The 69,555-nt window shown below is 36.3% G+C and overlaps 9 protein-coding genes across 9 annotated transcripts; 1 reads left to right on the top strand and 8 right to left on the bottom strand.

Annotated features, from left to right (window-relative positions):
• Positions 1–6,110: 6,110 nt before the first annotated feature.
• Positions 6,111–7,367, bottom strand: LOC131976977 (C-reactive protein-like). The gene is made up of 4 exons (XM_059340211.1): positions 7,313–7,367; positions 6,961–7,063; positions 6,574–6,871; positions 6,111–6,311 (listed from the first exon to the last, which is right to left on the bottom strand). The coding sequence occupies exons 1-4, from the start codon at positions 7,365–7,367 to the stop codon at positions 6,141–6,143; spliced, it is 627 nt and encodes a 208-aa protein (XP_059196194.1). The 3' UTR covers positions 6,111–6,140.
• Positions 7,368–13,570: 6,203 nt separating this feature from the next.
• Positions 13,571–16,117, top strand: LOC131976976 (serum amyloid P-component-like). The gene is made up of 5 exons (XM_059340210.1): positions 13,571–13,689; positions 13,831–13,885; positions 14,322–14,424; positions 14,523–14,814; positions 15,814–16,117. Exons 2-5 carry the CDS (start codon positions 13,831–13,833, stop codon positions 16,042–16,044), a joined length of 681 nt encoding a protein of 226 aa, XP_059196193.1. The 5' UTR covers positions 13,571–13,689; the 3' UTR covers positions 16,045–16,117.
• Positions 16,118–21,369: 5,252 nt separating this feature from the next.
• LOC131976215 (C-reactive protein-like) lies at positions 21,370–22,688 on the bottom strand. The gene is made up of 4 exons (XM_059339138.1): positions 22,634–22,688; positions 22,253–22,355; positions 21,866–22,163; positions 21,370–21,597 (listed from the first exon to the last, which is right to left on the bottom strand). Exons 1-4 carry the CDS (start codon positions 22,686–22,688, stop codon positions 21,370–21,372), a joined length of 684 nt encoding a protein of 227 aa, XP_059195121.1.
• Positions 22,689–25,033: 2,345 nt separating this feature from the next.
• LOC131976978 (C-reactive protein-like) lies at positions 25,034–26,581 on the bottom strand. The gene is made up of 5 exons (XM_059340212.1): positions 26,513–26,581; positions 26,262–26,316; positions 25,923–26,025; positions 25,539–25,833; positions 25,034–25,252 (listed from the first exon to the last, which is right to left on the bottom strand). Exons 2-5 carry the CDS (start codon positions 26,314–26,316, stop codon positions 25,034–25,036), a joined length of 672 nt encoding a protein of 223 aa, XP_059196195.1. The 5' UTR covers positions 26,513–26,581.
• Positions 26,582–30,104: 3,523 nt separating this feature from the next.
• On the bottom strand, positions 30,105–32,682 carry LOC131976628 (C-reactive protein-like). The gene is made up of 4 exons (XM_059339744.1): positions 32,587–32,682; positions 32,205–32,307; positions 31,206–31,500; positions 30,105–30,686 (listed from the first exon to the last, which is right to left on the bottom strand). Exons 1-4 carry the CDS (start codon positions 32,639–32,641, stop codon positions 30,483–30,485), a joined length of 657 nt encoding a protein of 218 aa, XP_059195727.1. The 5' UTR covers positions 32,642–32,682; the 3' UTR covers positions 30,105–30,482.
• A 5,562-nt stretch (positions 32,683–38,244) lies between these two features.
• LOC131976372 (C-reactive protein-like) lies at positions 38,245–43,595 on the bottom strand. The gene is made up of 5 exons (XM_059339385.1): positions 43,492–43,595; positions 43,306–43,360; positions 42,179–42,278; positions 41,055–41,352; positions 38,245–39,135 (listed from the first exon to the last, which is right to left on the bottom strand). Exons 2-5 carry the CDS (start codon positions 43,358–43,360, stop codon positions 38,917–38,919), a joined length of 672 nt encoding a protein of 223 aa, XP_059195368.1. The 5' UTR covers positions 43,492–43,595; the 3' UTR covers positions 38,245–38,916.
• Positions 43,596–45,376: 1,781 nt separating this feature from the next.
• LOC131976341 (C-reactive protein-like) lies at positions 45,377–47,271 on the bottom strand. The gene is made up of 5 exons (XM_059339332.1): positions 47,182–47,271; positions 46,908–46,962; positions 46,073–46,175; positions 45,681–45,978; positions 45,377–45,595 (listed from the first exon to the last, which is right to left on the bottom strand). The coding sequence occupies exons 2-5, from the start codon at positions 46,960–46,962 to the stop codon at positions 45,377–45,379; spliced, it is 675 nt and encodes a 224-aa protein (XP_059195315.1). The 5' UTR covers positions 47,182–47,271.
• A 778-nt stretch (positions 47,272–48,049) lies between these two features.
• LOC131976340 (C-reactive protein-like) lies at positions 48,050–52,507 on the bottom strand. The gene is made up of 5 exons (XM_059339331.1): positions 52,364–52,507; positions 52,102–52,156; positions 50,504–50,606; positions 48,429–48,726; positions 48,050–48,343 (listed from the first exon to the last, which is right to left on the bottom strand). The coding sequence occupies exons 2-5, from the start codon at positions 52,154–52,156 to the stop codon at positions 48,125–48,127; spliced, it is 675 nt and encodes a 224-aa protein (XP_059195314.1). The 5' UTR covers positions 52,364–52,507; the 3' UTR covers positions 48,050–48,124.
• Positions 52,508–53,277: 770 nt separating this feature from the next.
• On the bottom strand, positions 53,278–66,840 carry LOC131976339 (metalloreductase STEAP4-like). Its single transcript, XM_059339330.1, has 10 exons — positions 66,371–66,840; positions 64,805–64,912; positions 64,641–64,711; positions 64,436–64,523; positions 62,722–63,000; positions 61,439–61,533; positions 61,230–61,340; positions 58,219–58,261; positions 57,884–58,048; positions 53,278–53,943 (listed from the first exon to the last, which is right to left on the bottom strand). The coding sequence occupies exons 1-10, from the start codon at positions 66,596–66,598 to the stop codon at positions 53,689–53,691; spliced, it is 1,443 nt and encodes a 480-aa protein (XP_059195313.1). The 5' UTR covers positions 66,599–66,840; the 3' UTR covers positions 53,278–53,688.
• Between the last annotated feature and the right edge of the window lie 2,715 nt (positions 66,841–69,555).

Below are 69,555 nucleotides of genomic sequence, written 5' to 3'. Positions count from 1 at the left end.
TCTTCTAGTAGGTTTTGCCACACCACTTAAAGTTTTGCTTCACACAGACACATGGTCTTGCATGTCAAAAATGCTATACTTGCATTGTTGTAAGCATATAGCTGATTGTGACATCATGAAATTTAACAAAAATATGAACTAGCAGTGGTGTGGCAAAACGTGGTAAATGTGACAGTTCATTTAGAGCCATTATAAATTCCTCAGGGAGCCTCATATAGAGAGGGAAGAATGGCATTGCCTCGTTGTGAGAAGTTCCACTATGCAAGAAAAAGTTACAATACTGCTTCTTATTAATTGCTTATCCTACCTCGGGTTGCTAAAGCCAATCCCAGCTGACATTAGGCAAGAGGTGGGGTACACCCAGACTAACGCAGAGCAGAGACATAGAGACAGACAGCCATTCACACTCTCATTCACACCTATGGGCAAAATTAGAGTCGCCAAACCTTAGTCCTAAACCTAAACAGGAAGTCCTAAACACCACACCACTGCGTAGCCCAAGTCAAAGTACACCAAAGAGTAAAAATATAAAAATGCTTATTACAGTGTGTACCGGTCCATGTATAGGTTGCACACACATTGTTGTTTTTGGCTTTGGTTTTTATTGATCTTGATCTGCTACAATTCAGCACAACAACACAAAAACCTATCTCTACTGTCACATCAAAATATTATATCCTCTCTACAGAAGACTTCAGTGATGGAGGAGTCTGCACGCTCCTCTCTCCACTGATGTGATGAGATCCAGTAGTGACTGGGGAGAAGTCTGCAGCTCAGAGTGAATGTTTGCTGGAGAACAGCATCAGATCAGCCGGAGGGATGAACCCTGGAGAGGGATCAGACCGAGACGACTAGACAGAGCACACTCAACTCAGCAGGGAAAAACTCTCTGAGTCTGACTGAGCCTTCAGACAAGATAACATGTAGTTGGTGGATGAGAGAGAAACACACTTCAATCAAACGTAACCTTACTTTGAAGATAATTTACCAATTGTTACATTTTAAATTTCAAAAGGTTTTTATATATGGTGAAAATCTGGACGTAGCCCAGGGAAATGAGTCAGATTAATTAAACTCTCTCAAATGTGCAATTTCAAATGTCGTCCCTGTGGCTCATCAATTGAGCACATCCCATTAAGGCTTAGTCCTTGCAATGCAGTGGGCCTGGGTTCGAATCTTACTCAAATCGAGGCCACAGTAATGGCAGTACTTCATGGGCAGAATTTCAACTTGCTTAAGTATTGCATGATTAACTAAATGCAGCAATGATACTCATCTAGACTGTGTATAGTTGCACATGAAATAAACCTAGCAATGTCCTCAAAATAAAGAAAAATAAATGTATATATATTTATAGCAAACTTCCCAAAGACCTTCGCCTGAACTGGGATTCTGCACCCAAAAGACTGTTGCAATGAATGGGTCCCTGGAGAGCCCAGCTCAGTCCTGGGAGAGTTCTTGCTCAGCAGAGTGCAGAGAGAGCGAGAATGGAGGCACCAGCAAATGCAATGCAAGGATGTGGGGGACAATGGGGCCTGCTAGCTCCATGGCTAAGCTAAATCTGAATGTTTTCATGTAGCCTGGTCCCAGTAATAACCATAACTCAGCTATTTGTGTGGTGGTTGGTACTCTGTACTCATTAGTCCAGCTTGTTGACGAGACGTTAGGTTAAGGCAGCTATTCTCAACCTTGGGGTTGGGACCCCAATTGGGGTCGCGAGATGATTTCTGGGGGTCTCCAAATAATTTTGGAAGTCAGCTCTGTCTCCACTGTGTTAAAGTGTTCATGTACTAATGCGTTTAAGTCTTTTTGGTCACTTATTTTCTTTTTTTGTCATTTTGTGTCTTTTTTTGATCATTTTGTGGTGAATTTGTGTCTTTTTTGGTCATTTTGTTTCCTTTTTTTGGTCATTTTGTTTCTTTTTTGGGTGATCTGAACTGTGCGTGTGAGATTCTGTTCAGTGAACGGGGGTCGCGGACAACATGCATGGTAAATTGGGGGTCGCGACTCAAAAAGGTTGAGAACTACTGGGTTAAGGGATGCTTCTGTCAGAGTAGTTGTGTTGAAATATGGCACTGGCATTTTAAAAAACATTTAATCATACGTGGTTGCCCATAGAGCTGGGATAATTTTGTTTTCAGACACAATCCTCTGTTAATTGTGGTGCTTTTTCATTGTGATATGTTCGGAAGAGATTGATTAATTTGTTTTGAGAAGACTTTATCGGTCAAGAATATACCACATTGTCACAATAATTTCATGGAAAGAGGTAAATATATGACTAATATGAATAACTTTTTGAGTAACCCAGTACATGCAATATAATGATGACGATGATGATGATGATGGTGATGATGATGGTGATGATAATATGCTAACCAAAATAATAATTATGCATCACGTTTGTCTTAGTTATGTGCTTTATTTAGGTTATATTGATACTGTACTCAAACACATGATGCCTATTGTCACATGGCCCAGCTCGGACTGGAAAAAAAGAAAAACCTGTAAAGACACATAGCATTCCAATTACACTACACACAAATAAGGGTAATTATAATAATGAATGTGTGATAATAATTATTTTTGACCTATGTGCACACACTGTACATGTAGATTTTGGACATGAAACTCAGGTTTAGTAACTTGCGGTCAGGTGCAGTATAGCAGGTGAGGAACAACAACAAAAAGTTAGCATGTAAACCCAGAAATGAATCAGTTGATGGAGATGCAGAGGAGTGTAGAGAGGAGGATGGAGCAGCTGTCGCCACAGCAGAGTCTGGTGCTACAAGAGAAATATGAGGTGTCTTTTTTGCCCAGAGCAGAACATTTAGTCAGAGGCATCCTGTTATCTAGAATCTAACAGCATTATCTGCACAAGCAATCTGCAATCCCTCACACCCTCTCGCATTGTATTATTCTCCTATTACCAAAGAACTGATGCTGATTTTAGCCTATTTCCTGCTGTTGGTGTGTGTGTGTGTGTGTGTGTGTGTGTGTGTGTGTGGATTTTTATTCCGACATTGCCCTGGGAAAGAATTAAGATGTAGCAACGTACAGAAAAGCTGTGAAACAAGCTAGCTTACATTAATCATTTGCACTCATGTTTAATTTCACACAATTAGACATCCCTGAGAACCCATAATATGATTATGTGTGTCCAGCTGTGAAGGTTTATCTCTATATGAGCATAGATAAACAACTGGAATTATGGGTAAGGACACATATTGTTGGCCAAATTGCATGAAGAAGTTACCCAGGATTCATCTGTGAAAGAAGACAAATGAGCTAGTTGCAAACATACAGTATTTTCACTGAATTACATCCAGAACCGTAGTCTAACACAAGATGTTTATCCTGAGTTCTCACACAACACACAGAGCATCACTGGTTAGATTATAGAGGAAGTCCCTGTGTACGTTACAACCTTCTTGACTTCCAAGACTGATTTTTAAATTGTCAAAATCATAATTCATGGCACAATTTAAACACGATCAAAAAATTTTGCCCCATTATTTGTTTTCTACGGAGCCCCCCAGGGGACACGGGGGAAAAAAAAAAGATGGGTGAAAAAAAAAAAAAATGATGGGTGAAAAAAAAAATGATGGGTGAAAAAAAAAAAAAATGATGGGTGAAAAAAAAAATGATGGGTGAAAAAAAAAAAATGATGGGTGAAAAAAAAAATGATGGGTGAAAAAAAAAATGATGGGTGAAAAAAAAAAAATGATGGGTGAAAAAAAAAAATGATGGGTGGAAAAAAAAAAGGACGGACTTTTGCGAGATCCTGAGATACTTTTGCGAGATCCCGAGATAGTTTTGCGAGATTCCGAGATAGTTTTGCGAGATCCTGAGATACTTTTGCGAGATCCTGAGATACTTTTGCGAGATCCTGAGATACTTTTGCGAGATCCCGAGATACTGACGAAAGAAGAGGAGCAATGGAGGAGCGATATTCGCCTATTTTCCGGCCTTCTAACTGGAATAGCGTCACGAAAACCGCACCAATTTCCCCCAGGATGGTTTTATTTTGTACAGAAAACTAAGACTGACATTTCACAGGCTTGATCAACTCCCCAAAATCAGCGAGTCTGTCGAAAGATTAAAGTAACCGGGCCGAATATACGTCCTAGTGCCCAACGGCAGCCAGAGTGCTTAGGGACCGTCGCAAAAGTGCAACGTCTTTCTTTTCTATTTTTAATAACTCACTGGAAATTCATCTAATAAACACCAAACGACTTCTGATGTGTTCATGAACTCACTGTGGACTTCCCACACCCTTTATTTTCAATACACACCTTTTCAATTCCTTTTATTCAGTGTGTACAATATTTAAGCCTTTTATTTTGTAATAGCTCTCTTGTTTTTATAGATATCAACACCAAACCACTTCTGATGTGTTCATGAATTCATTGTGGATTTCCCACAACCCTTTATTGTCATTAAAAACTCTTTCAATTTTTTTAAAAGGCATAAGTAATCAGTATATATAATTATTTCATATCTTAGGCTTTTATTTTGTAATAGCTCACTTGATTTTATAGATATCAACACTAAACCACTTCTGATGCGTCATATCTTGGGATCTCGCAAAAGTATCTCAGGATCTCGCAAAAGTCCGTCCTTTTTTTTTTTCACCCATCATTTTTTTTTTCACCCATAATTTTAATTTTTTTTCACCCATCATTTTTTTTTTCACCCATCATTTTTTTTTTCACCCATCATTTTTATTTTTTTTCACCCATCATTTTTTTTTCACCCATCATTTTTTTTTCACCCATCATTTTTTTTTTTTACCCATCATTTTTTTTTTCACCCATCATTTTTTTTTTTTCACCCATCTTTTTTTTTTTCACCCATCATTTTTTTTTTTTTTCCCCCGTGTCCCCTGGGGGGCTCCGTAGTTTTCTTAAGTATGTCCACTGAAAGGGAATGAACTTTACCTCTCTATATCATGCAACTCTATGAAAAACTATATATGTCTATTAACTGTTCCTAGATGTGTTAACATTTGAAGTTAAGTGGCTGTACCCGGCCACAAAATGATCATGCACAAACTTTTTTTTTTTTTTTTAGATTCACTGGCTACAACTTTATATTTACCTTACAGATGTCAAAATGGGAGCAACATTTTCGGCAGGAACCCTTTAAAGCTACATTTTTACCAAAGCCCTTTTTCTTCAAAGAAAGACACTTAAATAGCCCCTGCTTTTAAGCTGCTATTGTTAAATGTTTTTTTTTAATTTAATCATCATTATTTCAGAAACGAAGGGAGTCATGTGGTTTTATGATTACCCATTTATTATTTTTAAACACAACTTAACGTATTGGATATTGCCTCAAATATTTAAAGCAGTCACTAATGAGACCATAAAGAGATGCTTGAAATGAAGAATACATAAGAGAGAAGACATTTAGGCTGCAGAACCCACAAGCTAGCGGTGAAGAACATCTAGAAAGAAAAGTATAGAACTTTCATAATCTTCAGCTGATCTCAAATTCACAAGGTTGGAATGACAAGTCATTTACTCATTTAAGTAAGTAGGTGAGCACATCAACACACATGAACAAATCAGGCAAAAGAAAATATGAAAACAAAAAAACTATCGGTAACACTTTACAACAACCATCATTTATAGATGGTAAACAGATTATTTATTAATGTTTAATCATCATTTATAAACCATATATAGGCCATTTAGAATGGTAAATAGAAAATGTATTAATGTTGAACTATAATTTATAAATGCCAAATAGAAGGTATATTAATGTAAGTTGATAGTTACTTTACCATAAACAAACAATTACATTATGATTATTAGTTTATTCATGGTTTAACACCATATTAAGTATGTAAATTACTTCAAAATGATTCTTATACCTTTAAGAAATTGTTTGAAAACATTTAAAGATTAAATATGTATAGAATTTTGTAAATGATTAATAATTGGTTTATAAACCATCTATAAACATCACTTAGATGGTTATTGTAAAGTGTTACCAAGCTATCTTTAAAAATGTAAGTAAATTATAGTTGTTGTTTTTGAATTATTATTATTCTTCCATTAATGATTTTTTTTAAATCCCAATTTTTAAACTTTTTTAAAAACAGTTATTCTGTCCATCTTCTACCAGCACTCTTCCTACAGTCTGGAACTCCAGCGCTCTCCAGTTGAGCATGTTTCCCGGACTAGATAAGACGCATAGTCCTGGATCTGACAGGGGGAGAGGACGTGGTCCCACATGTGGACATCAGACAGCATGCCAACGAAAGACTGATTAATGTCAAAGCCTCCCCCAAAGGAATCCTGGTCCTGTGACATTTGACATAAGAGATAACATCTGTATTATATGATGCATTCAGAATGCTACATTTTTTCTCATGTATTGTTTGAACAATGAATTACAAAATAGTAATAAACCAAACATATTCGCTGCTGAGAATTAGATGTATAGATTTTTTACCAGTCAGGCTGGTATTGATCTTCTTATCTACTAAATATAATAATCATCATCATATTACCAAGAGGGTTGAACTATTCCAATAAATTAAAATATAGTGCTTAAAACCTGTACCTGTCCGAAAACAATTATAATCGGGCCGCTGATGTGGGATCCAGTGCTGAGGGATTTCCTGCTTGAGGGCTTTCCGTCTAACCACAGCTGTGCTAGTCCAGTCGCTGAATCCCACGTGGTACAAATTGAGTGCCACGTGTTCAGTTTGTAGTCCTGCCCTCCAAATACTATATGGTTATTCCTGATTGCAAACTCAATCTCATCGGTAGCAGCACGCTTGAAAATCAAAAGGTCATTAAAAACAAAAGGTGTGGCCAAAGAGAAAAGGCTGTAAGTTCTGCGGAGGTCTGTGAAGGACCTGTAGGAATGACAAAGACATAATTATACATGATTATTTCTACTGTTAGAGGTGCTGTTGTTTCATTCATTTTGCATATTCAACACTACCTGAGACAGACGGTAACAGCCTTCAGAACCTGTCTTGATGTTGTCAGCCTCACCTGAGCTGAGTTAGTTTGTTGCGGGAAGGTGAACATTTTACCTGACAGATCTTTAAAAAGAGGGAAAGTCAAAATCTGAATTGAACAGTGTATTGTATGATTAAAACAAATTCATTGCACAACTGAAAAACAACATTGTTATTGATATTTATATAAGCCTCATTTTAATTTTAGAAGAAACACGACTGAGATTAAAGGTAACAAAAGTCCAAAGAAAACAAACTGCTGTAACACAGATACACCTGAATGTTTTAATTCTTGTGATGTTTAATTTTTGTTTTCTTCTTGATATTTTTTACCTTGAGGAACGGCAGCACATGCTGTCAGCATCAGCAGTAGGAGATACAAGGCCATCTAATATAGAGACAAATACACACACAATACTGCAATACAGATAGAGAAAGGTTCAACTGTCTGTATATAATGCAGTCAGGTTACTTTCCTTTAATTTACACTGCGTTACATCTATGTGTTAACACTGAGTTAACACATAGTTAACTCAGTACAACACAGTTAATCAAAAATGACCCGGGGAGGTCATTTTCTTACAATATTTTCGTAATGAAAAGTTTGAATGATTTCATATTCCAGTTTTTCCTTAAAAAATATGTTATTGATATTATTTCAACATTTACATTTTTAACTTACCTTTTATACATTTTAAGAAATTGTAGTTTTTGTATTACAATCCCACTCTTCCATAGGTGGGTCAAAAATGACCCACATTCATTTTCTATGGAATTTCATGGAAAATGTATCAAACAATGGGAAGGTGTGGGGTGACAAAAGCCAGAACTCAGCCACAGGAAAAAAGCAGACAGGGCCAACCAAAGAGAAAGAGGTTTTAGATCTGCTCAAGTAACAAAGATCGTAAAGTCAACAGTCAGTGTGGGAAGTTGTGTGTGTGTGTGTGTGTGTGTGTGTGTTATTCTTTAACACACACATGATGCACACATATAAACTGTGTTTTGTATTGACCAAAATATAATTAACCAAAATGAAAAAAGTGGCATAAAAACGCATTGATTCTTACACAGGTCATTTTTCACCTATTAGTTAGTCACTCATGCATCTAACCATAATGAGAAAACAACCATAGTTGTATAGTATAACATATGAAAATTTAAAAGAAGAAGAAATATTTCACTTACTTTTTTGTCTTAAAAACAAAATGAGAAAAATATTGTAACTTTATAATTATATCCACTCAGGTAGAATAAAACATGCTCATGAAAATAATTATATTTTATGATTAAAAGTTTTTAATGTTATGTAGGCCTATGTAATCTTTACAAATATATTATTCTTTATAAATATTGCACATTGTGTGTGCTCTTCAGTGGTCGCTTGTAGCTTCTGTAGCCTATATGTCTTCTCTCTTCTGTGTTATTCATTTCAATGATTATTATTCAATAACTTGTATTGGAGGCAAGATCCAACCAGCCTCACTCAGATGCTTAAACACAGTGATTAAAGAAATAAAACACATTCTATTAAATAAAGTATCTATAGCATATAACATGTGTCACATATTCAACGCAACTTTGCCACAATAAATCTTTTCTCTGCTTATCACTAAGGCTGCTTATAAATGACCTGTCTGGTACAGAAAGGTGATATGGATGCATACATGCAACATGAATGTGGAGCAGTAATAACTGCTCACATACAGACTCTCCTAATGAAGACAGGCATCTCTTCCATAAAACATAACAAAATATAATGTTGAAGCAGGAAAGTTGCAGGCCTTGAGACAGATGATGCCTTTCACTGTAGCATGACTGACCGACTTCTACCAAAGTGTTGAAAGAATGCAATGGTAGATTTGCAATGAACCTGTGTGCAATGATCATAGAGATAGAATTTCATGGGCACATTTGATTTGAGGGTGGATATGGTTTTTTTTCTTATATCCACCCTTGTTTGCATTTCATGGCTTCAGATTCCAGAGAATTGCTCATGTTATATTTACTGAGACTTTAACAGCTGTCTTATAAGGAATATGAGATCTATCAAAATGAAAAAGGAACACAAAGTTGCATTTAATAATGAAAGTAGGTGTTTTAACCACTCTGCTGGCATGCCTACAAGGGGATCTGTTAGCAAATCTGATATACAGGCTGGCTTTCAGCTGGATCTCAAGCAGCTTAACAGACATTTGTATGTTGTACATGAAAAACTTGTGTCAAGATTCCTTTAAAAGGTGGATTTTCACTGTTTTAAATAAAGAATCTCTTGCAAGCTACCATTGCATTCTTTCAACACTTTGGTAGAATTGTTTGATACATTTTCCATGAAATTACCCTATGGAAGAGTGGGGTTGTAATACAAAAACTACAATTTCTTAAAATGTATAAAAGGTAAGTTAAAAATGTAAATGTTGAAATAATATCAATAACATATTTTTTAAGGAAAAACTGGAATATGAAATCATTCAAACTTTTCATTACGAAAATATTGCAAGGAAATGACCTCCCCGGGGTCATTTTTGATTCACTTACGCATCTATGTGTTAACTCAGTGTTTTGTTTTTTTCTTCTCTCCTTCCTTGTTTGCAATTCAGGGCGTCAGATTCCAGTGAATTGCTCATCTAAAATATTGACTGAGGCTTTAATAACAAATTTACACTTAAAAACAAACAAGACAAGACAGTAAACAACTGTCTTATAAGGAGAATTAGTTACAAATTAAGTCTTATCTTGTTTTTAAGTGTACTTTTCCCTATAAGACAGATGTTAAAGCCATAATTAGGAAGCAACCACAGTATAAAAGTCACAACTCCATTCACTGCTGCAGACAACTCTGTGACTCAGGATTCAAGGTAAGATCAAGGCATCACATATACATGCAAATTTAAGGAATGTAACCTGACTGCATTATATACAGACAGTTGAACCTTTTTCTATCTGTATTGTTGGTTGTAGTCAGCGACTCTAGGTAACAGCTTACCCTTTGTACCCTTAGTAGCAGTAGTACAATAGTAACTAGAAAATTTCCTCTGGGGAAATTCTGAAAGGGCCACGGGGGCTACTGCCGGTGTGTGTACACTATGATGAGATTCTTCAGAGATTTCAAACAATGCCCTTTAACCTCAAAATGTGTGTGTGTGTGTGTGCATGCATGCGTGTGTGTGTTTGAAGCATGTGTACGCATGTGTGAGGAGTGTGCGTGCTTGCGTAAGCACGCACACTCCTCACACATGTCTATGTGTGTGTGTCTGTAACTGTAATCACATCAAAGGCAATCAGATCAAAGCAATCAGATCAAAGCAATCAACAGAATTAACTGACACCTGTTAATGAAAGAGTGACAGCAGCCAGAGGTGGACTGAAATTTCTGTCCTCGAACAGAAAGCATTTTTGGCAAAACCATAATACCTATCATTGATCCGACTTCACTTTGAGCGTCCTGAGTTCTTCCTGAACGTCTATATATGATTTTTTTAAAGAAAAATTTAAAAATAGCTTTGTTAGAGCGATCTAAAAAAACTGTTCCATCTTCCTTTTTTCCCGAAATCTTCCTGCATTTTTAATATGGGAGCCAATGAGGCTGTTGGTGGTGTTGGTGGCGCATCTATGTGTCGTACGCCCAAACTATAACTCTGACAGCTTTACCAGAGGATTGTGAGTAAGAAGACTAATTTTCCTACATTTCTATGTATAAATTATTTCTGTAGAGTGGAATTTGCGGCCTGGAGCGCAATTTTTAAATTTATTTTTGGACAATTTTTTCTCTCCCTCTACACTCTGGCGATGATGTCACACATTATGACACGAACATTCCGTGCAATACACACCCATTATAATCTCAGAATTTCTCCAAAAATGATCATGGTCATTGAACAGGGATTGATAAAAAACTATATGACCTATCGAAACGTGGATTAATACACCGATACACAAGACTTGTGTCTACTGTTTAAAGTTTAAATGGAGTCTCTAGGTGAAATTATGCCGGAGAAGTAGACGTTTAAAAATCTCCAATTAATGTTCTTTTTCGCTCATTTTTTTTCGGCCGTCCCATTCATTTCAATGAAAAATTCTGGGCAGTTTTTTCGCGACTTATGTCGCGAAAAATTCGTATTCTGGAGAGAAAAGTAATAGCACACCGATCCCGATCAAACCGCACGTTTTCATATATAATTTGTCCTGCAACTCTTCAAGTTGTAGGACTAGTAGCGGGACGAAATTGCGTCCAGAAGAGGAATAAGAAGAAATCCACAGTATAACAGTAGTGCAGCACTGGTACCTACAGCTATTGCTGTATGGGACCAGTGCTCGGTGCGATTGCCCCAATCGCACCGGCAAAGCCCCGAGCACTACTGTTATACTGTGGATTTCCGCCCCGGTGGCCCTTCCAGAATTTCCCCAGAGGAAATTTTCTAGTTATAATTAGGGCCTCGGGGCAATCGCACCGAGCACTGGTCCCATACAGCAATAGCTGTAGGGACCAGTGCTCGGGGCGAAGCATTACTGTTATACTGTGGATTTATATATACGGCAGAAGTGTTATACTGTGGATTTATATATACGGCAGAAGTGTTGTCCATATGTTGTGCATCAAAGGGTTAAGTATGTCCACCAGAAGGAAAATGAACTTTACCTCTCTATATCATACAACCCTACGAAGAAGTATATATGTCTATTAACTGTTCCTAGATAATTCAGTGTTAACACTTCTCTGTTACTGTTGCAGAGAGCTGGATGAAGTTAAGTGGCCACAAATTTTTTGTGTGTGTGAAGAAAAAACAAATGATGTAAATAAATTGTTTTTAGCTAGCTGCTTCCATATATTTCCAGACTTCATGCGAGATTCACTGGCTACAACTTTATATTTACCTTACAGATGTCAAAATGGGAGAAACATTTTCGGCAGGAACCCTTTAAAGCTACATTTTTACCAAAGCCCTTTTTCTTCAAAGAAAAGCCATTTAAATAGCCCCTGCTTTTAAGCTGCTATTGTTAAATGTATTTATTTATTTATTTTATTTCAGAAACAAAGCGAGTCAAGTGGTTTTATGATTACCCATTTATTATTTTTAATTTCCTATACTTAAACATTTTATTGTTGAGCTACATGAGTTGTTAAACATAACTTTACATCAGAAACGTATTAGATATTGCCTCAAATACGATTGTTTAAAGCAGTCACTAATGAGATCATAGAAAGATGTTTGAAATGATGAATACATAAGAGAGAAGACATTTAGGCTGCAGAACCCACAATCTACCAGTGAAGAACATATCTATAAAAAAAAAGTATAGTAAGTAAGAATAATTACATACAGAACTACTGCAAAACATACAAAACTTTCATAATCTTCAGCTGATCTCAAATTCACAAGGTTGAAATGACAAGTCATTTACTAATTTAAGTAGGTGAACACATCAAACAATCAGTTCCAATAACACATTTCGTAATAAACGATACAAAAAGCAAAAACAATCTTTAATAAAAGTGAACTAAATTATGGCCTTTTATTTTTTGGGGGAGGAGCCTTGCAGATTTCCAGAATTTTCAGAACAACTCGTATGTTTGTCTTCTGTCAGCACTCGTCCTCTGGTCTGGAACTCCACCGCTCTCCAGTTGAGCACGTTCCCTGGGGTGAAGTGTTGCTTATACACATAGTTCTGGATCTCACAGGGGGAAAGGACGTTGTCCCACATGTGGACATCAGATATCATGCCAACAAAAGACTGTTTAGTGTCAAAGCCTCCACCATAGGAATCCTGCTCCTGTAACAAATGTTGTGAGAAAATATTATAAAACAAAATGTGTGTGTATTACCTGAGAGCAGAGTATTACTGTGAGCAATTACTCTGATAACCAGACTAAAGACAGAAGTAATGTCAGAGTAAAGTAAGATAAAATCTTGATATCTATTGAAAAACTTGTAAAAGGAAGGTTTTTTCTTATGGGTTAAGTACAGTAGAAGAGCCTTGACACAGGTTATATACATTTAAATAAATAGAAGAGATTGCCCCCTTTAATGAAGAGAAAGGCTTCAGAAATGTTTCAAAATCTGAAGACTTAGGAAGAGCAGGGAATTCTGGGAATGAGCTACGGATAAAATTTCGCACCTGAAGATATCTAAAAAAAAAGACCTTTAGGAAGCAAAAATGTATCTTTCAATTGCTGAAAAGAGGCAAAAATAGAATCAACATACAGGTCTCTAAAAGTTTTTATGCCCAGCCTAGCCCATATAGAGAAGGTGCTGTCCAATAATGATGGGGGAAAAATAGGATTAGCTGCAAGCGGAGCACCAATAGAAAGTGTTTGCAGGCCAAAATGATGTCTAAATTGAGACCAAATTTTAATACTGGAGGCCACTATCACATTGTTAGTGTAACATATCAGCTACATTATTAAATGTGTTTAATGTCCCCTACCTTTTACTTTGTGTAACCTGCTTTTTCTGCCCTTTGTCACAACATTTCTGCATGAAGAGATTCTCCAAAATAATAATACGATACAGTGACACATGCAGTTTGTTTAAAGTAGGGTGTGTGCAAGGAAGTCATGCTTAATTTGGATGGCAGTGTTACATTACAGGATCCTGACATTTACTTGTAACTGATCCAAGGAAAACAGACATCGACTGGTATCAGGATGCAGTGAGGGTATAAAACTCACTCCTGTTCACTGTTAAGCACAACATCCAGACACAGACTCAAAGGTAAGATCGATCCAACGCAAGATAGATCAAATGATTGTGACTGCACTGCACACTGGTAGTTATTAGCAAAACAACAGCATTTGATATATCATATTTAAAGTAACATTTCATTTGGTGTCTTTTTCTTTGTGTTTGTATCAGATGGCATTTTTTCTTCTCCTGGTGATGCTGGCAACATGTGCTGCAGTTCCTGAAAGTAAGAAATATATATTCTTTATGTAATAAAGGGAATACAAAAAAGATTTTTGACAATAAAGTTATGTGCACAATAGACATGAAACAATTATATCATTGCATTGGGGGAAAACGTAAAATATATGTATAAATTACTTACTTAAGTTCATCTATTGTGCTTGTGATGATGAATCAAATTGTTTCTTCTCATGATATGAGAATTTTATTGAACTCTCTTAAACTGAACTTACTTTTTTTGAATGTTTGAATGGTCATATTAGTACCAAATATTTGTCACATTAAAATGAAAAAAAAAAAAAAAATAGGAGACCACATCTGAAATATTTACTTACTCAAGCATCTCTTCATTTTTATTGAGGAAAACATCTCTGCTAAATATCTGAGTGTTGTGTACTATATGTCTTAAATGCCATTTTTCTTCCTTCTTTTTTTCATAGATCTGTCGGATAAAATGTTGACTTTCCCACAGAAAACCAAGACAGCTAATGTAAGACTGACCACGTTGATCAAGGATTTCAGTGCTGTAACTGTCTGTCTCAGGTAGTGTTTTTTGAATTGAAAATGCAAAAAAATAATGCAGCATATCTCTGACTATAAAAGTATCATATTTTATTTCTTTATTCTTTCAATGCCTGCAGATTCATTACGGACCTTGACAGAGCCCATTCACTTTTCTCTCTGTCCACACGTCATCATCACAATGCCTTCCTGATATTCTGGACGGCATCAAAAGATGAGTGTGCGGTCTATGTCGGCAACACTTTTGCAACATTTGGAATAAAGGACTACAAGCCGAACGAGTGGCACTCTATTTGCTCCACATGGGATGCTGCGTCTGGTCTGGTGCAGCTGTGGTTGGATGGAAAGCCCTCAACTAGGAAATACGTTGGTGGACCAAGAATCACTTATCCCATTGTTATCCTCGGGCAGGTAAACAATATTGCTTATATAATTCCATAAATGTGTCTGAATCAGTGCTGAAGTTTGTTTCATTTTATGTCTGTAAAAGTTTTGATTACAAAATAAAAATTATACAGCATACAAATGTTGGTAACACTTTACAATAACCATCATTTATAAATGGTCAACAGATAGTTTATGAATGTTTAATCATCATTTATAAACCGTATATAGGCCATTTAGAATGGTAAATACATAATTTATTAATGTTTAACTAACCAAATCATTAATAAATGGCAAATAGATGGTATATTAATGTAAAAGTTTATAGTTACTTTACCAATAACAAACAATTAAATTATAATTAATAGTTTTAGTTGCACTGATTATAACATTTTTAACACCATATTAAGTATGTTAATGATTTTGAAATTATTCATATACCTTTAAGAAATTGGTTGAATACATTTAACGATTAAATATGTAGTAAATGGTTAATAATTGGTTTATAAACCATCTATAAAGATTACTTAGTTGGTTATTGTAAATTGTTACCCATTAACATACTTAATATGGTGTTAAAAATGTTAGAATCAGTGCAACTAAAACTATTAATAAACTAATAATTGTAATGTAATTGTTTGTTAATGGTAAAGTAACTATAAACTTACATTAATATACCATCTATTTGCCATTTATAAATGATTTAGTTAGTTAAACATTAATAAATTATGTATTTACCATTATAAATGGCTTTAAATCTTTGAATGCTTTATTTCGGCTACAAAAAACAACAAAAATCAAAAACAAAACAAAACAAAGACAAAATAAAATCATGTTTTTTACAAAAGAATCCATCAGACAGCAACCGAAAAAGGAATAGGCTGAAGCCCCAAGGCTTATTTTTGCCTCTCCTGTACTATCTACATGTTTATATACGGTTTATAAATGATGATTAAACATTAATAAATGATGGTTATTGTAAAGTGTTACCCAAATGTTTTTATCTCAACTCTGTAATGACTACAGGAGCAGGATTCCTATGGTGGAAGCTTTCACATTGATCAGTCTTTCGTCGGCATGCTGTCTGATGTCCACATGTGGAACCACGTCCTCTCCCCCTGTGAGATCCAGCGCTACATGGATGATCTAAACTTCCGTCCAGGGAATGCGCTCAACTGGGGGGCGCTGGAGTGCAGAGTCACTGGAAGAGTGCTGAACGAAGACAAACAAGTGCCCTGTTTCCTCTCGTCCCACTAAAACAAGCATTATAATGCTCCACAAAGGGTCTTTTCTTCTGCTTGCTTTGTTTAGCTTCAAATGTGCAACTGGAGTCCTGTCTCATGCACTGCAAAAAAGCCAACTTGTATTTTTTGGCCTAAAACAGTGATTTAAGTTGGTAAAACTTGGAAATATAAATTACTGACATTTAGGGCAATAATGTAAGTTAGCACAACAAAGGAAGCCAGTTGTCTGCTCAAAAACAAGTTGGTGAGTTGTTGTTACTTATATTTTTAAGTTGGGGTTCACAACAAGGGACAATAGTTCTGCTAACTCTTATTTCTTTGTTGTGAAATTCGGTCATTAGCGAAAAGCTAGCGGCTAACTGAAGCTAGCGGCTAGCTGATGCTATCGGCTAACTGATGCTAGCGGCTAACTGATGCTAGCGGCTAACTGATGCTAGCGGCGCTGCTTGTTACAGCTACAAGAGTAGCCATTAGCGTATCAATGCTAACTCAAAATTGTGGTCGCAACATTAGCTGACATTTCATAGCGGCGTTACAATCGTGCCAGAGAAATTCAGAGTTGAGCAAACTCAAAAACAAAACTTAAAATATTTAGTTTAATTGTCCAACTTAAAATGTTATCGAAGTTTGTTGCCTTGAAATTTTGAGTTCACCCAACTTTTCTTTTTTTGCAGTGTGTCCGCATAGTGACGTAAACATTTAACAATATTCAGCACATCAGTGGAGGGCAGGGGGGCCCTGAAAATGTAGCATCTCTTGATAACAGCTCAACTAGCCGTGATGCAACATATTTCTTTTGATGTGTTTCATGTTTCAGAGGCTCGATCCAGCTTTGTACATTACATGTATCTACTGTAGCCAATAGGAAATCATGTGGTCCGTATAAAGACACGGGTAGTTCTTGGGTTGCTACATCAGTGTCTTTGAGGGATTCATTTCCACTTGGTTTGGGGGCGCCCTTGCTTTTTAAAATCTTTTTTATCTTAAACCCTGGAAAGAAAAAAAACAATGTAACCAAACTATGATTAAGAAAAAAGCTTTCCATTTCAAATGTAACTTTAAAAATAAATTTCTTTGCATGAATAATTCATTGTCTTTTCTTCTATTTCATCTCCTGATTTAAAATATTTTCACCCAATTGTACAAAATGATATATATATATGTAGCCAGACGGGATATGACTGTCATTAACATGCATTGTAGCGAAATCCGTGTCAGTTTCACGGAAATTTGAGCGAATCCGTGGCTATTTCACGGATTTCTGTGAGATCATGTTGACCATTCAGTGCTTTATATAGCCAGCAGCAGTATTTGTTAAGTATGTGTTACTTGTTTAAACGCAATCACCGCTCAAACTACTTTTAGTATGATCAGAAAGAAACGGCTCTGCTGAACGCATTGATGTATGTTTCATGTCTGTAGTAAAAAAAAAAAATGTGAACAAGATTGCAGGTTAGAAAACTATCTTTTTTCTGTTTTCTTCAAGAAAATGTCTGGTCCTAGTTAACATTAGTCTCTATGGGACAGTTGGTGGGAGTTGTTGTCACTATAGCCTCATCTGTCCAATTGAACAAGCAGGAATTCCTGCAATCTGCCCAAAAATGTATTAAGATTTATTAAGATTAAGAGTAAAAGTTGTGGGAACCAGCACAGGTTTTTTCAGAAAGATTTCTACCGAATGATGAGGTGAATCTCCTTAGAAAATATATATCATATCAAACACTCGATTAGGTACTCGTTATTCATTAAAAATCTAGCTGAAGATGAAAAATAATAAGTATGGTGAAGATTAGAAAGTGTGCCTTATACCTATGGTGCATATCTGTAAGCTGTTACATAGGTTAGCTGACTACAATCTACAATACGGATGGAAAAGGCTTCAGATGTCTGTAAATAATGCAACATTCCTTTAATTTGCATGTATATGTGATGCTTTGATCTTACCTTGAATCCCGTGTCACAGAGTTGTCTGCAGCAGTATATGGAGTTGTGACTTTTATACTTTGGTTGATTCCTAATTATGGTGTGTTTTTTTCTCTTTTTATCTCTTTCCTTGTTTGCAGTTTATGGCTTCAGATTCCAGTAAATTACTCATGTAGAATATAAACTGAAGCTTTAAAAACTGACTCATAAGGAAAATTACACTTATCAAAATAGTATTGTGTTCTGTAAGTTGAATTACACGATTTATATTGTGATATATATATATCTAAATATATTGCAGTTTGGAAAGTCTGTGGTAAACAGGAAGTTGGCTGAACAGTTCCTCGGAGCAAAGATGAATATCGAAATTACATCTGGAAATAACAGGATGTTAGAGAATAGCTATTCTCAGAAAACAAGATTGCATCAAATTCCTAGACCACACCAAGAGGACACATGGCTACATGCACGTAGGCATACACACAGATGAAGACTGTATATAAGGAGATGCTTCTCTAAGTATATCAGCTCTGTCTTGTGCAACAAGTTTGCTCCTCAAATGTTATATCTTTGCCTTTGTCCATACTTTGAGTCACTTTACTAATTTTTGTATCTACATCTGTTACAACAACAGACTTTGAACTTAGTCACTAAAAACAGACAAATACACAGTTACATTTAATAATGAAAGTAGGTGTTTTAACCACTCTGTTAGCATGCCTACAAGGGGGTCATGTCAGTCTGTTAGCAAATCTGATATACAGGCTGCACCATAAAAAAGCCAACTTGTATTTTTTGGCCTAAAACAGTGATTTCATTTGGTAGAACTTGGAAATATAAATTATTGACATTTAGGGCAATAATGTAAGTTAGCACAACAAAGGAAGCCAGTTGTCTGCTCAAAAACAAGTTGGTGAGTTGTTGTTACTTATATCTTTAAGTTGGGGTTCACAACAAGGGACAATAGTTCTGATAACTCTTATTTCTTTGTTGTGAAATTTGGTCATTAGCGAAAGCTAGCGGCTAACTGATGCTAGCGGCTAGCTGATGCTATCGGCTAACTGATGCTAGCGGCTAGCTGATGCTATCGGCTAACTGATGCTAGCGGCTAACTGATGCTAGCGGCGCTGCTTGTTACAGCTACATAGGGTTGCCAACTCCCCGAAAAATAAATAAGGGACACTTCATTGGCAGGGCCGGCCGACCCGATTGCCTTCACCCATCCTGGCGTGGTGGAATTTTTTAGCCCCTTTTTTGTAGGTAAAATTATTTTTTAACAATTTGACTCGAACCTGAATTGAATTAGATACATATTTTTGTGTGACATGAATACATAGAAAACAAATGATTATCCAGCAATTCACTTTAACACAAAATAACAATTAGCCTGTTTTTCAAACATGTAGTGGAGTTTGATGATAACAATTTGATTCACTCCTTTAGTTGGCTTTTAAAATGCAGCATGTATGCAATTGAATGGCCATTTTGGAAGATTATAGCATTCCATAATTCCAAATTGGTTCAGTAAAAAGGCATTAAATTCATGTCATGAACACATGGGGACCTGGTCTTCAACAATGACCTGGAGTTTGCTGAGAACAAATTGATGTATTTATTTTATTGGAGCAGCATGAATACAATTGAATGGCTATTTTGGAGTCATGCAGCTGACAAACGGGCCGTAAAGTGCAATGTGATTGCGCACTAAAATTTAAAGTGCAGATGGCGTGACCGCAGTACTGGAAGCATGTTGTTTCAGATCAGTCAGTCCACCACGGGTAAAGATAGCCGGCACAACGTGCAGTGTGCTTTATAGATGTTATCACGCACTTTTTCCACCCAGGTGCTTCCTTTTACCCATTCTTCAGTATTTTTGCATCCTTTTCTGTTTTTTTCTCGGAGGGGTACTAGACACATTGCTGCTCGAAGGTGTATCGCCCCGTAAAGCAGTGTCAGCGTCTGTGTCACTGTCACCTCCGCATGCTGCTTTGTTGTCTTCTGCTCTCTTCTCCTCGACCAATGGGATGAGCGTATTCTGTATCGTCATACTCGTGTGTGAATAAGCTGTCAGCTCATTGGTCACAGAGCAGGACGGGCCTGGGAACAAGTTTACCGTAAGTTTACATATAAAGCGCCCTGTTATTAAATTTTCATTGCCATTTACTGACAATTTTTTGACTGTCACAATAATACGGGACAAAGTGCGTCCCTTTTCACCTCAATACGGGACGGGTGCTTTTGTTTCTAAATACGGGACGATTCCGTTTTTCAAGGGACGGTTGGCAACCCTACAGCTACAAGAGAAGCCTTTAGCGTATCAATGCTAACTTGTGGTCTCAACATTAGCTGACATTTATAGCGGCTTTACAATCGTGCCAGAGAAATTCAGAGTTGAGCAAACTCAAAAACAAAACTTAAAATATTTAGTTTAATTGTCCAACTTAAAATTTTATCGAAGTTTGTTGCCTTGAAATTTTGAGTTCACCCAACTTTTCTTTTGCAGCAGTGTGGCTTTCAGCTGGATCTCAAGTAGCTCAACAGACATTTGTATGTTGTACATGAAAAACTTGTGTCAAGATTCCTTTTAAATGTCAAGGTGGATTTGCACTGTGTTAAATAAAGAATTTTTGCAATCTACCATTGCATTCTTTCAACACTTTGGTAGAAGTCGGTCAGTCATGCTACAGTGAAAGGCATCATCTGTCTCAAGGCCTGCAACTTTCCTGCTTCAACATTATATTTTGTTATGTTTTATGGAAGAGATGCCTGTCTTCATTAGGAGAGTCTGTATGTGAGCAGTTATTACTGCTCCACATTCATGTTGCATGTATGCATCCATGTAACCTTTCTGTACCAGACAGGTCATTTATAAGCAGCCTCATTGATTATGTTACATGTTATATGCAATAGATATTATTCTGTATTTAATAAATGTGTTTTATTTCTTTAATCACTGTGTCTAAGTGTCTAAGCATTAAAAGCTTTCAGAATCTGCAGCTGATCTCAAATTCACAAGTTTGAAATGACAAGTCATTTCCTCATTAAAGTAGATTAATTTTTTTTCAAGATGTCTTTTTTAATTTTAAAATATAATTATATTCATGAGCACTTTTACTTCTTCCTGAGTGGATACAATTATAAAGTAACAACACTTTTTTCATTTTGTTTTTAGGAAAAAAAATCACATTTTATTTACAATTTTCTTATTTACATAATTTCACTGGTTAGCTTACAAGTGAATAAGTAAGCAAGTGGACACATCAACACACAGCTGATCTCATGAACAAATAAAGCAAAAGATAATATAAAAACATTTTTTTAAAGAATCTTTAAAAAAGATTAAGTAAATTATAATTATAATTTTTGTTGTTTTTTATTCTTTCATTAATGATTTTTTTTTAAATCCACATTTTTTTCAACTTTTTTTAAAACAGTTATTCTGTCCATCTTCTACCAGCACTCTTCCTACAATCTGGAACTCCAGCGCTCTCCAGTTGAGCATGTTTCCCGGACTGAAGTTTAGATAAGACGCATAGTCCTGGATCTGACAGGGGGAGAGGACGTGGTCCCACATGTGGACATCAGACAGCATGCCAACGAAAGACTGATTAATGTCAAAGCCTCCCCCAAAGGAATCCTGCTCCTGTGACATTTGACATAAGAGATAACATCTGTATTATATGATGCATTCAGAATGCTACAATGTATTGTTTGAACACATGCCAAAAATTACAAAATAGTGATTAAACACACATATTCGCTGCTGAGTTATATGAAAAGATTATTACCAACCAGACTGGTATTGATCTTCTCATCTACTTTGCAGCAAAACAATTATAATAATCATCATCATATTACCCACAGTGTCGAACCATTCCAATAAATTAAAATAAAGTGCTTAAAACCTGTACCTGTCCTAAAACAATTATAATCGGGCCGCTGATGTGGGATCCAGTGCTGAGGGATTTCCTGCTTGAGGGCTTTCCGTCTAACCACAGCTGTGCTAGTCCAGTCGCTGAATCCCACGTGGTACAAATTGAGTGCCACGTGTTCAGTTTGTAGTCCTGCCCTCCAAATACTACAGCGTTATTTCTGATTGCAAACTCAATCTCATCGGTAGTAGCACGCTTGTAAATCGAAATGTCATTATCAAGAGAAGGTGTGGCCAAAGAGAAAAAGTTGTATGTTCTGCGGAGGTCTGTGAAGGACCTGTAGGGATGACAAATACATTATTATAGATGATTATTTCTACTGTTAGAGGAGCAGTTGTTTCATTCATTTTGCATATTCAACACTACCTGAGACAGACGGTAACAGCCTTCAGAATCTGTCTTGATGTTGTCAGCCTCACCTGAGCTGAGTTAGTTGCTTGCGGGAAGGTGAACATTTTACCTGACAGGTCTGTTTTAAAATGGGAATGAAAGTTTAAATCACGAAGTGAAAAGACAATACTATAATACAAGAAATTAATTCTTCAAAACCAAAAACAGCATTCAACATGTTTTGCCTTGTTATTGCTATTAATATGAAGCAAATTTTTGTTTCATCCATGTTAATTTAGGAAAAACACGACTGAGATTGAAGGTAACAAAAGTCCAAAGAAAACAAACTGCTGTAACACAGATACACCTGAATGTTTTAATTCTTGTGATGTTTAATTTTTGTTTTCTTCTTGATACCTTGAGGAACGGCAGCACATGCTGTCAGCATCAGCAGTAGGAGATACAAGGCCATCTAATATAGAGACAAATACACACACAATACTGAGAGTTGATCATAATATCAATAATGATAATAATAATAATAATAATAATAATAATAACTACAAAATTTCCTCTGGGGAAATTCTGAAAGGGCCACGGGGGCTACTGCCGGTGTGTGTACACTATGATGAGATTCTTCAGAGATTTCAAACTATGCCCTTTAACCTCAAAATGTGTGTGTGTGTGTGTGTGAGAGTACGTGTATTTGTGTGTGTGTGTGTGTGTAGCGAAAATCGCATAAAGTAACCTGTGTGTGTGTGTGTGTGTGTGTGTGTGTGTGCGTGTGTGTGTGCGTTTGTGTTTGAAGCATGTGTATGCATGTGTGAGGAGTGTGCGCATTTACGCGCATGTGTGTGTGTGTGTGTGTATCTGTAACTGTAATTACATCAAAGATCAAAGGCAATCAGATCAAAGCAATCAACAGAAATAACTGACACCTGTTGCAGAGACAGCAGAGGTGGACAGACTGAAATTTCTGGCCTCGAACAGAAAGCATTTTTGGCAAAACCACAATACCTATCATTGATCCGACTTCACTTTGAGCGTCCTGAGTTCTTCCTGAAGGTCTACCCTTTTTTTCTTTTTTTATAGAAAAATGAAAAAATAGCTTTGTTAGAGCGATCTAAAAAAACTTTTTTTTTGCGTTTTTAATATGGGAGCCAATGAGGCTGTTGGTGGTGTTGGTGGATCATCTTTGCGTCGTACGCCCAAACTATAACTCTGACAGCTTTACCAGAGGATTGTGAGTGAGAAGACAAATTTTCCTACATTTCTATGTATAAATTATTTCTGTAGAGTGGAATTTGCAGCCTGGAGCGCAGTTTTAAAATTTATTTTTTGACAATTTTTTCTCTCCCTCTACACTCTGGCGATGATGTCACACACTGTGACACGAACATTCCGTGCAATACACACCCATTATAATCTCAGAATTTCTCCAAAAATGATCATGGTCATTGAACAGGGATTGATAAAAAACTATATGACCTATCGAAACGTGGATTAATACACCGATACACAAGACTTGTGTCTACTGTTTAAAGTTTAAATGGAGTCTCTAGGTGAAATTATGCCGGAGGAGTAGACGTTTAAAAATCTCCAATTATTGTTCTTTTTCGCTCATTTTTTTTCTGGCCGTCCCATTCATTTCAATGCAAAATTTTGGGCAGTTTTTCGCGACTTATGTCCCAAAAAATTTGTATTCTGTAGAGAGCACTGGTTCCTACAGCTATTGCTGTATGGGACCAGTGCTCGGTGCAATTGCCCCGAGGCCCTAATAATAATAATAATATAAAAATAGTAAGATAACAACACACAATACAGATGAGAAAAAGGTTCAAGGTCTGTATGCTAATAATACTAATAATGATAATCATGTTACATTCCTTTAATTTGTATGTGTATGTGATGCCTTGATCTTACCTTGAATCCAGAGAAAGTGTTATCTGCAGCAGTGTATGGAGTTGTGACTTTTATACTGTGGTTGTTTTCTTATTATGGTTATGGTGTGTTTTTTTCTTCTCTCCTTCCTTGTTTGCAATTTATGGCTTCAGATTCCAGTAAATTACTCATGTAGAATATTAACGGACTTTAAAAACTGTCTTATAAGGACAATTACACTTATCAAAATAGACTTTGAGCCCTTTAGTCACTATACAGAATTAAAAACAAACAAGACATGACAGATATCAACACATAATAAGGAGAACGGTAACACAACAACCAAAAAGTGCAGGAGTCAATGTGAGGTGTAATTTAAAAGACTTTTATTTAACAGTGCTTCAACCAAAAGGGTGCAAATAACGTTCACAAGAGGGTGGGACAAGGTGGTGGTGCCAAATAATTGAAATTAGTAAAACAAAACAAGGCCTGACTAAACTTGCATGCAACAAAAACAATCTCCCAAAAAAACCTAACTGACTTAAAATTGCACCAACAAATCAAATCCAAGCGTTACAGCACACAAAACACAAGTCTTACTTCTACCTTAGTGGATACAATTATAAAGTAACAATACTTTTTTTATTTTGTTTTTAAGATAAAAAAGTAAGTGAAATATTTCATATTTTTATTTACAATTTTCTCATTTACATAATTTCACTGGTTAGCTTACAAGTGAGTAAATAAACAAGTGAACACATTAACTGACAGCTGATCTCGTGAACAAATGAAGCTAAAGATAATATAAAAACAATAAAAAAAACAGTTTAAAAAAATAGTAAATTATAATTGTTTTTTTTCTTTGTTTTTTTTTTGTTTTTTAATTCTTCCTTTAATGATTAAAAAACAACAACAATTTTTCGACTTTGCTAATGTTTAAAAACAGTCCTTCTGCTCATCTTCTACCAGCACTCTTCCTACAGTCTGGAAACTTAGCGCTCTCCAGTTGAGCACATTTCCTGGGGGGAAGTTTAGATGAGACGTATAGTTCTGGATCTGACAGGGGGAGAGGACGTGGTCCCACATGTGGACATCAGACAGCATGCCAACGAAAGACTGATTAATGTCAAAGCCTCCACCGTAGGAATCCTGGTCCTGTGACATTTGACATAAGAGATAACATATGTATTATATGATGCATTCAGAATGCTACATTTTTTCTCATGTATTGAACACATTCAATGAATTACAAAAAATAGTGATGGAATGATTTGACATTTGGGGAAATACACATATTCACTGCTGAGAGTTAAATGAAAAGATTTTTTACCAATCAGACTGATATTGATCTTCTTATCTACTAAATATAATAATTATCATCATATTACCAACAGTGTTGAACTATTCCAATAAATTAAAATAAAGTGCTTAAAACCCGTACCTGTCCTAAAACAATTATAATAGGGCCGCTGATGTGGGATCCAGTGCTGAGGGATTTCCTGCTTGAGGGCTTTCCGTCTAACCACAGCTGTGCTAGTCCAGTCGCTGAATTCCACGTGGTACAAATTGAGTGCCACGTGTTCAGTTTGTGGTCCTGCCCTCCAAATATTACATTGTTATTTCTGATCGAAAACTCAATCTCATCATTAGCATACTTGTAAATCAAAATGTCATTGGAAACAGAAGGTGTGGCCAAAGAGAAAAAGCTGAGATCTCTGCGGAGGTCTGTGAAGGACCTGTAGGGATGACAAAAACATAATTATACATGATTATTTTTACTGTTAGAGAAGCTGTTGTTTCATTCTTTTTTCATATTCAACACTACCTGAGACAGACGGTAACAGCCCTCAGAACCTGTCTTGATGTTGTCAGCCTCACCTGAGCGGAGCTGGTTGGTTGCGGGAAGGTGAACATTTTACCTGACAGATCTTTTAAAAGAGGGAAAGTCAAAATCAGAATTGAAAAGTGAATTATATAGTATAACAAAATTCATTGCACAAATTAAACTGTTATTGCTGTTAAAATAAAGCAAATTTTTGTTTCAGGAAAAACACGACTTAAAGGTAACAAAGTGCAAAGAAAACAAACTGCTGTAACACAGATATACTTGCATGTTTTAATTCTTGTGATGTTTAATTTTTGTTTTCTTCTTGATATTTTTTACCTTGAGGAACGGCAGCACATGCTGTCAGCATCAGCAGTAGGAGATACAAGGCCATCTAATATAGAGACAAATACACACACAATACTGAGAGTTGATCATAATAAGATCAATAATGATAATAATAATATAAAAATAGTAAGATAACAACACACAATACAGATGAGAAAAAGGTTCAAGGTCTGTATATAATGCTAATAATAATAATCATTACATTCCTAAATTTGTATGTGTATGTGAAGCCTTGATCTTACCTTGAATCCTGAGTCACAGAGTTGTCTGCAGCAGTGTATGGAGTTGTGACTTTTATACTGTGGTTGCTTCCTAATTGTGGTTATTAACTGTATGTTTTTTTCTTCTCTCCTTCCTTGTTTGCAATTTATGGCTTCAGATTCCAGTAAATTGCCCATGTAGAATATTAACTGAAGCTTTAAAAACTGTCTTAAAAGGACAATTACACTTATCAAAATAGACTTTGAGCCCTTTAATCACTATACAGAATTAAAAACAAACAAGACATGACCGTTATCAACACAGTTTTATAATGAAAGTAGACATATTTTAACCATGCTGCTGGCATGCCTTGAAGGAGGTCATATCAATCTGTTGTTCAGTGCTCCACTGTGGCCTACTTGCTTTATATTAGTAAATCTGATACATGGGCTGAAATATTTAAAAAAAAACAATTGTATGAATTGCTATGAAGATTTGTACAAATATTTGTGGTTCCAAAACGATGCATCCCAAAACTTTGATTTCCCACTAACTTTGTGCCTACTGTAGTTCCACCAGCAGGTTCATCATTTTGTTTTTGAGTGAAATGGCATGGTGTTACGTCCCGTCTTAAAAACAATAAGGAGAACGGTAACACAACAACCAAAAAGTGCAGGAGTCAATGTGAGGTGTAAATTAAAAGACTTTTATTTAACAGTGCTTCAACCAAAAGGGTGCAAATAACGTTCACAAGAGGGTGGGACAAGGTGGTGCCAAATAATTGAAATTAGTAAAACAAAACAAGGCCTGACTAAACTAGTATGCAACAAAAATAATCTCCAAAAAAAACCTAACTAACTTATCTACAAATATTGTTAAGCAATAAATACATGTGTGGCACCAACCAATAACCCTAGTGTGCCTAACAGAAATTATCTAAGTGATGCGTTGTAAGGTACCCAACTTAGCTACGCTCCAACTTCACCACCACAAAATTGAACGAACAAATCAAATCTAAGTTTTACAGCACACAAAACACAAGTCTCACAAACAGAACAAGGACAAGATGGCCACCGGTGATCCTGACAATGGGCCTGTTTCAACTGGAACCTTCCTGACTGGCCAGCTCCACAGGTTGAAATCCGCTTTGGTGGATCCCATTCAAGTTGTTAACACCTGGGAAGGAAACAGAAAGGGGGTGAGGCAGAAACACAGACACAAACAGTCCTCTGGCACGTAACACATGGTAGATTGGCTCAATCTACCATGTGCTCCCCTGGCAGTAAAGCCTTATCTCATTTCCTCGTGCATCAAGGACAAACTGCCCACGTGCAGTTATTTATTATAATTATCATATCTCTTAGAATTTCACAACCCCAATATAAACATCCGGAATACGCAGTGTGCATCGTTCCAACATGGTCTCACAGGAATCCGTGAAATAGCCACGGATTTGCTTAACTCAAAATCCGTGGAATAGCCACGGAATCACTCAAATTTCCATGAAACTGACACGGATTTCGCTACAATGCAAGTTAATGACAGTCATATCCCGTGGCTATTCCAACATACAAAGTGATTATGTACATTCACTGAGTGAATATTTAGAAAATAAAACATATATTTCTCACTAGAAATGTGATCAAAATCCATTTTTATGCAGAAACTAAGTCAAAATATTGATTTTTTCACTAAAAATGAGAGAACTGTCCGCCATGTTTTTAGTTCTGACTGCTGGGACCTTGAAAGTCACGTGACTTGGAACAAACCAATAGGAACAAATATCCATGGAATAGCCACGGGATATGACTGTCATTAACTTGCAGTGTAGCGAAATCCGTGTCAGTTTCACGGAAATTTTGAGTGATTCTGTGGCTATTCCACGGATTCCTGTGAGACCAGGTTCCAACATTCATACGCCCATAATGCTGAAATAATTTGTTTTCAGACACAATCCTCTGTTAATTGAGGTTTAATTTTCATTGTAATATGTTTGAAAGAGAAGTTTTGACAAGAATAAATCACATTCCCACAATCATTCCATGGAAAGAGGTACAAAAAATATGGTAACACTTTACAATAACCATCATATATAAATGGTAAACAGATAGTTTATGAATGTTTAATCATCATTTATAAACCGTATATAAACCATTTAGAATGGCAAATACATAATTTATTAATTTCTAGCTAACCAAATCATTTATAAATGGCAAATAGATGGTATATTAATGTAAAAGTTTATAGTTACTTTACCATTAACAAACAATTAAATTATAATTAATAGTTTTAGTTGCACTCATTTTAACATTTTTAACACCATATTAAGTATGTTAATGATTTTTAAATTATTCATAAACCTTTAAGAAATTGGTTGAAAACATTTAACGATTAAATATCTATAGCACTTTGTAAATGGTTAATAATTGGTTTATAAACCATCTATAAACATTACTTACCAAAATTACTTATTACCAAAAATATTATATTCCAACTTTATAGGCGATCGTCTACATACAGTACATACATGGAAAATTAATTTATTATGTCAAGGTGGATTTTTACTGTGTTAAATAAAGAATTTTTGCAATCTACCATTGCATTCTTTCAACACTTTGGTAGAAGTCGGTCAGTCATGCTACAGTGAAAGGCATCATCTGTCTCAAGGCCTGCAACTTTCCTGCTTCAACATTATATTTTGTTATGTTTTATGGAAGAGATGCCTGTCTTCATTAGGAGAGTCTGTATGTGAGCAGTTATTACTGCTCCACATTCATGTTGCATGTATCCTTTCTGTACCAGCCAGGTCATTTATAAGCAGCTTTAATGATAAAAGATTTATTGTGGCAAAGTTGGATTTATTATGTAACACATAATATGTTATAGATATCAAAGGTATTTAATAGAATGTGTTTTATTTTTTTAATCACTGAGTCTAAGACTCTAAGTGTACATGGTCGCTCATAAAGTTAGAATAATTTTATTTTCAGACACAATTGTCTGTTAATTGTGGTTTCATTTTCATTGTGATATGTTTGGAAGAAATTGAGTTTTGAGATATACACTTTATCTGTCAATAATAAATCACATTGTCACAATCATTTCATGGAAAGATGTAAAAAAAAATATTTTATTCCAACTTCATGTGTGACCGTGTATATTATCATTCATCTTGTTCTGTAAAATAAATTAGACAACATTTAACTGTTTGTGCACTTCATATTTGTTATCAACTGTTGAAGACTTGTTAATGCATTCATGTCATATTACATATATAAATAAAGTGATAATTATTATATTCGTGTTGGTTTCAAAAGTTTGAAAATAAGTGAAAAAGTGTATTACTGATAAGATAGTTTGCAAATGTGTATATTGTCTTATCTTGTGATGCATAATAATGTTAAAATAAAATAATAATAATTGATGTAATAAATTGCATCCAATGAAGTTATTCACAACTCGAGTAACTTTTTTCAAAATTTCTTTTCAATCTTAAAAATACAATTATTTTCACAAGTACTTTTTACCTCTACCTGAGTGGATATAATCAAATGGTAGCAATACTTTTTTCGTTTTGTTTTTAAGAAAGAAAGTAAGTGAAATATTGACATGATATGAGACTTTTTATTTACAATTTTCTTATTTACAACATTTCACTGGTTAGCTTACAAGTTATTATTATTAAACACAATAGAACTTTACAACTTTACTTTTTACACACACAAACTTGTTTGATCTTGCTGCAAATACAGAGACCAGAAGAGAACTAAAATAAAGAATACAGAAAGTGTAGCGACCACAAGACGAGATACTGATCATAAATGTAATGGGTTCTCCCTTGGAAGTTTGATTAATTTGGGCCATTTTTTTTTTACAGACAAACAAAAAAACAGCAAACCGAACCGAAAAAGACAACCTGTACAGTGGAGGTAATGATACATACAAAAAAACAGAAAAATGATCTCAGTTGTTTCAAAACCTGCTTTTGACTTTTCACGTTTATGACAATTATTATTTGTCTTCTATCAGCACTCGTCCTGCGATCTGGAACTCCAGCGCGCTCCAGTTGAGCACGTTTCCTGGGGTGAAGTACCGCTGATCCACAAAGTTCTGGATCTCACCGGGGGAGAGGACGTGGTCCCACAGGTGGACATCAGACAGCATGCCAATGAAAGACTGATTAATGTCAAAGCCTCCCCCAAAGGAATCCTGGTCCTGTGAATTTTCAGACATTTTTAATTACTGTAAATGAAAGAATAGTATAAAACTTTAAATTCTACTGTCATAAACTGTAGAAAACACACAGTTGTGCTGTAAAAATAAACAATTTTCATGTAAAATGAATGAAGAAATATCATGATGACACAATTATCCTGAAAGTAATGGGATTATTCAGTATAAATTACAGTTTTTTTGCTGATATTTACATTTACATACGCTCACTGTATTTCTTACGGTGAAGTTCTGGCAACCACAGCTGCCGGTATTTTACCGTAAATTAAACAGATTTTTTTTTTTTTTTTTTACAGTGTATGTTAAAATCACAAAAAATGTAGCAATGGAATGGTTTAACATTTGGGGAAACACACTTATGTGCTGTCCTGCCAAGAGTTAGATGAGAAGATTATTACCAGTCTAATGCACAAGACTGGTATTGATCTTCTCATAATAATCATCAGCATATTACCCCCAGTGTTGAACCATTCCTTTAAATATAGTGATTAACTACCGTACCTGGCCTAAAACAATTAAAATGGGGCCGCTGATGTGGGATCCAGAGCTGACCAGCTTCCTGCTTGAGGGCTTTCCGTCTAACCAGACCTGCACCAAGCCAGAGATAGAGTCCCATGTGGTGCAGACTGAGTGCCACGTCTCCAGTTTGTAGTCCTGCCCAATCACATTTACATGAATATTCCTGATCCAGACATCAAAGTCGTTTGCAGCATCTTTGATTATCAGAATGTCATTAGTAGCAGAAGGTGTGGCCAAAGAAAAGAGGGTGTGAGCTCTGCGGAGGTCTGTGAAGGACCTGTAGGGATGACAAAGACATTATTATACATGATTATTGCTATTGTTAGAGCAGCTATTCTCAACCTTGGGGTCGGGACCCCAATTGGGGTCGCGAGATGATTTCTGGGGGTCACCAAATCATTTTGGAAGTCAGCTCTGTCTCCACTGTGTTAAAGTGTTAAATGTGTTTTAGTCTTTTTGGTCATTTCATGTCTTTTTTTAGTCATTTTGTGTCTTTTTTTGATCATTTCAGGGGGGTTTTGGTCATTTTGTGTCTTTTTTTTGGTCATTTTGTGTCTTTTTTGGAATTTTTTTTTTTGGGTCATTTTGTGTCTTTTTTTTTATCATTTTGTGGTCAATTTGTGTCTTTTTTGGTAATTTTGTTTCCTTTTCTTGGTCATTTTGTTTCTTTTCTGCGTAATTGTGTGTCTTTTTTTTGGTCATCTTGTGTCTTTTTTGGTAATTTTGTTTCCTTTTTTGGTCATTTTGTGTCTTTTTTGGTCGTTTTGTTTCCTTTTTTGGTCATTTTGTGTCTTTTTGTGGTCATTTTGTGGTCATTTTGTTTCTTTTTTGATCTGAACTGTGCATGTGAGATTCTGTTCAGTGAGCGGGGGTCGCGGACAACATTCATGTTAAATTGGGGGTCGCGACTCAAAAAAGGTTGAGAACTACTGTGTTAGAGGTGCAGTTGTGTTTTAATTCATTTTTCATATTCAACATTACCTGAGACAGACGGTAACAGCCCCCAGCACCTGTCTTGATGTTGTCAGCCTCACGTGAGCTGAGTTAGTTGCTTGCGGGAAGGTGAACATTTTACCTGACAGATCTTTAAAAAGAGGAAAAGTCAAAATCAGGATGAGAAAAGTGAAATTATATAATAAAACAATTCCATTGAACAAATGAAAAACAACATTCAACACGTTTTGCTTTGTTATTGCTATTAATTTGAAGCAAATTTTTTGTTTCATCCAATAATTTAGGAAAAACACGACTGAGCTTAAAGGTAATAAAAGTCCAAAGAAAACAAACTGATGTAACACAGATACACTTGCATGTTTTAATTCTTGTGATGTTTCATTTTTGTTTTCTTCTTGATATTTTTTACCTTGAGGAACGGCAGCACATGCTGTCAGCATCAGCAGTAGGAGATACAAGGCCATCTAATATAGAGACAAATACACACACAATACTGAGAGTTGATCATAATATCAATAATAATATAAAAATAGTAAGATAACAACACACAATACAGATGAGAAAAAGGTTCAAGGTCTGTATATAATGCTAATAATGATAATCATGTTACATTCCTTTAATTTGTATGTGTATGTGAAGCCTTGATCTTACCTTGAATCCTGAGAAAGTGTTGTCTGCAGCAGTGTATGGAGTTGTGACTTTTATACTGTGGTTGTTTTCTTATTATGGTTATGGTGTGTTTTTTTCTTCTCTCCTTCCTTGTTTGCAATTTATGGCTTCAGATTCCAGTAAATTACTCATGTAGAATATTAACTGAGGCTTGAAAAACTGTCTTATAAGGACAATTACACTTATCAAGATAGACTTTGAGCCCTTTAGTCACTATACGGAATAAAAAAAACATAACAAGACAAGACCGTTATGATCTTTCCATCTTTCAGCTGGATCTCAGGTGACTTGAGTGAGTGTGTATTGTATGAATTTCTATGAAGATTTGAATAAATATTCATGGTTCCCAAACGATCCGTCCCATAATTTTAATAGCCCACAAATTTTGTGCCTACTGTAGTTCCACCAGCAGGTTCATCATTTTGTTTTTGAGTGAAATGCCATGGGCAGATTGGCACAATCTACCATGTGCTCCCCTGGCAGTAAAGCCTTATCGCACTTCCTCATGCATCAAGGACAAACTGCTCACGTGCAGTTATTTATTATATTTATTCATCACATCTCGTGTCACAATCATTTTATGGAAAGAGGTCAAAAATATTTTATTTGAACTTTATGGGTGACTTTTTATATTTAAATATTTTACATATGTATTGTAGGTTGTTGTTTAATACTCAAGGACCATTCTGCATCTTAGTGTACAGCTTTTAGCAATATTTACTTAACATGCAATACAGTACAATATTACATTTTTACCATCATTGCACTGTGTATTCAAAACATGTCAATCCTAACATTATAGTTGAATCTTCATAATAATAATAATAATAATAATAATAATAATACATTTTATTTGTAATGCACTTTACATTACAGGAAATCTCAAAGTGCTACAGGTTAAAAGCATAACATTCTAATTATAAAAAGGATTAAAAAAAACTTTAAAAAAAGTAAAACAGCTAAAAACAGAAAACATACATATATAATCTAAAAACCATCTAGATGGGAGGAACCAAATGTTTTGCTAAAAAGGAATGTTTTTAGTCCTTTTTTAAAGTCTTCAATCTCTATCTCTGTTTTTTCCCCTATTTTGTATCTTTTGTACAGTATGTGTCATTTTGAATTAATTTTTTTGGCTGAAATCCTGAAACACTTTACTGGTGGAAAATATTTTTTGTGCAATGGCTTAAAGTCACTGACAATGCATGTAAAGATACAGCAGTTACGCTGAACAAGAGTCAGGTTAATTGCAAATTCATGTTGCCCTTTATTTCATCAGGCACCTGCTAGCTTAACACAAGAGTTTCCTTTGGGTTCTCAGGCTGCACATAATGCTTACAATGCTTTATTCAACAGAAATATCAAAAGACAGGTGTTTATGGTGAGTAGTGTTGCTGCTACAGCTGCTATTGTGCAGTCTAATTTACTGTGGAAGTGCTTGTTGCTATCACTTGACTTTTAAGGATTTCAGGATATAGAGAAAAGCCTGAACACTCTGTGGGTCATCTCTTCTCATGTCCTTAATCCTCCCTACAAGCTACAAGTGTGTTGAAGGTGGATCAGCTTCTTCAAAGACATGTACGGTAAATAATGTGCCCACAAACCAGGCCTTTTTCTAAATACCAGCCTGTGTAGTCCCTCTCATGATGATTGTGTCTCCATGGGACAGACTAGTCGTTTCACTGATTGAGAGACTGCCAGCATCTGTCTGCACAGAATGACTCACATGAACAATCAAAAGTCTGTGTGGGAGTGTGTGTGATTTACTATCAAAGAACCATGAGAAGTGATGAAACATGGAGAAACTTTAGCTTTCTGCCAATGTTCCAAGTATAGGCCCATTCACATATAGAGAAGTAACTAAAATGCTGTGCCACTGAATGAAGATATTGTTTGTGTCAGTGCCACAATCTGTGCATTTCATATAGATATCAGTTAAAGCTGTGTTTATTTATGTTTGTTTGGCCACTAGGGGGCAGAGGGACTTGAAAACAGCCTTGAAGCTAATTGTCTGTCAGATATTCACAGTGGGCATTACATGCTGTCCTTTGATTCATTATCATTATTTTTCTGGTTTGGTCCAGCACTGATTAAGGACTCCCAGGCTAGAATAAATATCTGTTTCCATCGTATCATTTGTGCTTTCCAGGATAACAGATTTAGATCTGGTCTAGGCCCCCAGCGACCCAAGTTCAGATAAGCGGTTAAAGATAATGAATGGATGGATGGATTTGGACTAATAAAATCACAATGTTTCGCTCAGTTGTTTCTAATAATACATTCATATTAAACTACACTGTAAAAAAAGTTTGTAGAAATTACAGTAAAACACTGTCAAATAGCATCAGAAATAGGGTGTAAAATAAAAAATTGCATATCACCGTAGTAGACACTTAATTACCGTAGATCAAGGAATAGTACAAAACTTAAATTGTAAAAATATATATAATAAAAACATATATGTAAAATTAATTGAGAAATACCATAATGTCACAAAGACACAATTGCCCTAAAAGTAACAGGATTATTCAGTCTAAATTACTAATTTTTGCTGATAGTCAGCTGGGATCGGCTCCAGCCTACAGCAAGGTAATAATAGTTTTGGATTTTTCATTAGTTTTAGTTTTAATTTCGTTGTCAATTTTTGTTTTTAAATTCAGTTAGTTTTAGTTAGTTTTTAGAATGAGTTTGCTAGTTTTAATTAGTTTTTATTTTCTGGAAAATGTTCAGTTTTAGTTTAGTTTTTATTAGTTGTAGTTGTTTTGTAATGGGGTATTTGTTGGGTCCAGATTCAATAAGGTCACAATAAATGTTTCCTTTATTTCCTTTGTCTGATCCATCTCAGCCCCAATAAGTTTATTAAGTCATAAAACCAGATGGATTAAATAGATTTCAGATCAACCAAAAAGGTTCACGTATGAAAGCACATTTTACGGGAAAAGGAAAAGTAAGTGCATGATACTTTTTATTGAGCAAATTTTGCCTTGAAATGTTGTTGGCATATTTTATATAAGTCTCTTAAGAACACATTAAAACATTCTCTGAATTATTTTAGCTGTATTTCAGCATAGTATTTACATGTTTGTGCTGACAAAGACGAAAACTAAGGACATTTTCAAGATCATTTTAGTTAGTTTTAGTTAGTTTTGTAACCACAAAATACAGTTTCAGTTAGTTATCGTTTTTTCAAAAACTCTCGTTTTTATTTCTATTTCAGTTAACGAAAATGTTTTTTCAATTCTAGTTTTTTCGTTATTCTGTTAGTTTTCGTTAACTATAATAACCTTGGCCTACAGCGGCTCGAGTCTGAATAATGAATGAATATTAAGGCTCATATTTGTTTCATCCAAACAAAAAAAAGAAAAAATACTTTCAACATCGAGGAATGGCACCACATACTGGCAGCATCACTAGCAGAAGCAGATACACACTGTACCAAATGAGAGTTAATGCAATTGTAATGTTAATAGTAATAATAACGTAAGTGCAATAGACTTATTTGCTGTTATACTACAATAAACAATACAGGTAAAAGAAGAATAAGGTATATAATGTTTGAAATATTTTTTTTGCAATGTAGTATGAGGCTTTGATGATCTTGTGTTTTGGATTGTGAGTTTTATACTTTGACTGCTTCCTTATTATGAGCTGTGTGTTTTCTTCTTGTCTTCTTTCATGTTGTCAATTTATGACTTCAGCTTACACTAAACTATAAATGTAGAATATTAACTGAGGGCTCTTAAGCATGCTCTTATGATGATTATTGCACTTATCAAAACAGACTTTGAGCTGCTTAGTCACTATACAACATTTCAAAACAAACAACACAGTAGATTGGGGTTTGTTTTCAAGTGTTTTCAAGTGTTTTCAAGTTTATTGACATATCAATTTAAATTCCTATATTTTTCAGTGTAGTTTCAGCGTGAATAGGAATGTAAGATCTGTGCACTCAGTGCTCCACTATTTCTCTGTTTCCTTTATCTTCTTATTTATTTCTTTGGGTTTCAGATTCCTGTTATGGAAAAAGCTTTTATCCCACCATGTTGTGTTGAAATAAGTTAAAACATGCTGCTGTATGTCATGTTTTAATGATAAATCAATCTGAGTTTTGAATTTCTCTTTTTTGTTTTACAGCCACAATATTGCCAAAGTAATCTAAGTGAATCACTTTCACAAAACTTTCCTCAAAACAAGCCAGAGGAAAGCTTCTTTGCTTATTCAGCATTTGCGTCGGGTGTGGCCCTGCATGCATTTCAACACCACCTGACTCACAACATCTTGCTCCAGTTTCCTCCTAAACTCCACCTCTTTATTGCATTATCTGGACTGTTCCCGGACTTGGCCCCCCGACATTTCCATCATGTTTTCTCACTGTTGACTGCCTGCCAGTGGCCAAAGAGTTAAGTGTTCTTTGACAAAGTAAACTTAGCTTTTACTCAAGTTTTACTCTTTCTTACTTAAGGCATTACTGTTTACATGTACACTACCGGTCAAAAGTTTTAGAACACCCCAATTTTTCCATTTTTTTATTGAAATTCAAGCAGTTCAAGTCAAATGAACAGCTTGAAAGGGTACAAAGGTAAGTGGTGAACTGCCAGAGGTAAATAAAAAAAGGTAAGCTTAACCAAAACTGAAAAATAATGTACATTTCAGAATTATACAAGTAGGCCTTTTTCAGGGAACAAGAAATGGGTTAACAACTTAACTCTAAGGAGTCTTGGGCTATTTTGTCCATTTTTGAATTATTTTCATGTCTTTGTAAGTCATTTTGTGTCTTTTTTGGTCATTTTGTGTCTTTTTTTGTCATTTTGTGTCTTTTTTTAGTCATTTTGTGTCTTTTTGTGTCTTTTTTGTCATTTTGTGTCTTTTTTTGGTCATTTTGTGTCTTTTAAATGTTGCAAATGTGCATTAATTTCAGAGTACACTGAGACATTAAACTGCATCATTTTCATTTTTTTACCATCAAGTTGGTGTGTTCTAAAACTTTTGACCAGTAGTGTACATTAAAACATTGATGGGTGACCATAATCACTCCTCGTCTCCACACTGGCTTTGATACGAAAACTTTGTCGAAAAATCTTAATGGTGTCTAAACCTACTTGATTTAGGTAAAACAAGACTAAATGAATGACTGAATCCTAAATGTTAACATAGAGGGAGGAAAGATCATTTCCCCCCCTCATCTCCTACCACACAGTCATGTTAGGAAGATATTGAATACATTTAAGTCAGAACTAATACTTTAACCTGAATGCCACGAACCCTCTGGCAGGGTTTTCTTCAAAAGACCTCAGATACATTTATTGTAGAAAGAAACTGTAAATACGAACATTATCGTCAAGATTTCCACTTTCAGACAGTCCTTGAATGGAAAGTTTCTGTTAGAAAAAGTAACCAAACAAAGCTTAAAATTGTGATATTTGTGTCAAAATCACTTTATTTTAATGCATAATGTCTCATTTAAAACAAAAATAAACAGTTTGGAATAACTAGATGCTGTTAAAAACATTAAATTCTGTTTACACAGAGCAGAGAGGAGAGGACAGGAGAGGAGAGGCTGCAAGTAGAGGTGTTAATAATATAAATACCTCAATATGTATAGCATGTGGAGACCTAATTTTTTTCACAATGTTCATGAAAATCGTGAGCACTTGGGAAAGTGTTGTATATATAAATTCAATTTAATTCCATTAAAAAAAAAATAGCAGTGACATTCAACTTGCGTTTTTTTTTCTTTTATGATTTAAGTCATTATAAATGTGTTATACTGCGCAAAAGACATTTCTGATTTGTTCCCCCTTTTAGCCATGATTGTGCTGATTCCATAGAGCTGCAGAACTTATATATATATATATATATATATATATATATATATATATATATATATATATATATTGCAGTGAAATACAAGGACACAGTGAGTAAAATGTAAAAAGAACGGCTTGGCGTTCAGATTAATAAACAGTAATCATAAAGTGCTGACATTGGTAACTCATACTTCACATCGGACATCAAGCACAGAAAATTTCATTTTTGAATCTCATCATATGGATGGCTTGGTTTTTAAAGTTTAGGTGCAGGACGTTTGTTTATCTTCTATCAGCACTCTGTCAAAAATCTGGAAATCCAGCGCACCCCAGTTGAGCACGTTCCCCGGATTGAAGTTTAGATCATCCATGTACTTCTGGATTTCGCAGCCGGAGAGGACGTAGTCCCACATGTGGAGATCAGACATCATGCCAACGAAACACTGCTTCAGGTCAAACCCGCCACCGTGGGAATCCTGCTCCTGTAGATTGAAGTGAAAAAAAGGTTAAATGAAATCTATACATTAGAGCAGTAGTTCTCAACCTTTTTGAGTCGCGACCCCCAATTTAACATGCATGTTGTCCGCGACCCCCGCTCACTGAACACAATCTCACACGCACAGTTCAGATCACCCAGAAAAGAAACAAAATGACCAAAAAAAGGAAACAAAATGACAAAAAAAGACACAAAATGACCAAAAAAAGAAACAAAATGACCAAAAAAAGGAAACAAAATGACAAAAAAAGACACAAAATGACCAAAAAAAGAAACAAAATGACCAAAAAAAGGAAACAAAATGACCAAAAAGACACAAAATTACCAAAAAAGACACAAAATTACCCAAAAAAGAAACAAAATGACCAAAACGAGACACAAAATGACTAAAAAAAGACAAAATTACCAAAAAAAAAGGAAACAAAATGACCAAAAAAGAAACAAATTGACCACAAAATGATCAAAAAAAGACACAAAATTACCAAAAAAAGACATTAAGTGACCAAAAAGACTAAAACACATTAACACATCAACACTTTAACACAGTGGAGACAGAGCTGACTTCCAAAATGATTTGGTGACCCCCAGAAATCATCTCGCGACCCCAACTGGGGTCCCAACCCCAAGGTTGAGAATAGCTGCATTAGAGACACACAATACCTCAAAAATCAGCATATGCAGCAAAAAAGGCCATTAACCCATAAGAACCTATGGTGACACCAGTGTAACAAACACTTTAAATCTTCTATAATCTCCCATATTCAGCTTTATGCTTCACCTTAACTCATTAAATCCCTAAATGACATATACTCAACACCCTGGTGGTCATGTGACTGTGACAAGAAATGACTTCTCCAAAATATGGGTGTGACTGGAAACAGAAATGTGAAAAAGTAGCAAATTTCAAAAACTTGAAATTTTTTTTTAACAATTCTAAACTGTTAATAGGATGTCCTGTGTTACATTTAACTTGTTCTGACCATATTTCCTGAACAAATTAAAGTCACAATTTTGGTAAATGTTATGGAGATGCAAACAAAAAGGCAAATTTGTGTTTCTGTAAGCAGAAAATGTGTCGTTTTTTTTAAATTTTAAAATAAGAAATATTGTAAAAAATAAATACCATGAACAGCCATTGTAACGTATATGTCACATCACAAATCTTTGACATTTAGGGGTAGTATTTAACCCATAAGAACCCAGACCCAGTAATCCTTAAAAAGGAAAATTATGGGGGACATACCACAGACCAAGTGGACCTTATGATATTTCTTATTTTTAAATGAATAAACTAGACACATTTTCTGCTTATAGAAACACAAATTTGCCTTTTTCTTTGCATCTCCACCACATGTATCAAAATTGTGACATTAATAGCGCTGTTTAACGATAAATTATTTTTTAGATTTGTTTTTAACTAACAAAATAATATTAAATCAATAAAAAATAAAAACAAATAACCATAACCAAATAACAATAACCATCTGCCTTTTTTGTTTTCATCTCAATAACATATATCAAAGTTGTGACTTTAATAGTGCTGTTAGACAACAAATTCCATTTCATATTTGTTTTTAAGTAACAAAATAATAATAAATCGATAAGAAATAAATATAAATAACACTGCCTTATTGGACGGCTTCTCAATAAGCTACTGTAGCTGTAGAACACTAAAAAACACACTTATGTACTTGAGAAAACATACATGAACATTACTAGAACATTTAAAATGTTTGTGACACCCGTGTCACCGTGGGTTCTTATGGGTTAAAAAAAAAAAAAAAGAAAGAAATGTGTTTCATGTGGTCCACTTGGTCTGTGGTATATCCACCATAATTTTCCTAAAAGGATAACTGCGTCTGGGTTCTTATGGGTTAAATACAATGCTTATTAATGCAACTGTACCTGTCCTAAGATAATTATAGTGTTTCCTCTGATGCTTGATCCAGAGGTGACATATTTCCTAATCAAAGGTAGACTGTCAAACCACAGCTGCACCAGTCCGGTTGTAGAGTCCCATGTGGTACAGATGGAGTGCCACATGTTGGGCTTGTAGTCCAGCCCTCCATATTCTGACTTTTTATCCTTGATATGGGGCTCCATCTCTTTGTTTGCTTCGTCCCAGAAAATCAGTAGGGAATTGGCATTTGTCGATGTGGCCATAGAAAAAAGGATGTGGTCTCTTTTGATGTCTGTAAAGGACCTGTGGACATTGCAAAGACATTATCATGCACAGTTCTTTTTTTTTTTTTTTTTTTTTGTTACAGTCAGAGATACACCACTGGTCAAAAGTTTTAGAACACACCAACTTTTCCACAATTGAATTGAAAATGATGCAGTTTAATGTCTCAGTGTACTCTGAAATTAATGCACATTTGCAACATTTAAAATTCTTTATTGAGCATGATAGTGTTTTGAAAGTAAAAAAAAGATTCAAAATCACATTTTATGTTGGACTAAAGGACTAAAAAAAGACACAAAATGACAAAAAAAAGACACAAAATGACAAAAAAAGACACCAATAGACACCAAATGACAAAAAAAAGACACAAAATGACAAAAAAAAGACACCAATAGACACAAAATGACTAAAAAAAAAGACACAAAATGACCAAAAAAAGACAAAAAAAGACACAAAAAAAGACACCAATAGACACAAAATGACTAAAAAAAGACACAAAATGACCAAAAAAGACACAAAATGACTTACAAAGACATGAAAAGAATTCAAAAATGGACAAAATAGCCCAAGACTCCATAGAGTTAAGTTGTTAACCCATTTCTTGTTCCCTGAAAAAGGCCTACTTGTAAAATTCTGAAATGTACATTATTTTTCAGTTTTGGTTAAGCTTACCTTTTTTTATTTACCCCTGGCAGTTCACCACTTACCTTTGTACCCTTTCAAGCTGTTCATTTGACTTGAACTGCTTGAATTTCAATAAAAAACTGGAAAAATTGGGGTGTTCTAAAACTTTTGACCGGTAGTGTACATTGTTTTTTTTTTATTAATTTTGCACATTCAGTGTCACCTGTGACAGACGGTTACAGCACTGAAATCCCGTGTTGAGGTCATTTGCACACGAGCTGTGGCGGTTTGTTGTGGGAAGGTGAACATTTTACCGGACAGATCTGAAAAGAGAGAGGAGGAAAATTGTATAACTTTGATTGTTAGCATTATTAATATTGCAAGCATTGCTCCACATACACTGTAAAAAATGTTTGTAGAAATTACAGTAAAACACTGTCAAATTGCATCAGGAATGGGGGGTAAAATTAAAAATTGTGTATCACCGTAGTAGGCACTTTTAATTACCGTAAATCAAAGAATAGCACAATTTTTACTTTTACTGTCATGAACTGTAGGAAACGCACAGTTTTGCTGTAAAAATATAACATTTTCATGTAAAGTTAATGGAGATTTGCCATGATGTGTGAATGAATGACACAATTACCTTAAAAATAACGAGAACATTCAGTCTAAATTAGTTTTTGCTGATATTTAAATTTACAGTAGAAAACCCCCTCACTGTATTTTTTTACGGTGAAGTTCTGGCAACCACAGCTGCCGGTAATTTACTGTAAATTTAACAGATTCTCTTTTTTTACAGTGTACCATTAGTTCATATTTGTATGTTGTTTTTAAGCACCATTTATCTCTAATGAAAGCCTTTTTGATACTGTTAAGTTCAGTATATATATATATTGCACAAGCTTATATGAAGGTAAATTCCTCCACAAATGGAATAATTTGTATTATTAATGAACATCAGTCAGTTAGTTATTCAATCATAAAATCATTCAAGTTTGATTTTTAGACATAATACCCTGTTGTTTACTTTTCTCTTGGCTTGTTAGATTTGTTAGTAGTCATTGTTATTCTGTGGAAACATGTAAAAAGTATGCAAAAAGGAACAAAAATGAAATAATTAGGACCAGCACCATAGAAAATGCCTATAGATAATAGACAGCATTGGTCATTCAGGTAAGACAAACATATTTTGGCAAAAAGTCAAAAGTATTCTTAAGTCTTCTAAAAAAGCTCCCTAAAAGGGTATTGCATGACAGGTGTGAAATAAAAGCCCATTTAAAGGTAAATAGCTGCTGACTGCTGCAAACCCCAGCATTTATTTAGTTAAATAAGGATTTTATTTTTTACCTCGAGGATGTGCAGCACATCCTGATAACATCGCCAACAGCAGGAAAAACTTCATCTGATGCAAAGACAAAAAGACACTGTTAAAACACTCATTGATTTTGTTCCAATTATACTATTGAGTTGCTACTAATAAAATTCACAATTACATATAAATTCTTAAATATTGCTGTTTGTCATAGATCTTACCTTGAAATCGGAGTTGGGATTGTGTGTGCGTGGTGTGAATAGGATTGTGAGTTTTGTGCTCTCACTACTTCTTATTTCTGTCTGTGTCTCTTTGTTAACTTCCTTTATCCACTTCTACATTTTTTGATCTCAGATCCCTGTTGTGTAAAAAAAGCCGTTATCCAATACACAGTGCTTTTCACTGAATCAACAGAATTCACAGTGAAATGCCATCCTTATGTTGAAATGATTCTGTATTGCACAAGCATTTGTGATTCATAAACATTAAGCTTGTATCATGTGTTCTTACCGCACACACACATGCACACGCACACACACACACACACGCACACACACTGCAGCATCAAGCCAATCTGATGTCTCACTTTAACATGTTATAGGTTTTCTTTTTAATTGTATGCTTTTAATTCTGTTTTATGTAAAGTACATAGAGTTGTCCTGTGTTTATGGATGGGTACCTTTCACATTTGAACCGATACGGTACCGATACCCGGTACCAGGGAATCGGTACCGGTACTCAATGGTACCAATTTTCGGTACTTTTGAGTTTGTTTATGTGGTAATAAATGTTAATTTGTTTAATAATAAAATCTACTTTTTTCAATTCAACATATTTATTTCTCAAAATAATAATAACTTTAAAAAATATATCAAAACAATATAAAATCCAGGATGGGCAGTGCTTTATTGTTGAGTGAACGTGCATTTTGTAACATGAAGGTTGCAGTGTTATCAAAGGATGCAGAGGAGCTCTCAGGTGGCAAAGCCACCTGAGAGCAAAGACAAAGTGCACGTGATTTGTTGTGATGACGTGGTAGCTGTGCGGCGCAGCACCGGTCAGACAGTATTGTGGTCATAGCATGGTTGGAATAAACAAAGTTGAGTCGGGCTGCTCTGTGAACATATCGAGGATGACGCAGGAGTCTGAGGGATTTAATTTCAGCGAGGCAGTTTGGAGTAAAGTGGCAGGTAATATTCCTGAGCGGAGAACCAGAGATGCAGCAGCTAGTTGCTAGCTGCTAATGACTGGTCTACAGAAGAATGGAGAGAGCAAACGGAGTAAGGAAGGTCCGATCTCGAGGCAGACGACGGCCAAGCCCGGGTAGAGACATTGGAGAGATAGCAGCTGGCGGCTAGCAGGCCTAGAGCCGGCTGTTCGTCTCTGCACCGGGTTGGAAGACGGCAGCAGCTAGTGGCTAGTGGCCGCGGTGAGCAGACAGGACCAGAGGAGGAGGTAAATAAAAAATAAAAAATAGTGCGATCGTCAGCACGCTTGTTAATCAAAGACATTAAATGAAAACAGGTTGAAATCAATGATCAGTTTAAAGTTAACGCCGTTAAAGGTACCGAAACATGGTACCGTTTGATTTTACATGAATCGGTACTCGGTAGTACCGACAGAATTCGGTCGGTACCTATAAAAGTACCGAATTCGGTACCCATCCCTACCTGTGTATGAAATGTGCTATATAAGTAAAGCTGCCTTGCTTTTTTTGTGCAGTGTAGGACAGATGCCATCTCAGCACAGTTTTCACTGGGCAGTAGTCTCTTTCTTTGCACTTCTTGGTGTTTTCTTTCATCTAACGTGGGTAAACTGAGGTTATCTTTATTTATATCATATTTTTAACATGGAACTCTATGCTGCATTGCATGTGTAACAGGCTTGCACTGAATATACCCTTTAAAGTGAGAACCAGTTATTTCAATGTTGCAAAAGCATCATTTTTATAATCGATACAGAACAGACGGTCACAAAACAGAGAAGAGAGGGATGCTTAAAATTTCACTTTTTTATTAATAAGAAATGATTTGATACAAAGAATTGCCTTTATAGTACTTTTTTATTTTATTTTGCAAGACATTTATAGTTGGGGCTTTTTTAAGATTAGTAACAGATCATTTCTTTATTTTCCAACAGCACTCGGCTTTCAATCTGGAACTCCAGTGCACTCCAGTTGAGCACATTTCCTGGACGGAAGTTTAGTTCTTCCATGTACTTCTGGATCTCACAACTGGGAAGGGTGAAGTCCCACATGTGAACATCAGACAGCATGCCAACGAAAGCCTGATTCAAGTCAAATCCTCCACCATGGGAATCCTGCTCCTGTAGAGATGGTAGATACATAATATTAATATTGATCAACATCTATCTTCATTAACAGTGACATAAACAGTGCAATAAGCTGTACCTGTCCTAAGATAATGATAGTGCGTCCTTGGATGTTTGATCCAGCGTTGATAAATTTCCTAATTGAAGGTTGCCCATCAAACCACAGCTGCACCATCCCAGACTCAGAGTCCCATGTGGAACAAAGAGAGTGCCACATGTTCAACTTGTATTCATGCTCTGTATATTCTACATAACTGTGTCCGACAAAGACATCGATCGCATCCTTTGGAGCATGTCTGAAGATCGTGAAGTCATTGGCTTTAGAGGGAGTGGCCAGAGAGAAAAGGGCGTGATCTCTCTTGGCGTCTGTGAAAAACCTGTTGGCAGTGAAAACAAGTTATTATGTGTTTTGCCCTTTCACAGTGGTGGATACAGTTGGTTCTTGAGTTTGTGTTAAACCATAAACATTACCTGAGACAGACGGTTACAGCAGTGAAATTATCTCTTGGTGTCATCAGTTCCACACGAGCTGTGTTGTTTTTTTCGGGGAAGGTGAACATTTTACCTGACAGATCTGAAAAAAAGAGAAGGAAATTCAAGCTGAAACTTATAATTAATTCATTATAGAGTGGGCACAAAATAAATTAAAGAATGATTTAGAAAATGTATCAAAAATCCAGTATTCAGTGTTTTGAGCTTTAATTATATTAAGCATGATTCAAAACGGTGGTTTCATTTCCACTAAAAGTCCTTCAACAGAATATCAGGAAAAACAGCAACATATGAACAAGACTTGTCAGCACAGCTCCCCATGTGGCCATAGACTAATTCATGATTTATGAAAAATAAAAAGCTTATGAGGAACGCCAAAAGTCAATTTAAAGAGAGAGCAAAAATCGTTAGTAAAACTCATTTTCATATCCCACTTAGCCTTTTAGTTGACCTATTTTTTGTTTTTATTATTCATTCCCTGTCTTTTTGCTTTGCACAATTTAACATTATGATTATTTTTTCTTCTGCAAATAACTTGACAATTGTCAATTTTGTCCGTATCCAGTCAAGCATAAGAATGTCCCAAAATACGACTTATTCAAGCTATTAAAAAAAACATAAATACAATAAGGTATCACTGGAAATAGTCATATATATTGTTTGAACTGGTAACAAAACTAACAATTAAGTCATGTGTTTTTTAAGTGATGACAGAGACAGTAATATGTATGTCTGAAGACAACATTAGTGATTTAGTCAACAATAACGTTTGCTCCTGATATATAACAACACTATTAAATAATAAATGTTTTACCTTGAGGACTTGCAGCACATGATGTCAGCATAACCAGGAGAAGAAAAAACTCCATCTAATTCAGACAGAACATGCAGAAAAAATGTGTTTTGTTCAAAAATTAAATTCTATAATATTTAAATATTCCATTCCATTGAAATTATCTCTTGGTGTCATCAATACCTTTAATGCTCATATGTAGATTAATGTTGTGTTACTTGCCTTGGCCTGCTGCAAAACCACACAGACCTTTAATAAAGTCATATTTTCTGCGTACATAATGCCATGATCTTACCTTGAAGTCTGTCTTGAACAACTGGGAATTAGATTATGAATTTCATATGAGTGCTGCTTCGTCATTAACGCTTGCTTACGACAATCTCTCTCTGTATGCTTTTCTGAGTTAGGGTCTTGTGGAAAAGGCTGATTCCATCATTTCTGCTGATCCAACAGAATTTATGTTGCAAAGTCATGGGCATGTTGGAACATCATGTTCTGTAATTTTCTGTTTGTGGTCCTGTGCTTTCACTAGTAAAAGGCTCGAGATCAGAGCTACAGACGCCCAGAAAAATTGTCTTATAATTCCGCTATTTAGTATATATGTAACTATGGATGAGGATCCACATTTGTAGAATAAAATATTTTAAAAAATCGTCACTGGTCAAAATTTCTTAGAATGATTACAAATTGCAGTGCATTACTTTTGAAGGAAATCAAACCATTTATGAGGACAGCCTGGTTTTTGTGTGTGTGTGTGTGTGTGTGTGTGTGTGTTTGGTGTTTTCTTTCATCTAACGTGGGTAAACTGAGGTTATCTTTATTTATATCATATTTTTAACATGGAACTGTCCCTGAATATCTCGCCTAAATCTGAATTTAAATACGTATGTGAGCCAAATGTATGTTTTTTGTTTTTGTCACATATGTTTTCCTGTTTTGTCTTTTGAAAATTTAATAAACACATATTTAAAAAACAAACAAACATGGGACTGTATGCTGCATTGCATGTGTAACAGGCTTGCACTGAATATACCCTTTAAAGTGAGAACCAGTTATTTCAATGTTGCAAAAGCATCATTTTTATAATCGATACAGAACAGACGGTCATAAAACAGAGAAGAGAGGGATGCTTAAAATTTCACTTTTTTATTAAGAGATGATTTGATACAAAGAATTGCCTTTATAGTACAGTTTTTTTGATTTTGCAAGACATTTATAGTTGTTGTTTTTTTTTAAGATTAGTAACAGATCATTTCTTTATTGTCTAACAGCACTTGGCCTGTCTTCTGGAACTCCAGTGCACTCCAGCTGAGCACATTTCCTGGACGGAAGTTTAGTTCTTCCATGTACTTCTGGATCTCACAACTGGGAAGGGTGAAGTCCCACATGTGGACATCAGACAGCATGCCAACGAAAGACTGATTCAAGTCAAATCCTCCACCATGGGAATCCTGCTCCTGTAGAGATGGTAGATACATAATATTAATATTGATCAACATCTATCTTCATTAACAGTGACATAAACAGTGCAATAAGCTGTACCTGTCCTAAGATAATGATAGTGCGTCCTTGGATGTTTGATCCAGCGTTGGTATATTTCCTAATTGAAGGTTGTCCATCAAACCACAGCTGCACCAGCCCAGACTCAGAGTCCCATGTGGCACAAAGAGAGTGCCACATGTTCAACTTGTATTCATGCTCTGTATATGCTACATAACTGTTTCTGGCAAAGACATTGATCGCATCCTTTGTAGCATGTCTGAAGATCAGGAAGTCATTGTCTTTAGAGGGAGTGGCCAAAGAGAAAAGGGGGTGATCTCTCTTGGCGTCTGTGAAAAACCTGTTGGCAGTGAAAATCAGTTATGTGTTTTGCCCTTTCACAGTGGTGGATACCAACCTGGTCTCACAGAAATCTGTGAAATAGCCACGGATTTTCTTAACTCAAAATCTGTGAAATAGCCACGGATTTTCTTAACTCAAAATCCGTGGAATAGCCACGGAATCACTCAAATTTCCGTGAAATTGACACAGATTTCGCTACAATGCAAGTTAATGACAGTCATATCCCAACCTGGTATTTTTTCCTATTGGTTTGTGTCCAAGTCACGTTACTTTCAAGGTTCCGGCGGTCGGAACGAAAAACATGGCGGACAGTTATCTCATTTTTTGTGAAAAAATCTATATTTTGACTTTGTTTCTGCATAAAAATGGATTTTGATTACATTTCTAGCGAGAAATATATGTTTTATTTCCTAAATATTCACTCAGTGAATGTACATAATCACTTTGTGGCAAAGGTCTCGCCAGAAAAAGACGATCCGCTGTGTTTTATTTTGAAATCTGTTTTATTTTGTAATATACCGCGATCCTCCTAAAGCCCCCCCACTCCCACCCCTTAGTGACTATGCTCATTGCTCACATTATAGTCCACGTCAACACCTTTCTATAACAGTAGGTCTCATGTCTGTAACCCTTTTTTTCTCTTAGTTATAATCATTTAAATATGCCCCAGGGTTAAGGTTCAAAGGTCAACATCTCAAAGCAAGAATATTATAGAACCTTGAAATTGATATATGTTACTCTCCAGGCCAATACCTTTCAAGTGATGTATTTGGTTTAGCTCTATGACAAAGTTTTATTTTTTTCAAACCTTGGAAATCTGCCCTAACAGACTTAGATTCCCACAGCCCTTTGAGTGCTCTTAGAGCGAGATGTGAAAAAATAAAACTTTGTCATAGGGGTGGGAGTGGGGGGGCTTTAGGATATGCTGAAATAATAAAAAATCCCCCCATTGAACAAGACAATATTTAAATTCTGATGCCAAAAATGTGATTGACATCCCCTCAAACCCCTGGAAAGCCACTAATTAAGAATTTCCAACTTCCAATTTTAGGGGAAACCCTGTTTTATTAAAAAAACTACAACTCCCCAGACCTCTCGTTTTGTAGTTCTTCCGTATTAGGGTTGTGAAAACCTATTTCTACCCAATATATTGAATATCACACACTGTCTAATAAATAATTATACTGTATGTATATTATCTATGCTAAAAAAAGACAACAATGTTTGTTTAATGAAGATATTTTAACTAAAACAGGAGAGCAGAGTCCGGACCATTTACAGCACGATTCAATGAGTCATGATTCAATTACAAAATAAAACAGATTTCAAAATAAAACACAGCGGATCGTCTTTTTCTGGCGAGATCTTCGCCACAAAGTGATTATGTACATTCACTGAGTGAATATTTAGAAAATAAAACATATATTTCCCGCTAGAAATGTAATCAAAATCCATTTTAATGCAGAAACAAAGTCAAAATATTGATTTTTTTCACCAAAAATGAGATAACTGTCCGCCATGTTTTTCGTTCCGACCGCCGGAACCTTGAAAGTCACGTGACTTGAAACAAACCAATAGGAAAAAATATCCATGGAATAGCCACAGGATATGACTGTCGTTAACTTGCATTGTAGCGAAATCCGTGTCAATTTCACGGAAATTTGAGTGATTCCGTGGCTATTCCACAGATTTTGAGTTAAGAAAATCCGTGGCTATATCACGGATTTCTGTGAGACCAGTTGGTTCTTGAGTTTGTGTTAAACCATAAACATTACCTGAGACAGACGGTTACAGCAGTGAAATTATCTCTTGGTGTCATCAGTTCCACACGAGCTGTGTTGGTTTTTTCGGGGAAGGTGAACATTTTACCTGACAGATCTGAAAAAAAGAGAAGGAAATTCAAGCTGAAACTTATAATTAATTCATCATAGAGTGGGCACAAAATAAATTAAAGAATTATTTAGAAAATGTATCAAAAATCCAGTATTCAGTGTTTTGAGCTTTAATTATATTAAGCATAATTCAAAACGGTGGTTTCATTTCCACTAAAAGTCCTTCAACAGAATATCAGGAAAAACAGCAACATATGAACAAGACTTGTAAGCACAGCTCCCCATGTGGCCATAGACTAATTCATGATTTATGAAAAATAAAAAGCTTATGAGGAACGTCAAAAGTCAATTTAAAGAGAGAGCAAAAATTGTTAGTAAAACTCTTCTTCATATCCCACTTAGCCTTTTAGTTTACCTATTTTTTGTTTTTATTTTTCATTCCCTGTCTTTTTGCTACAATTTAACATTATGATTATTTTTTCTTCTGCAAATAACTTGACAATTGTCAATTTTGTCCGTATCCAGTCAAGCATTAGCCTGGGTATACCCAGACTGCCTTGCGCGCTCGAATTTAATTTCGAACTGCGGCGGGGTCTGGAAACTAGGAAGCATTCTTAGCCCTGTTTTAGGCATCCAATCACAGAGCGGGGAGGGACGGCAAGACGATGACGCGTACTACTCGGCACTTGGAAGTTTTCCGCATCCAACATGGCTGCTGCAGACGCGAAACTCTCTTTAGCTGTAGACGGTGTTTTAAATAGTTTAGAGCGAAAGTTGAAAGGCGAAAGGTCTCTCGGCGGCTCCGCTGAGATCACCGGCGTTATGGTAGCGGGGCTATGAGCGTCACTAACGGCTATTAGCGCCGCTAGCGGCTATTAGCGTCGCTAGCGGCTAATAGCTAATAGCCGCTAGCGGCTAATAGCCCCGCTACCACGGACAGCAGAGCCGCCGAGAGGCCCGCAGCAGCTTGTTTATTGCCCATAAAATCAGTGGATGTGTGTGGCTGAATGACATGAGGGGGAATAAAGCGTGAAAATAAATAATCTTGCAGAAAGCGAGAACTGGAGGAGCAAAGCAGCAAACAACACTCTCTCACAGACACACACACAACAAACATCCATTTCTGTATCTCTACTACGTCATCTGGTATAACTGATCTGATTGGCTAAGAGCTACCTACAGACGCTTTGATAGACATTCTAAGCGTCCAATAAACGGCTCCGGAGGATCGTAAACCACACCTCCTCTACGGAAAAATACATTGCTAGTTGCCAGACTAGACCTCATTTGAGAATAGTCTGGTGTTAGCCAGGCTAGTCAAGCATAAGAATGTCCCAAAATACGACTTATTCAAGCTATTAAAAAAAAACACATAAATACAATAAGGTTTCACTGTAAATAGTCATATATATTGTTTGAACTGGTGACAAAACTAACAATTAAGTCATGTGTTTTTAAGTGAAGACAACATTAGTGATTTAGTCAAACAATAACGTTTGCTCCTGATATATAACAACACTATTAAATAATACATTTTTTACCTTGAGGACTTGCAGCACATGATGTCAGCATAACCAGGAGAAGAAAAAACGCCATCTAATTCAGACAGAACATGCAGAAAAAATGTGTTTTGTTCAAAAATTAAATTTTATAATATTTAAATATTCCATTCATAGTTTTGTGCTCCTAATACCTTTAATGCTCATGTGTAGATTAATATTGTGTTACTTGCCTTGGCCTGCTGCAAAACCACACAGACATTTAATAAAGTCATATTTAATGCACGTAATGCCATGATCTTACCTTGAAGTCTGTCTTGAACAACTGGGAATTAGATTATGAATTGCATATGAGTGCTGCTTCGTCATTAACGCCTGCTTACGACAATCTCTCTCTGTATGCTTTTCTTGAGTTAGAGTCTTGTGGAAAAGGCTGATTCCATCATTTCTGCTGATCCAACAGAATTTATGTTGCAAGTTGCAAGTCACGCGCATGTTGAAACATCATGTTCTGTAATTTTCTGTTTGTGGTCCTGTGCTTTCACTAGTAAAAGGCTCGAGATCAGAGCTACAGACACCCAGAAAAATTGTCTTATAATTCCGTTATTTAGTATATATGTAACTATGGATGAGGATCCACATTACTTTTGAAGGAAATCAAACCATCTATGAGGACAGCCTGGTTTGTGTGTGTGTGTGTGTGTGTGTGTGTGTGTGTGTGTGTGTGTGTGTGTGTGTGTTTTGAATGCATTTATGCATGTGACAGTATACTGAATGTGTGCATGCCTGCTTGTCAAAGTTTATAGATTAATGCTTGATCATGTGTCACTAACAACTACCAGTTATCAGTTCTGTGCTTTCTTCACTCCCTTCACGATGAACTAAAATGACTCGCTGCAGCACAACATCAAGGGCCTATCTGTACTGTCACATCCAAATATTATATCCTCTCTACAGAAGACTTCAGTGATGGAGGAGTCTGCACGCTTCTCTCTCCACTGATGTGATGAGATCCAGTAGTGACTGGGGAGAAGTCTGCAGCTCAGAGTGAATGTTTCCTGGAGAACAGCATCAGATCAGCCGGAGGGATGAACCCTGGAGAGGGATCAGACCGAGACGACTAGACAGAGCACACTCAACTCAGCAGGGAAAAACTCTTGACTGAGCTTTCAGACAAAATAAGATACAGTGTATATGGGAGGGAGAAAGACAATGCTGTTGAGTCACACTTAAGTTTATTGAACAGTGGTTACACTTGACATGAAGTAACATTAATAAGGAAGAACAAAAGAGCCAAAAATAATAATTCACAGAAATGATAGAAAGTAAAAACATAAGCTGTCATGTGCTGAAGATGAATGTCGATGAAGCTGCTGCTGATGTTAAGAGACACACAACAAATTGCCTGTCTCTGAGTCTAATAATATAGTGACAATACTAGATATTATAGTGAAATTATTCATTAGAGCTAGAGAGCGGAACAATAGGTGCAAGTCTTGGATTTATGACATCCAAATAAATGTGCAGGGGTTATATCTGGTGGTAGAGCTCTCTCAGAAGTCCGCTCTGTAAGGCTGGGTTTTTTTCTCTCCTGCATACACGTTTCTCTGTCTGTAATCATCACAGTCTCTATGCCAGCAGTGCTTTTTTACTGTCCTCCAGATCGGGTCTCTCCCAGCCCTGTCGAATGCGAGTGAGGCTGCGGTCCACACAGGGCAGGAGGAGAAGCAGCTTGAGCACCAACAACACAGAAGGGACCACTAGAGAGAGCATGAAAGCCGGAGGAGTGTACCATTTGTAGGTAGAGCGACGAAGGAACCTGTCCCAGCCGTACAGGTAGGTGTGGAAGGTACAGAAGAACACTGTCAGGTATCCCAGCTTGGACTACAAGAGAAAATAAACAAGGATTATCATTCACAGACTGACATAATCTCACTGATAGTAACAAACACAGAGCTAAATACAACCACGAGTGGCCTTTCACAGATTCCAACATCTTCACTGAAGAAAACCACACTGCAATAAAAGCCAACTTGTATTTTTTGGCCAAAAACAGTGATTTAAGTTGGTAAAACTTGGAAATATAAATTATTGACATTTAAGGCAATAATGTAAGTTATCACAACAAAGGAAGCCAGTTGTCTGCTCAAAAACAAGTTGGTGAGTTGTTGTTACTTATATCTTTAAGTTGGGGTTCACAACAAGGGACAATAGTTCTGCTAACTCTTATTTCTTTGTTGTGAAATGCGGGAAAGCGGTGAAATTCGGTCATTAGCGACAGCTAGCGGCTAACTGACGCTAGCGGCTAACTGATGCTAGCGGCTAACTGACACTAGTGGCTAACTGACGCTAGTGGCTAACTGACGCTAGTGGCTAAGCTTGTAACAGCTACAAGAGTAGCCATTAGCGTATCAATGCTAACTCAAAATTGTGGTCGCAACATTAGCTGACATTTCATAGCAGTGTTACAATCGTGCCAATTCAGCACATTGCAGAAGTTAGCAGAAGTAAGGATTAAAAGTTATTGCAATGTAAAATTATAAGTTAGTTCAACTTACAGTTGAGTTGACAAAAATCTGAATTCAGAGTTGAGCAAACTCAAAAACAAAACTTAAAATATTTAGTGTAATTGTCCAACTTAAAATTTTATCTAAGTTTGTTGCCTTGAAATTTTGAGTTCACCAAACTTTTCTTTTTTTGCAGTGTAACAGGTTTTATCATTTATTGACAACAAAATATATATACCTAGCCACACACATATGTCACACAACATATTGGTCAATTGCAAAAATACTTTGGTTTCAACAGCTAAATTAAAATTATTCACCAAGTTTGGACCAGGCCAATACATGTTTGGGACTGGTAGCACCTCCTATTGAGCAATTTTAAAATTTCACATGTGTACTTTAACATTTTTTTATGAAACATAAGCTGCTTTCTGATTTATGCCTGATTTATTTCATGCCACAGCCATATTTATTTATTTATTTTTTGCATTTGGAGTGTCCCCTAGTGGTTGATTTGGATATATTTCAGGTATTTCTGTGGACATATCCTGCAAGTTTGGTGACATTGACCCAACGGTTGTGGAGTTAGGTATATTTATGTGCTAAGCCTAGAGTTAATTTGTCAACACCTTTAAAAGTTTGAAGTCAAATGGGCCACAGAAAAAATATGGTAAAAAATTGCACCTATGGTTTAGCAGGGAATAAAAATAAATGTGTTTTCTAAAAAAAATGTAAATGGTCTCAAATTAACTCAGGCAAGTGTAAAGTTTTGTCTAGTTTTGTGTAAATCATATAAACGGTAAGAATGTGGTGACTTTTCAATGTTAAACATTTTGACCTTTATAAATTCTAGTTACAGCGCCCCCTTTGGGCCGAATGGGGTCATATTTCTCTGGCAGCATTTGGGCATAACTTCGAGAATCGTTACTCAAGATTTCATGTTTCTGCGATGTACCATTTCACAGGAATTTGCAAAAACATTTTAGAAGAAGATAAATAATCCTCATCATCATCATCATAATCAAAATAATTAATCAGTACCAAAGCAATATGGTCTCAGCCATTTTGGCTTGAACTTCTAATTACGTTATAATAGGCCTAGTAAGTGATAGACTGACCTTTACAGAGACAAGCTCTTGACCTACACATGTACACACACTCAGCTACTTTGTGTCCACATTCAGTATGCACATAGAGATAATTCAACTACAACTACAACTGCACACACACACACTCAAATGTACAGGAACATATTCCATGCACATGAACCAAACCTAAAGACTATGGCGGAGGATAATGTATGCCCCCCCAAATTACATTTGATGAATAACTTAACATTTAAAGCACTGCTCTAATTTGGGCTGGAGTAAAGGGGAGGGCTGTGGAATGAGAAAATGAGCTTGACATGACCCAGTTACATTTATGAATGAGCTTGCTCCCTGTAGTGAGGACGATTTCATTTTTCGATTGGTTAAAATGGAGAAAAAAAGGTAAACTTTGGTGTCTGCCTGAGTAAAAACAATCACAATGAAAGATTTATCAAGGGGAGGATGAAAATGATCACTAACGCACTTCCAACAGGAAGTTGGAAATAGCTCCCTGGCCAATGTTACTGTTTCCCATCTGGGCTGAAGCACAGAACTGTCCTCATCAGTCATAGCTTGGCTCATAAAAAAGATGTGAATATTGTTTCAAAATTGTTGCCCCACACTTTAAAGGTCCTGTAGCTTCTCTGTAAATTTCCACACACTAACTGAACCTCAGCAGCATAGAGCACAAACAGGTGCATTACTGTAGTGGCAGTACACAGAACGTTTCATAACGCATTTATAAAAATACCTCCATCAGGCACATTGTGAGTGGTTACCAACTGAGCCTGTTTAATATTGTGAGCATGTATCTCTGTGTTAACTGAATCATCAATCTGGTTGTCATTTGCAGCTTTTCAAGGCCACGGTGTAGAGGTGAGATAATCAGTTGTACCAAATTATATTTCCCAATGAGCTTGTTTGTATTCATTTTATCTGAAGCTGGCTCATGAAATATCATAGAAATGGCTCTAAAATGACCGACAATGTGCCTGTCTGCCATTGAGTTTCCTTTTTGTGGGCTACGAGTGCCAAATCTGTTGGCTACAAAAGGGTGTGAAGCATTTGCAGTCATTCATTTTGTTAAAAAGAGTGTAACATTTAAGTGCAAATCTAATTGGAGAGTATACACAGGCATACCTTCTTAATTTCTGGGCTGATCAAGTTTATGAAGATGTGTTCACAAAACAAACAAACCATTGTCATGAAAAGGTTAAATAAAATAATGTTCGTAGATGGTTTATAAACCAATAATTAACATTTACAAAGTGCTATACATATTTAATCTTAAAAAAATTTCAACCAATTTTTCAAAGGTATATGAATCATTTCAAAAATCATTAATATACTTAATATGGTGTTAAAATGAGTGCAACTAAAACTATTAATAAACTATTCATTATAATTTCATTGTTTGTTAATGGTAAAGTAACTATAAACTTACATTAATATACCATCTATTTGCCACTTATAAATGATTTAGTTAGTTAAACATTAGTAAATTATGTATTTATCATTCTAAATGGCCTATATACGGTTTATAAATGATGATTAAACATTAATAAACTATCTGTTTACCATTTATAAATGATGGTTATTGTAAAGTGTTACCAAAAAATCATTAACATACATAATATGGTGATAAAATGAGTGCAACTAAAACTATTAATAAACTATTCATTATAATTTAATTGTTTGTTAATGGTAAAGTAACTATAAACTTACATTAATATACCATCTATTTGCCATTTATAAATTATTTAGTTAGTTAAACATTAATAAATTATGTATTTATCATTCTAAATGGCCTATATACGGTTTATAAATGATGATTAAACTATCTGTTGACCATTTATAAATGATGGTTATTGTAAAGTGTTACCAAGGTTTCAATCGGTTATTTGTTCATTCCTGTAAATACACACACAGGCACAAACACCAACATGTGCTTAAGGGAAAAGCTGTTGGACAGATAGCTGTGGAGAGCAAAGGGCCAACACCAGTGGAAGTTCCACATGCCTCGAGTTGTGACCGCCAGTATTTTACTGTGTAAACAGGATGCAGAGATTCTGCCAAAATCTGACGGGCTGCCGGCATCCTGCACAGCTAAAGTAGAGTTCTGTATTCTGTGTCCACAACGTGTCACTGTGGATGTGCTTACACACTGAACCTCACACACTCTAACACAACCACATATCACATGACTGAGACAAACATGCCAGTGCCCACCTGTACGAAGCTGAACTCTCTCCAGCTGAGAGCGTTGCTGACGGAGGGGAGAGAGGTTATTCCCAACAGGACGAACAGGCCGAACCCCAGAATGCCCATCGAGTAGAAAGAGTCCCCACGCCAGGCCGTGGTGGTGTCAAACACTGACGTTCGGTTCTCCCTGATCTTAAAGGGAAAGTAAACAAGACACAGAGGTGTGTATAAACAGTTTATGTGCTGGTCGGTACAAAATGATGCTAAACCATCTGAATTTATCGTTAGGTCGTATACAAATAAGCAAACTAAGCTCTTCATTTGTCAAATACACTTCTTTTGCAGCTGTGTGTTTGTCTTACCTGAGCAACAGTACTTGCAGCAATCTTGAATCTCACATAATATCTGGGTAAGAAAATGACAGTTAGAGCCAAATTCACTGGGACTCATTCTTTGACATATAGAGATAACACACTAACAACCCTGCCTGTGGTATTGCTGATGGCAGCTTTTTCAACAACCACTCATCCAAACAACTTCACATTGGACACTTGGGTCCTGAGCAATATACCCACCATGACTTCGTTGCTCATACACTCAAGTCCTGCTACTTGCGATCAGAAACAAAAGTGAAATATACACTCTGGTTTACATACAAACCAACCTGGTCTCACAGGAATCCGTGGAATAGCCACGGAATCACTCAAATTTCCGTGAAACTGACACAGATTTCGCTACAATGCAAGTTAATGACAGTCAAATCCCGTAGCTATTCCAACATACTAAGTGATTATGTACATTCACTGAGTGAATATTTAGAAAATAAAACATATATTTCTTGCTAGAAATGTGATCAAAATCCATTTTTATGCAGAAACTAAGTCAAAATATTGATTTTTTTCACTAAAAATGAGAGAACTGTCTGCCATGTTTTTTGTTCTGACCGCCGGGACCTTGAAAGTCACGTGACTTGGAACAAACCAATAGGAACAAATATCCATGGAATAGCCACGGGATATGACTGTCATTAACTTGCATTGTAGCGAAATCCGTGTCAGTTTCACGGAAATTTGAGTGATTCCGTGTTAAGATTTTGAGTTAAGCAAATCCGTGGCTATTTCACGGATTCCTGTGAGACCAGGTTCATACAAACACACCAAGGGCCAACTTAACCATTAGGCAAAGTAGGCAACTTCCTGGAGCCCTAACAAAATGAGCCCAAAGCACTTAAAATATGCAACTGAGTGAATACTACTTACTTACTTCATACTTCTACTTCATAACCCTCCTACATTTAATTGACAAAGTGTTACTGGTTCCATTTCAGATTAAAATTTTACCCAAATATGGTGCATTATTATGCATTAAACTCTCCAGTATTTTTATTAGAATAAAATAGCTCCACCACAAATCCCCCCTCCGGCCAGTATTATTCCTGTTTAATGCTTAATGTTCTTTCTCAAGTGGAGAATGGGGATGTGGTTAATAGTCATGTATAACATATTAGTTTCTTGCTGTGACATAACGCCATGCTTGACTCACTCTGCAGAGCCTTCAAGCCCCGCCCCCGCAGCCGAGCAGAGCGCTGTTCCTTCCTGTATTCAAAGTTTATTAATAACGTTGCATGTCCAAATTGCACAAACATTTGACACCGCATGTCCTTGGGTCCCCAGAAATACACTCACCGAGTGTGAATAGATTAGATGAACAGTTTCTAAGATATGCAATGACTCACAGACAGACACACACAGATCCCTCACTTTATAGGTAGATAGCTCCGAATGTTATTTAGCTACACGCTTTATGGTTCTTTATATCAATCAATCAATCAATCAATCGATCAATCAAAATGTATTCAGACAAATCCAGTGTAATTCAACAACAACAACAACAACAACAACAAAAAAGGGGCATGCAGACTTATGCATATATATATATATATATATATATATATATATATATATATATATATATTATTACTCAGCATGCATAATATATATATATATATATATATATATATATTATGCATACTGAGTAATAATATATATATATATATATATTATGCATGCTGAGTAATAATAATATATATATATATATTATGCATACTGAGTAATAATATATATATATATATATATATCTATAATGCCCTTCAATTTCATTTAATGTCACACATTATATTTTAACACACTCAGCTTTGCATGTCAGATTTAAGTGCTACAAAAAGACTTCCTTCTGCCGCTGCCACTACTGCTGCCGTTATCAGTACTACTGCTTTCCTTTTAACAGAAATGCTGCAACTCCTACAAACAGAAATACCTCTGTGATTGCTACTAACACATATTTCACCCTACAAACCTGGCAATACACCTTCAGTACCTCTTTTAATGTCCACAGCTACTACCCGAGTCTCACCAGCAGCTGCCTGGAACGCCACATTTAAACCACCAACTAACATCCAAGCAACAGCCCTACACATTCTGTTATCACCTCACAGCTTTCCCACTCTTTGGGTAACAAACAACTGAATAATCGCGATGACAACAGCCTCCATCCACTGAAGAGGGCTGTGAGATATGGTTAAAAGCTTTGATAATGATAATATAAAGAAACTTCCATGCTCCATCTTAGCAACAGTTAATGAAAATACTTCTTTTTTCATTCTATCTTTCTTGCCAAGCCTTATTTTTTTCTACTGTTTTTTTTTTTTACATTTTCCTTTTCCAGCTTTCCAAAGAATAATGCATTTTTAGCAGTCTGGATTCATGCCATTTCTTCTGAAATGGCATTGTACTATAGAAGTCGTGACTGAACCTTTATTCAAGTAATCCTAAGAAAATGAAATTCTGTAGGGTCTGACTATTATTATGCTCAATTACACGGCTCAGTTGAGTATTTTTCTGATTGATCAATTATGGCATTTCATCATGTGATATTTCGGAAAAGCAGACTGTTGCTATGTAAAGCAGATAGTTGCTATGGACTAATCATAGACTCATCATATCATAATCATAGAGGACCAGAAGTCTGGTTTGTTTTCGTGTAGGGGGTCCTTCTATTTTTGTATCCTTCACAATACAATTTTGATTTCCAAGTGCACCTAAAGTATACCTCTCAAACCACAGCTCATAAAATATACATTAAGTATGTTTCTGTACAAACTAAACATTAAAACCTTCATGTAGGAAGGATTTATTATAGGGCTGTTATTCATTTCAGTTGGGTGGTCCTGATAACCTAGCAACTGACTGCAGTTAAAAATACAGTTTTAACTACTTCCAAGTTGAAATGTGTCATTATTTATAAGAATATTCTAACATAACATTCCAGAAATATTAAATAAAGGATTTTGAGGATGTGTGCACCTGTAACATACCTTATGGGGATGATGAGAGTGTAGAGCACATGTAGAAAAGCAAAGCCAAGTGCTACCAGTCCCAGCTGTTTCCTGCACAGCATCCAGCGATCCAACCAGTCAGGAAAACGCCTAAAACGAACATACTTTAACTTTTCAGACACCATAATTAAAATATTATGGATATTGTTTCCACAAGCACTAAATATGAGTCCATATTGATTTCTGACCTGTACTTGGTTCCTCTGTAGAGCTGAAGGAAGGCAGCTATGACACCAGGCACGTAACACAGTGATAACATGATGAGAGACACAATGGGAAACACCTGAAAAATAGAGGATAAACAAAGAAATGGTTACTGAGAGCACAACATGACCCGAAAAATCTAATCAGTTTCAAAGCAGCTACAAGGAACTTTCATTTTGTGTTGAATTTGGGGGACAAAAGCAAGTGCTTCCATGAGCACCAGACTCCCGTTAGAAAACCTCTAATTTTACTGAACCAGGGTCTGACAGTCTGCCCGCTCAGTCCTGTTTCCGGCTCTACCTCCCCCGCTCAGTGAAGCCAGATCTTGATCTGTTCACGTTGGGCTGGTCGGCTGCACTGCAAAAATGCCAACTTGTATTTTTTGGCCTAAAACAGTGATTTAAGTTGGTAAAACTTGGAAATATAAATTATTGACATTTAGGGCAATTATGTAAGTTAGCACAACAAAGGAAGCCAGTTGTCTGCTCAAAGACGAGTTTGTGAGTTGTTGTTACTTATATCTTTAAGTTGGGGTTCACAACAAGGGGCAATAGTTCTGATAACTCTTATTTCTTTGTTGTGAAATGTCGGAAAGCTGTGAAATTCGGTCATTCGCGAAAGCTAGCGGCTAACTGATGCTAGCGGCTAACTGATGCTAGCAGCTAACTGATGCTAGCGGCTAACTGATGCTAGCAGCGCTGCTTGTTACAGCTACAAGAGTAGCCATTAGCGTATCAATGCTAACTCAAAATTGTGGTCGCAACATTAGCTGACATTTCATAGCGGCGTTACAATCGTGCCAATTCAGCACATTGCAGAAGTTAGCAGAAGTAAGGATTAAAAGTTATTACAATGTAAAATTATAAGTTAGTACAACTTACAGTTGAGTTGACAAAAATCAGAATTCAGAGTTGAGCAAACTCAAAAACAAAACTTAAAATATTTAGTGTAATTGTCCAACTTAAAATTTTATCAAAGTTTGTTGCCTTGAAATTTTGAGTTCACCCAACTTTTTTTTTTTTGCAGTGTGGAGATTCTGGAGAACCTGCATGATTTTGTTGGAATCTAACCCAATGGAGGCAGGACAGGCATAAAGAATTACAATATTGATTTGCCTTCTCACTGATAGTTCCGATTCCCTTTGTAGGTCATATGGAGGCATCTCTATAAAGTAGTTTAATGTTTAAAAATCAGGTAAAAGCTCTTATAGCTGCTTTAGTTTCGAGGCTGAACAAATGGTGTTTACAAGACACTAAGCAGTATTTACCTTGTTGGCCAGAGACACCATGATTCTGAAGGAGATGTCTTTCCCCTGGTCAACAGATGCATAGACAACATCTCTAATGACCACATAGAGGAAGAAGGAGGCAGTGAGGCCGACAGCAATGCGTAGCGGCAGCCTCCACTCTGGAAACAGTTGCAGGGGGAAGTCCTCCAGCTCCCTGGCTGCAGACAGAGACCCTCTATCCAGGACAGTGAAGCCCAGTTTGGTGGCCACATCTGCTACTGCCTGCTTTGCTTCTGCACCAGTTCCACATAGGAAAACCTGGAGCATGAATACACCATAGACTGTATGAATATGCAGTGGTGGAAAGTAACTAAGTACATTTACTCAAGTACTGTACTTAAGTACAATTTTGAGGTATTTGTACTTTACTTGAGTATTTTTATTTTATGTAACTTTATACTTATACTCCACTACATTTTGAGGTAAATATTGTACTTTTTGCTCCACTACATTTAGTTGACAGCTTTAGTTACTTTACAGGTTGAGATATAACATAAAATATAAGATCAATTTAAAGTGATTAGACATATTTTTAATTAAACCTCATAACAGTATTTTAAGTAGATACAATGAGTCCTGTCTTTACTAAATTAAAACACTGGTTACATAAAAGGCACATTACAAATAATGTAATAATATATTTAGAATATATAAAACAATCTGATTGGGTCCATTCTGCATAACGAGTACTTTTACTTTTGATACTTTAAGTACATTTTGATGCTGATACTTTTGTTCTTTTACTTGAGTAAGTTTTGAATGCAGGACTTTTACTTGTAGTGGAGTCATTTCACAGTGTGGTATTAGTACTTTTACTTAAGTAAGGGATCTGAATACTTCCCCCAACACTGTGAATATGTTTTTAAAACGCACAAAAATGGCCCATGTGAGGAGTATATGGCTTAATTATTTCATATTTATGCATTTATGTTTATGAATTTGCACAGGCAATGATGAAAGGATGTTTTTACTCCAGAGGATTAAACATAAAAGTAACTGGAGATGCTGTGGCGTTCTGTATGAAATACTAAATTTAGTTGAAGAAAGTAGGTAAAAACTAACAGTCAACACCTATGTGATGTTCCTGATTGTGCTCCGAATACACCAACACAGCTCAATACATAAACATACACCCCCCACAACACACACTCCTGTGTGGTTTTACAGTCCTCTGGGATTGCACAACCAGATCAAAATGAAACAGAAAAACCCACATATGCTGCAGCTTTGCAGTACAGAGCGAGAGAGCAAAGCATGTGATGGAGAGCTTAGATCTAGGAGAGACTGTGGAGTTAATTGATTCAAGGATACATCAAGGATGGCATTCACAGCAAAGACATGAGGCTGACTCCTCAGATTTGGCTTCTTTTACTTGGATTTGGTTTGATCAACACTTCAAAATGAGTTAATAATATAGTTTGGATTGGAATGTTTTACTTTCTGACAGACTATTATTTTTAACTTGTTGGTCAACGCCCCAGTGTGTGAACACATCAGAGAATGATAAAATGCTTGTAGTTCTGCAGTGAGAGAAGAATCTGACAGGCAGATTCTAAAATGAGACATGTTGTTATGAGGAGGAAAAAAAAGATGTATTCCTAAATTAGAACAAGAAGAAAATCCAGTTTGGTCAACAAAAACTACATTTCTTAACACGTTTGATTGGAAACAACATCAGAGACACATTCAGTACCTGTCTGCTGGCATCTGAGGGTCCATTCTGCAGGGACCAGGCAGACAAGGTGTTAAAAGCCTTCACCACGTGAGCTCCGGGGACCAGCCTGGACAACAAACAACGAATCTGTTTTGCTTCACGTTCCAGCAGTTGTTGATAATTTTAACCACATGAGATCTCCCAATATTTGAGGTAAAAACATTGTCACCTGATTTCCTCTTACCTCTGCAGATACTCCGCATTGGCCTCTGGGTATAGATTCTTCTTGAGGTTGTTGCTGACGTCCACCAGCACCTTCCAATCAATGAAATCAGCAGAGTGGATTAAAAGTTAGAAATAAACCAACTGCTTTGTTATGCAAAGGCATCTGACTGTGCAACAAGGTACCTTCCCCTTGAGTTGAGGTGCAAGAGTCTCGAGGAAGTCATAGTTTTCTCTGTGAATACAAACGAGCACCAGAGCAGCTGACTGGGCTGCTGCCTCATGGCTCGTCACCTACACAACAAACACAAACACTATGTCATGCATGGCCATGTGCCAAAACACTAACTTATAAACAGGCTTAAGGTGTTCAGTTACAGGTCACTAGTTTAGCTCTTATTGTATGACAGATGAAAAGAAAACACTGCAACATATGCAGACACACATGAATCACACACACATTATCAGTGACCTTGTTTAGTTCAGTCAACCTTTAAAGCCTGATAACCAGGATAACCCCCACCCGCAATCCTATTGGCCCTCCTTGGTGCTCCAAATACCAGAGTCAGGTAGCTGGTTTATCATTATCATGGAAGGATAACTGAATGGTCACACTGGGTGCAGGTTAAAGGCTCCAGACCAGAACGACTGTGTGAAGTAGCAGCTACAAAGAGACGCAAAGAGGTGCAAAACAAATATGAAGAAATACAATGATACCACAAAGACACAAAAAACTATAAAGAGATACAAAGTGACCACAAAGAGATACAAAAAAAAAAGAAACTGCAGAGATATAAACTAACCACAAAGAGACACATAACTTCCACAAAGAAGCAGAAAACATATACAAATAGTTGCAAAACAACCACAAAGAGATGCAAAGCAACTACAAAGAGACACAAAAGTATTAGAAAGACATGCAAAACAACTAGAATAGGTGCAAAATGACCACAATGAGTCAGTCTCTGTGTTTTGCTCATAAGTGGGAGGGACAGTGGGCCTGTTGTGTCTAAGTCGATTTGGATATTTATAATGTACAGTTTGCTACTGCTCTAAATTAAAGTCTTTACATATTCTACATATGAGTCCCCCCCTTTACAACTTTTGAGTTGGTTCAGGACCATCATGCAACACACCTGGTCTCACAGGAATCCGTGAAATAGCCACGGATTTGCTTAACTCAAAATCCGTGGAATAGCCACGGAATCAGTCAAATTTCCGTGAAACTGACACAGATTTCGCTGCAATGCAAGTTAATGCCAGTCATATCCCGTGGCTATTCCAACATACAAAGTGATTATGTACATTCACTGAGTGAATATTTAGAAAATAAAACATATATTTCTCGCTAGAAATGTGATCAAAATCCATTTTTATGCAGAAACTAAGTCAAATTATTGAGTTTTTCACTAAAAATGAGAGAACTGTCTGCCATGTTTTTTGTTCTGACCGCCGGAACCTTAAAAGTCACATGACTTGGAACAAACCAATAGGAAAAAATATCCATGGAATAGCCACGGGATTCATTTGCATTGTAGCGAAATCCGTGTCAGTTTCATGGAAATTTGAGCGATTCCGTGGCTATTCCACGGATTTTGAGTTAAGCGAATCCGTGGCTATTTCACGGATTCCTGTGAGACCAGGTTCCATGCAACACACATTCTACTAGTATCAGCTTTCAATTACAACAATCGTCAAAAAAGGGGTTAAAAAAAGTTACATTCCAGAGTCTGAGAAGACTTCATGTTGTACCTGAGCTCCCTGAGGCAAGGGGCCGCAGCTGTGAGGTCTGCGGCTGCCGTACACCACCCTGTAGCCAGTCTGGAGCAGACGCTGGCCCAGAGAGCGCCCCAAGTCCCCCGTCCCAAAGATGCACAGCAGCAGCTCCTGCTCAGGGGCAGCTGCTGTGCCCAGAGGACTCAGCGACACGCTCTCTGGCTTCACCTCCTTTGACACGCTGCTCAGTCTGTCAGCCGACATGGCCACAGCCTGACACAAACAGTGATGATATCTCCTGTGGTTTTGACAGAACAAAACACTCCACCAGCTTCTCTGTCAAAACGTGTAATGTGTCCAGAGTATAAAAAAAAAAAAGTTATAGTCTTCAAAGTAAGCGCTCTTTTGGGTGCTTTGCTGGAATATGTCAGCAAATCAACTGTCTGCCTCTCAAGTCCATGTGTCTGCTCTTCTAACTCATTATCCAATAGACTGAATTTTCAAGCTTGAGTCTGTTTTTGTATCAGCCCATCCCCCCCCTCTTCCATGGCTTAGGGTGAAGTCTGTCTGAACTGGGAAACTCCATGGCAAAAGGTGGGAGGCGTATGTGTATCTGCTGGCACAAGTGTCAGAAAAATGTTTCTTTGCACAATCCCTCTGTCTGTCTATGTGTGTGTGTGTGTGTGTGCTGGGCTTTGGAAATATTGAGGGAATGTTTCAATGTTGACCATCTCCGGGAAATCTGCAGATCACCTAGAACATATTATGCAACACTGGAACTCTCATTCTAGTCTGCCAAAAATACTCTGGCTTTTCTGGTTTTACCAAATCACTGCTGTGAGTACAAACATTGAGAAACACACAGGGGAAGGCAGTAAGTGGAAGTGTAATGCCAGCTGCCACAGAGACTATTAAAACAGGTTCAGGCATGTGACAAAAAGATTTTGAAAACATAATTACATCTTTAACTAGTGTACTAGATTAAGTGCAGTTTGGACAAAAGTGGGATTGGCTGACAGTTTACTGGAGCACCAACACTGGGATTTCTAGGTCTGAGTGTGAGTCTAGGTCACAGTGTGCAAACACAGTGTGCAGGAATTCCCCCAACCCCCTCCTCTCTTCACATGCATGATATCCGTTATATGACCACAAAATGCACATGCCCTACCAAGTGCATAATTACTTTCACATGTGTGCAAAACAAATAACTCACATTTTTATTAGCAGGAGGTTATTTCTCCTTGCAGCGGTCAGACTGTACAACCACACTGCAAAAAAGCCAACTTGTATTTTTTGGCCTAAAACAGTGATTTAAGTTGGTAAAACTTGGAAATATAAATTACTGACATTTAGGGCAATAATGTGAGTTAGCACAACAAAGGAAGCCAGTTGTCTGCTCAAAAACAAGTTGGTGAGTTGTTGTTACTTATATCTTTAAGTTGGGGTTCACAACAAGGGACAATAGTTCTGCTAACTCTTATTTCTTTGTTGTGAAATGCGGGAAAGCGGTGAAATTGGGTCATTAGCGAAAGCTAGCGGCTAACTGATGCTAACGGCGCTGCTTGTTACAGCTACAAGAGTAGCCATTAGCGTATCAATGCTAACTCAAAATTGTGGTCGCAACATTAGCTGACATTTCATAGCAGCATTACAATCGTGCCAATTCAGCACATTGCAGAAGTTAGCAGAAGTAAGGATTAAAAGTTGTTACAATGTAAAATTATAAGTTAGTACAACTTACAGTTGAGTTGACAAAATCTGAATTCAGAGTTGAGCAAACTCAAGAACAAAACTTAAAATATTTAGTTTAATTGTCCAACTTAAAATTTTATCGAAGTTTGTTGCCTTGAAATTTTGAGTTCACCCAACTTTTCTTTTTTTACAGTGCAGCACTGCTCCCACTAGACCACTCACAGAAAAACTGACAATAACTGCACTATAATGTACATAAACTGTGCAATATCAACACCTTTAATTCTTCAATCCGGCTTATTATCACTGTCCAATATACATGGTCGTCCATAAAGTTGGAATAATTTTGTTTTCAGACAAAATCCTCTATTAATTGTCATTTAATTTTCACTGTGACATGTTTGGAAGAGATTGATTAATAAATAAAGTTTTAAGAAGATATACATTTTTTCTGTCAAGAATGAATCACATTGTCACAATCATTTCATGGAAAGAGGTAAAAAAAAATGTTATATTCCAACTTTATGGCTGACTGTGTAAAATTTTGATGTGTAATAGTGCAATTTTCAACAGTTGGGTCTGTCTATATTGTTTCTTATTTTATATTTCTTGTTTAAACTGCTTATTTCTATTTATTGATGCTTCTTTTTGCTGCTGTAACAGAGGAAATTTCCCCGTTATGGGACTAATAAAGGACTATCTTATCTTAGCTCATCTGCCATGAACTTCAAGAAATAACCCAATTGTTCTAATCAGTGACTGTTATGGTGGTGAGTCGAGGCACTCACTGATTCATGCAAGCAGGCAAACCCCCCAATTACAGTCTAATCGTGTGTTGGCCCTATGAGTAATTAATGTTCTTAGCCTGGTAACTGAAGTTGGCCTCTGAGTGCAGCCCTTCTTATTTTCCCAGAGGTCCAGAATAGCTCCAGTGCTCAGGGTTGAGGTGAACCACAGGCCTAGTGACCTGTCCTACACTGTAATTACTCCCTCTGCTCTGCTGCTTCACTAAGTGGCCAGTGTGTGTTTGTGTGAGTGTGTGTGTCTACATGTGACACAGATATAATGGTATTTTATGAGCACACACTCACACACACACACACACACACACAGATAATGATAATGTAATGAAATTTGTCGCTGATCTGGTTTCTTGGGCAGTAATTAGCCTAAGACCTTTACAGCAATTAATCTGCTGTTCGGTAAACAACTGCTTGCTTTTTCTCTCTCTCACACACACAATCCTAAAGCCTGAAGTATAGTGATGTTCATGAGATGGGAGGTGTCAGATTAGAGCAGCTATTCTCAACCTTGGGGTCGGGACCCCAATTGGGGTCGCGAGATGATTTCTGGGGGTCGCCAAATCATTTTGGAAGTCAGCTCTGTCTCCACTGTGTTAAAGTGTTCATGTGTCAATGTGTTTTAGTCTTTTTGTGTCTTTTTTTGGTCAATTTGTGTCTTTTTTTGGTCATCTTGTGTCTTTCTTTGGTCAATTTGTGTCTTTTTTGGTCATTTTGTGTCTTTTTTTG

This window comes from Centropristis striata, chromosome 8, assembly GCF_030273125.1.
Source record: "Centropristis striata isolate RG_2023a ecotype Rhode Island chromosome 8, C.striata_1.0, whole genome shotgun sequence".
Lineage (NCBI taxonomy): Eukaryota > Metazoa > Chordata > Actinopteri > Perciformes > Serranidae > Centropristis > Centropristis striata.
Note: the sequence above shows the minus strand (reverse complement) of the source record. Positions and strands in the feature narration are given on the sequence as shown.

What these genes read in the sequence shown, in the direction of transcription:
- LOC131976977 (XM_059340211.1), bottom strand. Translation starts at nt 7,367, where the DNA reads ATGGCCTTGTATCTCCTACTGCTGATGCTGACAGCATGTGCTGCCGTT. An exon ending in GCTGTTACCGTCTGTCTCAG is followed by an intron (nt 6,872 to 6,960) that starts GTAGTGTTGAAT and finishes TCATTCCTACAG; the next exon opens with GTCCTTCACAGACCTCCGCA. An exon ending in TTATAATTGTTTTCGGACAG is followed by an intron (nt 6,312 to 6,573) that starts GTACAGGTTTTA and finishes CAAATGTCACAG; the next exon opens with GACCAGGATTCCTTTGGGGG.
- LOC131976976 (XM_059340210.1), top strand. Translation starts at nt 13,831, where the DNA reads ATGGCATTTTTTCTTCTCCTGGTGATGCTGGCAACATGTGCTGCAGTT. An exon ending in GCTGTAACTGTCTGTCTCAG is followed by an intron (nt 14,425 to 14,522) that starts GTAGTGTTTTTT and finishes CAATGCCTGCAG; the next exon opens with ATTCATTACGGACCTTGACA. An exon ending in CCATTGTTATCCTCGGGCAG is followed by an intron (nt 14,815 to 15,813) that starts GTAAACAATATT and finishes TAATGACTACAG; the next exon opens with GAGCAGGATTCCTATGGTGG.
- LOC131976215 (XM_059339138.1), bottom strand. Translation starts at nt 22,688, where the DNA reads ATGGCCTTGTATCTCCTACTGCTGATGCTGACAGCATGTGCTGCCGTT. An exon ending in ATGTGCTGCCGTTCCTCAAG is followed by an intron (nt 22,356 to 22,633) that starts GTATCAAGAAGA and finishes ATTTTAAAACAG; the next exon opens with ACCTGTCAGGTAAAATGTTC. An exon ending in GCTGTTACCGTCTGTCTCAG is followed by an intron (nt 22,164 to 22,252) that starts GTAGTGTTGAAT and finishes TCATCCCTACAG; the next exon opens with GTCCTTCACAGACCTCCGCA.
- LOC131976978 (XM_059340212.1), bottom strand. Translation starts at nt 26,316, where the DNA reads ATGGCCTTGTATCTCCTACTGCTGATGCTGACAGCATGTGCTGCCGTT. An exon ending in ATGTGCTGCCGTTCCTCAAG is followed by an intron (nt 26,026 to 26,261) that starts GTAAAAAATATC and finishes CTCTTTTAAAAG; the next exon opens with ATCTGTCAGGTAAAATGTTC. An exon ending in GCTGTTACCGTCTGTCTCAG is followed by an intron (nt 25,834 to 25,922) that starts GTAGTGTTGAAT and finishes TCATCCCTACAG; the next exon opens with GTCCTTCACAGACCTCCGCA.
- LOC131976628 (XM_059339744.1), bottom strand. Translation starts at nt 32,641, where the DNA reads ATGGCCTTGTATCTCCTACTGCTGATGCTGACAGCATGTGCTGCCGTT. An exon ending in ATGTGCTGCCGTTCCTCAAG is followed by an intron (nt 32,308 to 32,586) that starts GTAAAAAATATC and finishes CTCTTTTTAAAG; the next exon opens with ATCTGTCAGGTAAAATGTTC. An exon ending in GCTGTTACCGTCTGTCTCAG is followed by an intron (nt 31,501 to 32,204) that starts GTAATGTTGAAT and finishes TCATCCCTACAG; the next exon opens with GTCCTTCACAGACCTCCGCA.
- LOC131976372 (XM_059339385.1), bottom strand. Translation starts at nt 43,360, where the DNA reads ATGAAGTTTTTCCTGCTGTTGGCGATGTTATCAGGATGTGCTGCACAT. An exon ending in ATGTGCTGCACATCCTCGAG is followed by an intron (nt 42,279 to 43,305) that starts GTAAAAAATAAA and finishes CTCTCTTTTCAG; the next exon opens with ATCTGTCCGGTAAAATGTTC. An exon ending in CTATAATTATCTTAGGACAG is followed by an intron (nt 39,136 to 41,054) that starts GTACAGTTGCAT and finishes TTCAATCTACAG; the next exon opens with GAGCAGGATTCCCACGGTGG.
- LOC131976341 (XM_059339332.1), bottom strand. Translation starts at nt 46,962, where the DNA reads ATGGAGTTTTTTCTTCTCCTGGTTATGCTGACATCATGTGCTGCAAGT. An exon ending in ATGTGCTGCAAGTCCTCAAG is followed by an intron (nt 46,176 to 46,907) that starts GTAAAACATTTA and finishes TCTTTTTTTCAG; the next exon opens with ATCTGTCAGGTAAAATGTTC. An exon ending in CTATCATTATCTTAGGACAG is followed by an intron (nt 45,596 to 45,680) that starts GTACAGCTTATT and finishes CCATCTCTACAG; the next exon opens with GAGCAGGATTCCCATGGTGG.
- LOC131976340 (XM_059339331.1), bottom strand. Translation starts at nt 52,156, where the DNA reads ATGGCGTTTTTTCTTCTCCTGGTTATGCTGACATCATGTGCTGCAAGT. An exon ending in GCTGTAACCGTCTGTCTCAG is followed by an intron (nt 48,727 to 50,503) that starts GTAATGTTTATG and finishes CACTGCCAACAG; the next exon opens with GTTTTTCACAGACGCCAAGA. An exon ending in CTATCATTATCTTAGGACAG is followed by an intron (nt 48,344 to 48,428) that starts GTACAGCTTATT and finishes CCATCTCTACAG; the next exon opens with GAGCAGGATTCCCATGGTGG.
- LOC131976339 (XM_059339330.1), bottom strand. Translation starts at nt 66,598, where the DNA reads ATGTCGGCTGACAGACTGAGCAGCGTGTCAAAGGAGGTGAAGCCAGAG. An exon ending in TGGTGTCTCTGGCCAACAAG is followed by an intron (nt 61,534 to 62,721) that starts GTAAATACTGCT and finishes TCTATTTTTCAG; the next exon opens with GTGTTTCCCATTGTGTCTCT. An exon ending in TACAGAGGAACCAAGTACAG is followed by an intron (nt 61,341 to 61,438) that starts GTCAGAAATCAA and finishes TGTTCGTTTTAG; the next exon opens with GCGTTTTCCTGACTGGTTGG.